Source organism: Beta vulgaris, chromosome 3 (assembly GCF_026745355.1).
Source record: "Beta vulgaris subsp. vulgaris cultivar EL10 chromosome 3, EL10.2, whole genome shotgun sequence".
NCBI lineage: Eukaryota > Viridiplantae > Streptophyta > Magnoliopsida > Caryophyllales > Amaranthaceae > Beta > Beta vulgaris.
The window spans coordinates 1,126,687-1,185,536 of record NC_079204.1 but is presented as its reverse complement, the minus strand read 5'-3'; the positions used below and the strand labels follow the sequence as shown (position 1 = coordinate 1,185,536).

General features: G+C 33.8%; 3 protein-coding genes and 1 non-coding gene across 4 annotated transcripts; 1 reads left to right on the top strand and 3 right to left on the bottom strand.

Annotated features, from left to right (window-relative positions):
* Positions 1-19,241: 19,241 nt before the first annotated feature.
* On the top strand, positions 19,242-20,927 carry LOC104887940 (transcription factor MYB4). The gene is made up of 3 exons (XM_010672728.4): positions 19,242-19,555; positions 19,742-19,871; positions 20,007-20,927. The coding sequence occupies exons 1-3, from the start codon at positions 19,423-19,425 to the stop codon at positions 20,608-20,610; spliced, it is 867 nt and encodes a 288-aa protein (XP_010671030.1). The 5' UTR covers positions 19,242-19,422; the 3' UTR covers positions 20,611-20,927.
* A 14,401-nt stretch (positions 20,928-35,328) lies between these two features.
* LOC104887939 (malate dehydrogenase, cytoplasmic) lies at positions 35,329-38,381 on the bottom strand. Its single transcript, NM_001303077.1, is given in 9 exon segments — positions 35,329-35,423; positions 35,552-35,663; positions 35,796-35,931; positions 36,020-36,075; positions 36,077-36,083; positions 36,086-36,297; positions 36,863-37,038; positions 37,145-37,303; positions 38,339-38,381. Coding segments are annotated over 9 exon segments (996 nt in total).
* On the bottom strand, positions 37,698-37,811 carry LOC125496206 (small nucleolar RNA snoR126). The gene has a single exon (XR_007272903.1). It is a non-coding gene; the product is annotated as a small nucleolar RNA snoR126 (small nucleolar RNA).
* Positions 38,382-54,662: 16,281 nt separating the features above from the next.
* LOC104887937 (11S globulin seed storage protein Jug r 4) lies at positions 54,663-58,166 on the bottom strand. Its single transcript, XM_010672725.4, has 4 exons — positions 57,748-58,166; positions 57,023-57,297; positions 56,053-56,553; positions 54,663-55,235 (listed from the first exon to the last, which is right to left on the bottom strand). Exons 1-4 carry the CDS (start codon positions 58,115-58,117, stop codon positions 54,831-54,833), a joined length of 1,551 nt encoding a protein of 516 aa, XP_010671027.1. The 5' UTR covers positions 58,118-58,166; the 3' UTR covers positions 54,663-54,830.
* Between the last annotated feature and the right edge of the window lie 684 nt (positions 58,167-58,850).

Genomic DNA, 58,850 nt, shown 5'->3' with positions numbered 1-58,850 from the left:
AATCAAAGTAAAACTATTAGATATATTAGTGGTGAAAGTTGTGTATAGGCAAACATATAAAAAGTATTTTTTTGTTAAAAATTTTAATCATAAGAGATAATTAATAATTACTATTTTTTCGAAGGATAAATTTTAATAATTATATCATAATAAATCTTAGGGATAGTACGTAATTATGTTAGGGGTAACATTTATATTATTACTCATTAATTTTTTTGTCCAATAAGATCAAATGTGGTCCAATCGGGTCAAATAAAGGTCTAATAAGTTACAATCTGGTCTAATAAGTTGAATCAGGTCCAATAAATTCAGTTTAAGTTATTCAGGTGAAAAAAACGCATGCTTATAAAAATTACGAGCTAAGTTATCTAACATTCGTTTTTCTTCCTTATTTTGGGTATCCGCCAAAATTGAGAAATTGTAATATAATAAAGGATGGATAAATTATCTTATATTCTCAAGTTGTTAATTGTGGACAAACGTGTAGACTTTTAATCGTTATTAAAGACAATGCATTATCTTACTTTGATCATTACATTACTCTTTATTTGGTTTCACACTTCTTTCCTTCGTATAATTCGAGGAGTTGTAGTTTGGAATCTATCAAATACTTCCTCCGTTTCTTTTTAAGTGGAACATAGAGAAAGGGCACACCAACCAAGGAGGCTAGAGAGAGAAAGTAATTAAAGGTTTGAGTGTGGACCCATACAACCAACAATTACACGCTAATGACAAAGAAAAAGAGAGGGAACAACAAAACTGCCACATTTATTTCAAACTTTTGGCTCCAAATTTTTTTTTTGGAGATTCACTTACAGATTCTGGGGACCGCTCCAAAAAATTCAAACTTTGGCTCCATATTTTTTTAGAAGCCTCTATTTATACAGGGTACTAACTTTACCATATGCTCTATTTTTTCCCCTTCACTATTTTAGAGGGAACAAAATATTTTTCTCTATACAAATTCTCTAAACAATTACAATTATCACTTGCACACACAGCACTCCAAATTCAACCACTTGCACACACAGCACTCCAAATTCAACCACTCGCACACACATCACAGTAGATTAATAAGTACATGGATGAAGAAGCCTTTGAAGCATGGATTCTTTCTAGTGGAGTTGGTGATGACACCACAATAGGAGAAGAAGAGCTGCACTTCGAAGAACATATCAATGCAGAAGAAGAGGAAGAAGATAATGAGGTATGGTACTTCTCTGACCATGAGTCTGAAAATGAAGAACAAACAATGAATGAGTTAAATGAAGATAGGGGTAATGAGGAAGACAACAAAAAACCAAACTTGCCCAACAACATACGAAGACAAATTGTAATTGAAATGTTTGCATCTGCATCTGATGAGTTAGTATTACCAAGGGGACTTTTAACAACACTAAGGCAGAAATACTCATGTAGTAGATCAACTATGAATAGGATATGGACTCTTGCTAGAAAGCAGAAAATAGATGGTGTAGAGGTCAATGTTGCAAGTAGGAAAATTGGAAATTGTGGGAGAAAGGTAAAATTCACAGATGATGAAGCCTTGAGAAGGGTACCTCTAAAGCAAAGGACAACCATCAGGTCCTTTGCTACGGCCTTAGAAGTTAGCCCCTCAACAGTTTATAGGTTGTTAAAAAGAGGTATACTCAGAAGCCATACAAACTCAATCAAGCCCAAACTCACACCAAAACACAAGGTAGCAAGAATGAAATTTGTGTTGTTCTCAAAGCATACCAAAATCAATGAATGAATTGCCAAAGTTTAATCATCTTTATAACATGATTCATATTGATGAAAAATGGTTTTTCATGAGCAAAATCACACAAAGATTCTACTTGTTATCAGAAGAAGAGGACCCATACAGAGCATGCCAATCAAAAGCATTCATTACAAAAGTTATGTTCTTAGCTGCCATAGCAAGACCATGGTTAGGGCCAACAGGGGACATATTATGGGATGGGAAGATTGGTATCTTCCCATTCATAGATGAAGTTAGAGCACAAAGGTGGTCAGCTAACAGACCAGCAGGTACAATTGAAAAGAAGGCAAAGCAAAGTATTACAAAGGAAACCATCAGGGAAATGATAATCAACAAGCTTCTGCCAGCAATTAGAGCAAAATGGCCAGAGAATGGGTGCAAAGAGATATGGATTCAGCAGGACAATGCTAGACCCCATATCCAACCTAATGATGCTGAGTTTTTGGAAGCATGTAGAGAAGGTGGTTTTGAAATTAACATAATCTGCCAGCCAGCCCAGTCACCTGACCTCAATATACTGGATTTGGGTTTCTTCAAAGCCATTCAATCAATTCAACATCAGAGCTTTCCAAAAACAGTTGATGAGTTGATTAAAAGTGTTGAAGATGCATACACAGTGTATGAGCCTAGGATAATCAACTATACTTGGATACATTTGATGTATGTTATGGTGGAGATATTGAAGGTCAAGGGTGGAAACAATTACAAAACACCCACAAATTCCAAAAAAAAGATGGACAGATTGGGTCTACTACCAACTACTGTTGAAATTTCAGAGGAGTTGGTAAATGACACAGTTAATCTACTCAATCAAGACATTGTGTTTGGGCCTGAGCCATTTGAAGCAATGGAATTGCTTCCAGAAGATCAGTAGGGGCAGGCAAACATTTTTTTGTAAAGTATAGAAGTCAAACACTTTTTGTTTAGTATAGAGGTTGTATGGCCCTATTTTGTAAAGTTATGACCTTTTTTTGTAAAGTACATAGGTCAATGCATTTCACATCATTTGGTTTCCACAAGTAATGCATGTAAGGAACATGTTTGAAGAAAATGAAAGGCTTGGTTCTTTCCCTCAGGTTGTCCCCAATCACCAATATGCACATAACCATATTTAACCTCCTAACAGCCACATCCAACATGCAAAATAAGTCAATACATTGGTGGCATAAGTGGGGGAAAGCCAATACATGGACAATAAATGTGAAACTTAAACTTGACCTCATTCATCATTGAGGATAATTCATCATCCTCTCATGCAAATTTGAATTATTCCACATTGTTTCACACAAGTCCAGTAGGCACAACACCAAACACACAATTGCCTCATCAATGCAAAGACAAATTAAAATGCTAGGGGCACATTGAGAGGAAAAAAGGTTGAAAGCATTTATGGTGTAAAAAGATCATCATCATAGGGAAATCACAACCACAACAACACCATTTTGCAAACACAGTACCAAACACACACTGAAATCACAACCACATCAACACCATTATGAAAAATCAGTCCATAAACCCCAAGATCAGTCCATCACTACCACAAGATAACTCCATCACAACCACAGCAACTCCAACACATTGAGAGGAAAAAAGGTTGAAAGCATTTATGGTGTAAAAAGATCATCATCATAGGGAAATCACAACCACAACAACACCATCATACAAACACAGTACCAAACACACACTGAAATCAGTCCATAAACCCCAAGATCATCCATCACAACCACAACAACTACATCATACAAACACAGTACCAAACACACACCAAAATCAGTCCATAAACCCAAGATAACTCCATCACAACCACAGCAACTACATCATACAAATACAGTACCAAACACACACCAAACACACACTGAAAACAGTAAATAAACCCCAAGATAACTCCATCACAACCACAGCAACTACATCATACAAACACAGTACCAAACACACACCAAAATCAGTCCATAAACCCAAGATAACTCCATCACAACCACAGCAACTACATCATACAAATACAGTACCAAACACACACTGAAATCAGTAAATAAACCCCAAGATCACTCCATCACAACCACAGCAACTACATCATACAAACACAGTACCAAACACACACCAATTACAAAAACTGAAATCAGTCCATAAACCCCAAGATCACTCCATCACAACCACAGCAACTACATCATACAAACACAGTACCAAACACACACCAATTACACAAACTGAAATCACTCCATAAACCCCAAGATCACTCCATCACAACCACAGCAACTACATCATACAAACACAGTACCAAACACACACCAAAATTAGTCCATAAACCCCAAGATTACTCCATCACAACCACAACAACTACATCATACAAACACAGTACCAAACACACACCAAAACACACTGAATTCACAACCACATCAAAATCATCATGCAAAATCAGATCCAACCACACACTAAAATCAGTACCAAACAAATATCACAAGCAACATTACAAAATTGCAATTTAAGAGATAAAAAATATCATAAAGAAATAATGAACGCACAAGTACTAATAAAGCATGAAACCAACAAATATCAGAGCCAACATTACAAATCATTCAACACCACACATAAATTCATGAAAAAAAAAACTTTAAGAGATAAAGTAAGAAACGCTTCACCAATTCAGAGCAAGACATGATTTGTCAATTTTTTTTTAATTTCCCAGCATTTTTAGGGCTTTCGGCAACATAGGTTGAAGTTTGAATTTTGGGGATCTCATCTGCAGACTTTTGAGGCGAAGATTCAGGGGACTCGTCAAATTGCAATTTTCTTTTACCCAAGCACGCAGATCTCGAATCCACCGTAGCTTCCACCACAATATCTTCTTTTTTCGGCAACACCAATTTGGATGTTGGTGTTTCAGAACCCCTACGCACGTAAGGGAGCTCAGTAGACGTGTAAGATGAACCGTGGTTGGCACGATCTATCAATCGCATCAGCCTCGATTCCTCCGAAGAATCCATATCATCACAGCCAAACAAGTAATCCGCGGTAATCCACGAAGAAGACATATTAAAGCAGCAAGTAGAAGCGACAGAAATTTAAGAGAGATCAGTTTTCAGAGAGAAGAGAGAGATGAATCAGAGATAAGAGTTAGGGTTTTTGAGTGACAGAGGAGAAGTTCAAGATTTAGGGTTCTTGAATGAGAGAGAGATGAGTGAGAGGCTGGAATGAATTGTGTAGAATGATCGAGAAAATGGTAGGTGGGGAATGATTCCAAGAATAAAAAAAAAGGAGGGAACCCTAATGTAATTAATGATTGTTAGGGTTAGTAGTTAGAATAATTAATAAGGTAGGTGAGTTAATTGTAATGGCAATATTGTAATAATTCAGTTTTTTTTTTTCCATTTGTGGAAGTGTGTCACTTATTATGACTATTCCTTAATAGGAAAGTGACTCACTTAAAAAGAAACGGAGGAAGTAGGTTACAACCAATATCTCTTGAAATGGTATTATTTAAATTGACTCATACTAAAACGATACTATTTGAAAGAGACTTGAGTTTTGAGTACCAGGCCAGCTTATATATATTTTTTGGTACTAGGAATTGATCGATGCTCATATATGTGTTAGATATCAATACATTGTCATATAAAATTTTTACCAGTATCAAGAGCTGGGCATGGGCCGGGCCGGCACGGCACGATTTGAGCCCGGCCCAGCACGAGCCCGCTATGAGCACGGCACGGCACGCCGGCACGAGTGGTGGGCCGTGGGCCATGCATGAACAACATTCTAAAAGTTTGGCACGAACCCGGCATGAGCACGACGGGCCGACCCACAAGTTGGCACGCTTATTTTGGTTAAAATTTCATAATATTTACAATTTGTATAAGGCACGATGGCACGACACGAGGACCGAGTCGTGCATGGGCCTTAGATTTTACAACTTGGCACGAGTCCGGCACGACACGAGCATTTCTTGGCCCGTTTTGGCACGGCACGTTAGTTGTGACACGAGGCACGCGGGCTTGGCACGTTGGCCGTCTCAGCACGGCCCATGCCCACCTCTAAGTATCACGTCACATAAATAAATAGATTGATTGATATAACAATTAGTAGTTTTGTTTGAGACCGTCTAATTTTAGTTTGAAATTAGGCATGGTCCAGGTCCAATATTAAGAAACGAACATGCCAGTTTTTTTAACATAGTGACTAGTTTAATCTATTTTGTGAATGGTTTAATCTATTCAGTAATGACATTCTCTAACCCATTTCATGACTAGTTTAATCCATTTAGTGACTAGTTTAATCCGTTCGGTAAGACTAACTAGTTATTTTTTGAAATTGTCTGTTGTAGTTCGAGTATGAAGAAAACAAAGGAAGGAAAAGAGAAGGAATGACTGAAATATTGTTGAGTTAGAGTAAATGAAATAGACTTGTTAGAAAATTTTTATATTAGATCCATCTAATTTTATGTTAAAATTAGACCGTTTATTCTAATAATTTGCGTTAATATAATACAAATTTATAACACATGACCAATCATGCTCCCTGGAGATTCTAGTTGTTGATTACCTACCCAATGTATGTTAAAATTTGTTACGGTGGTGAACCAATAATCAACTGAGACAGGGTTTCACTAGCACTTTATATATATATATATATTTTGTTTCCAATTTATGGATAGTTATATTATCAATTTATGTATATGTGTTATCAATTTTGACTTACTTGTTTATTTTTAGGTTATCAATTTATAAATTATATATTCACATGTATTAGTTTATTATATTAATTCATAAACTTATATGACATGTATATATAAATATATATGTTTATATAAACTGATAAATGTTAAGACTCCCTTTTCCTTTTTAATCTGATTGTTGAAATAAACTCTTAGTTTAGTAATCCAAACGGCAATTGTGTTGGGATTATGGGAGGGCGTTGAAGTCTCCAAGGGTGGATCAAAATTCGCTCATCTCCAACATGCAGACGACATAATAATTTTTTGCCCCCACGACTTGAATATCTTCTCAACATAAAGAGGCACTCATTCTATTTCAAGTTGCATTGGAGCTGGAAGTCAATTTTCATAAAAGCTCCCTTCTTGGCATAAACACGAATGATCAATGGCTCCAAGAAGCGGCAAACTCTCCTTTGTAATGGACAAGTTTCCTCTCACTTATTTGGCCTACCTCTCGGTGGCAATGTGTTAAGACTTGAAACTTGGGCACTAATTATTCAAAAAGTCGAAAAAAGATTAGCAACTTGGAAAAGGCGGATGTTATCAATTGCCGGAAGATTAACCCTCATCAAAGCCTTAATCTCCAGTCTCCCTCTTTATTATATGTCTCTTTTCCCGGCCCGAATAGGTGTGAATGAGAAGATTAATAAGTTATAGAGGCAATTCTTATGTAGTGGTGGATCTGGCAAACAATCTTTGCATGGATCTTGTGTCGTGGAACCTTTTGGAAATCCAGAGAATACTTGGTGAGATAAGTTGTCGGAATATTTTCCATAGAAATATGGTTTTGCTTTTCAAATGGGTTTGAAGACTCATTAACGAGCCAAATACCTTCTAGCGAAATGTGGTGTGCGAGAAATACGGTTATGGGCCATCTTTCCAGTTGCATGAATTAACTCCCCCGACCTATGGTGGTCCGTGGAAGGATATATGCACCCATATTCTGAAACACCAAATTATTTTTTCCTTGCTAAGAACAAAAATAATGCGAATGGTAGGTAATGGCAGGCGCAGCTAGACCCTTTTTTGGCACGATTTTTGGGTTGGATCAAGCCCTCTAAAGCTCATATTCCGATAGCTCTTTGCCATTGCTGAAAAGCCTAACGCCACTATATCTTCAATTGGGTTCTAGGATGGGGACCCTTAGTGTTAGAACATGGGGCTGGACGTGCTCTCTAAGGCCCAAAGATGAAGTTGAATGGGCCAACCTTCAAACAATTTTCAGCACGGTTTGTCCTTCGGTTGATAGTAAAGATTCATTTATGTGCATCCCCAACAAATTAAAGATAGAGTTTTTCCAGTCAAATCAATATCCATGGATCTTACAAAATCTTTTTCTGATCTTCGCTTGCATTACCAAATCCTAAAAGGATTTGGAGTGGTTTAACCTCCCCTCACGTACAAGCTAAGTCTTCACCTGGTTCGCTCTGCTTGGGAAAATTAACTAAAAAAAAGTTGATGCTCTTGAATATTATAACCCTAATGGGGTAATTTGTATCTATCTTATGCAAATCTCTCTTAGAGAGCCCAAATCACCTGTTGTTGCACTGTCTTTTCTCATGATCAATTTGGAACTGGTGGCTAGATTTTCGAGGAATGAAATGGGTGTGTCCAAGTTGCCTTCATGATGCCTTCAATCAATAGTTGATTAGTGGTAAAATTCCTTTCTTGAAGAAAATTTAGTGTATGTGCCATGTTCTCAATCATAATTTGGTGTATATGGAAGGAACGAAACTCTAGAATCTTCAAAAATTCTTCCTGCTCTATTATTGAATTACAAGATTTTATTCTCATCCGTCCCAGTTTGTGAGTGAAGGGGTTGGAGGGGGGGGGGGGCTTTCCCTTGCTTAGTTGCTGAAATAATTAGGAACCCTCAATGTCTTGTTGGGTATGATTGTAGCAGTGCGAGTTGGCTGCCAAAAGCAAAAATAGTCTCCTATTGGTCTCCTCCAAGCCTTCATTCTCTTAAATGGAACATTGATGCATCCGTCAACAACTCTTAATTAATCATTGACAGTCATAGGAGGGGTCCTTTGCAATTGCAGCGAGGTCTTTAAATGTGTTTTTTCCAGCCCTATCCCTCAATTGAAATAAATTCAGCAAAAATCTTCGCTATATTCAGAGCAGTCCAGATTTCTTTGAGTTTTGAATGCATAAAATTATTGCAAAGCTGTTTATTGATTCTGACTCTGCTAATGCTATAAAATGGTGTAATGATGACATTGATGTTCCATGGAACGTACTTGAACTTCTAGTTGAATTTTATTTGCAATGCGAAGAGAAGATGGTTGGATATTTCAATCATCCACAAAGGCCGTGGCTCAAATGTGGTGGCTGACACTCTTGCCAAGCAAGGGCTCGTTCGAGATGCTGAATTTATGTCTGGGCTATAACATGTTCCATTTGTTTGTTGTATTGTGTAAATCAAGCCTTGGTTAGGATAGTTCTAATTTAGCCTTGTTGTGATTCAGCCTGTGCGAGAGTTTAAAAGGACTCTTAGGCTATGTTTAGTTCACCTGAAATTTTCTGATCTGAACTTATCTGATCTGAACTTATTTTTTCTGATCTGATCTGATCATCTTATCTGAACTGATCTGATAACAAGATCTTATCTTTTAGATTTTTCTCAATATATAAGAAAAAATATAGTCATGTGGGGTCTTGTTTGATTCGTCTCAATGAGTACTTTATTAATATTCAATTATTATAATTTTTACTAATATGTAATGAAAGATATAGTAATTTTTAAATATAAGCATGATCTGAACTTATTTTTTCTGATCTGATCTGATCTGATCTGATTAGATCTGAAATAAGCAAAAATAAGGTGAACTGAACATAGCCTTACTTGTTACTGTTTTGAACTTGTGAGCTGGAGTTTTATTCTCCTAATTAACGGAAATCCACCAAATTATCAAAAAAAAAAAAAAATACTTGGAAGATCTCCGTCTCAGTAACAAATGAGATATTCTCAGCTAATTTTTTTCCGATTAATATCTATTCATATGATCATAATTTAACTACGTAAATAACGATTCATATTGTTTGTATCTTTTCATAGATGTAAAGTAGTTAATTCTTGTAAGCTCTGAAGTCTGACCATGAGAAATTTTTTCCATACCTTGCCGACCGAATTAAAAACATTGGTGAAATGCAGCAATGTTAGCTAGTTACTAGTAAATTCGATTTGTCATATACTTATAGGCTATAGCAACGACGTACTAAATAGTAAACCAAATTTCGTCATGCATATGAATTGCAATATTATACTTTATTTTGTAAGTCATTGTTTAGCTGACCAAGTGAACCCCATATTCGTCCTTGTAGTTAATTCGATCATAGACAAACTAGCATTGTTTATATTGACACAATTGAAAAAGTTCTTCCATGCTTTTTGACTGCAAGCTAGTCTTCGTAAAACATTTGACAAAACTTAGTTAAGTAATTAATTACCACACACATAATTACAATAAATAATCACCGATTCACATTGGTAAAGAGAAAAAAGGAAAAGGTCTCGTGTCGTCATTATGATTAGGTATCCCACTAGTAGATTTATACTTTAACTATTTCTCTCTACCTTTCTAATTAGGTAACCATTTACTTTTTTTTGGCAATTAGTTAATATTTTACTAATTATTTAGCAAATTGGGGCAGGTGCTCCTCTCTTTCTCTTTGCTCATACACGAGCTAGAATTCTCTCTTTTTAAATCTATTTAACACAATTATGATACATAATTAATTTAAAAAATAATGTCTCAAAATACACTTTAGTTTTTGACTTACGCCTTTTCCTTCAATTGCGGATTCTAAAAACGAATCAATTGAATTTTATGAAATAATATTACTGGAATATACATGGGAGGAGCTCCCCACCTTAATTAGATGGGTAGAAATATAAAAAGAAAATATAATTTTTTTGCTTTAAATATAGAAAGATCCGCGTCCCCTATCATGAGGCCAGACATATAGGCTCACAATCATAAGACTTAAATGGGTTATAAGACATAAGCCATGCCACTTTTTTTGAGAAAGAGCGAACTAGTTGATAAGAAAGAAATAACATGTTTTGGATAATCAACGGCTAACTATGCCCTTAGACCAAGTAATCTTAGCTTGAAATGAGAGGTGATCAAACACTGCGCCGTATCACTTTTTAAAAAAATTACACGGCTCGTCGAGCCGGGTCGGGCCAGATTTACGGCCAAAAATTTGTGTCGAAAATTCACTTTTTCGGACCAAATCAAATTTAGACTATAAATTTATTTTTAAGCTGTCCAAACCCGTTCCGAAACAAAAAAAATCGGTCGGACTAGGCCCAAACTCATGTCCAACCCTTAATGTAAAATTGGTGGCTTGGTTCACCTTGCCTCATCTCCTTTCCTCCTTCCCCAAGGCGGACTGAGCAAAGTTATTTGGTGGAGTCACGCCGTAAAATACTAGGGTTAAGTTACCCCACTTAATAATAGGCGGATCCGTCACTGCTCCTTCCTAATACACCTCACATTCCACTAATGTTGCTTCAACCTTCCTTTCTTTTTCCCCCAACGATGACTCGATGAGGTTGGTTCACCTATTTCTTTCTCCTACTTTAATTTTTACCCCACGATATACTCACTTTCCTAGATACCCAAATTATTTATATATTTTACACTCTCTCCACCTGCGGTAAGTAGGGGTGAAAGTTCGGTGTGCGATTTGGATTAGGGCCTAATCCAATCCGATCCGAACAAAATTTATTCAATTTTTCAATCTGAATAAAAACCAATTAGGGTTTGAATCCGACCCAATCCAATCTGAATTTTCATACTATAGATTGGATCCGATCCGAAAATCTGATTTTTTAAATTCTAGTTTTTCGATGAAATAAATAAAGCACAACAACAACCTAGTAGATTTAGGAAATGAGGAATTAAGTGCAGTTAGTGAAATAGGGGAAGGGTTGAAGTGTTGTGTGTATTAGCTATGGAGTAGGTTTTTTTATATAAAAAAAATTAGTTAAATACTTAAGCTCAATCCAGATACATAATACGAGGCATATTACTATTCGGTTATATTGGATTTTTGGATCCAATTACCCTCGATCCAATCCGAAAATCCATATTTTCAAAAAATCTCAATCAAAACACAGTTAGAATCCGATCCGAATTATTACTAGTTCGAATTGAGTTGGATTGGATTTTGAATTTTATCAGAATAACTTTCAGCCCTATAAGTAACCCTCTCTCAATGGTTGAATTTAAGGACCAACTAAGGGGTTAGGGCAGGAGGCATAACTCACCCCTTCTTCCCCATATATGCCTCAACACCCCTACAATGGTGAGAAATAGGCTCAAATATGGTCTTTGCCCTCTTTCCTTAACTAAGGACCAACCATTATTGATGCTCTGATGTTATATAGTGTCTTTTTATATAGTCGTAATGTTTGATTTTTATATTATTCATATATTTTATTAACAAGTAGTTTTAGAATAATATATAGAACCAAAATTAGTATAGAAGATAATGTTGGAGTCATCTCAATATATTGTTTCAGTCTATCAACCTTTCATAACCTTTTCTTATAAAAAGAAAAAAAAATTCATGAGTTTAATTATACACTAATATTCTAATAACGTAACTATCAAAATGGTGAAGAAAAAAATAATAATGAAGAAGAGTGAGGAAGTATTTTAGATGAATCCAAATTATTCTAATTTTAGGTCCTATTTTTTTTTACTTATTTTCAATTTAATTTCGTTTAATTCAATTTATTTTCTTTTTTATCTGCAATTCAATTTCTCACGGCGCATTTCACATTCTCCTAGTTCAAAAAAAACTAGGCCTTACTCCACCTTTATTGAATCCACTATCGGCTACTTATTGATGACATATTCACTGTAACCAATTGACATTTGAGTCTACGTGTATGGCTCTATATTAGTACGTCAATGGTCGTTTTTTCTATTTTGAGGTACTGACTAGTGAATTGTCGTTGTTCTATATTCAGAATACACGGGAATTTTATACTATTGGACGGAGCCGAGCAATTGAATATTGTTTCGCACACAATGTGAATAGTGTGACTTATATAGACTTATTCTAATACCCTCTTTCCTTTTTTTAATTTAAGGAAGTTTGTATATTAAATTGTAATATTGATTTTTTGATAATATTTTCGAATTTTTTCCTTAAATAATGCAAAAGTGGGTTTTAATTCCCAAAATATGTCCAAAAATAAAAAAATTCCCTGCATACCGTCCACGTAGGACGGCACGCGAGAATTTATTTTTTTTTCTACTTCCAACAAAACCGCTACTTGAGGTAGCGGTTTACTGATTTTTTTTTTTATAAACCGCTACTTCAAGTAGCGGTTTATTATGATAAACGCTACTCCTACAACAACAACGACTGTTTTTTGTCAATAGCGACGGCTTAAAGCCGTCGGTGATTTCAGCGACAGTTGTTTGTCATTAGCGACGGCTTTTAGCCGTTGGTGATTTCAGCGACTGTTTTTTGTCATTAGCGACGGCTTTTAGCCGTCGTTGATACGTATTTTGTTGTAGTATTATCCCCAACTCCAGAATTTTGCCCAGGTAAACCGCTACTCAGAGTAGCGGTTTATATTTTATAAACCGCTACTTGAGATAGCGGTTTATGTGTATAAACCGCTACTTAGAGTAGCGGTTTATTATAAATATAAACCGCTACTCTGAGTAGCGGTTTACCTGGGCAAAAACAAAAAAAAAATTAGTTTCTCGCGTGCCGTCCTACGTGGACGGTACGCAGGGAATTTTTTTATTTTTGGGCATATTTTGGGAATTAAAACCCACTTTTGCATTATTCAAGGAAAAAATTCTAATATTTTCTTTCTTCTATTATATGTGGTCCTTTTTTATTTCTTTTTTACTTCTTTCATTTCTTAAATTTTCGTCTCATGTATCACTATTAATATTGTAGTACTTTCCTTTCAAAAAAAAAATATTGTAGTACTTTCTATGTTTTTTTTAAATTTTTTTTTAAAAGATATAATTTTTGAAGTAGGTATATTTTAGAGGAGTTAAGGGTACAAAGAGGACCCAAACTATCAGATTTTTCACCGTTTGGGACCTGATCTTTTTTTGTACACCGTTTGGAACCTAAAATGAGATTCTGAGCATAAATGTTAACCTTGGTTAACTTGTGGGCCCAGTTGACAATTAAAACCCCAAAAAGCTATCATTTGTTGTTTTTCCCAAAAAAAATTAAGAACTCAAGAACCCTAACCCAATTTTTTTTTCTCTCTCCTCCGTTATTCTTTCTTCCCAGATCTTCCTCATTTGTTCACCAATTTCTACCAAAATTTACCACAAATTCACTTATTTATGTTTTTTTCGAGTTAATGGGATCATTATTTTGTGGGTTTGAACCATTTATGGTTTACGATTTCATTTTTTTTTGGGAAAAAACATTTGAAATCATTCAAATTAGAAGAAGAAGATGTTCAAACCCAAAAATCGAATTTTTCAGTTTGAATCTAGATGTTTCAAACCCAAAAATTCGTTTTTTTGGGTTTTTAGCACAAGATATGTTCAATGTGGATGAATCTCGAAGTTGGTCTCGTCGTATGGTCTATCTTTCTCACTCTTGAACTCTCTTTTTCTTGTGGATTTTTTTTTGGATTTGTTGTATTGTTCGAATTTTTATGGGTATGTTTGATTTTTGTGGTATGATTTTTGTTTTGATTTTTGTTGTGATTTTTGTTGGGGTTGTTCTTATTTTTCAGTTGGAATTGTTCAGATTTTTTTGGGTTTTCTTTCGAATTGTTTTGATTTTTTTGTTTGAATTTTTTTATTTTTGGGTCGTATTGTTTTGTATTGTTGTTCGAATTCTTTAGATCTTCAAGAATGGAGCAATAAATTCGAATTTTTCTAATGGGCTTGTGATAAATGTGAATTTGGCAAATGGGGTTTTTTCATTTTCATTCAGAAAACTAAAAAAAAAAAGGATCTAATTAGTCTTGTTCATTTGGGGTTTTAATTATCATTTTTTTTAAGCTTTGGAGAAGATGAGAATGGAGATTGAACTTTTAATGGAGTTTATTTTTGTGGTGTTCTTGTACTTTTTGGATATTAAGTATTATTTATTTTATCTTAATTGTTTTTTTTTGTGTTTGTTTGTTTTTATAGCTGTATTTCAGGAACTAAAGTTCCAAAAATTCCAACGGTTACTTTTTCAATTTAATTTTGCTTTTTTTTTTGCTCTAGTTAACCTCAGGTGAGTTAAAGTTGAGTTAACTTGCCGGATTCTTGTCATCAGGTCCCAAAGGGTGAAAAAAATAGTTGTAGGTCCTGAATGGTGAAAAACCTGATAGTTTGGGTCCTCTTTGTACCCTTAACTCTATTTTAGAGGGAGTATAATGTATACTTATATAGTATTATTATTACAAGTCTATATGATAATGTTGGTGTCATATACTTAATTCAATTCCATGATGGCGCTTTTTGGATGAGATTTTCCTTACTATTCCGACATCCTTGATTATTTATATATGTACGAAGTGTCAGTTTAGTAAAATCGTTCATCTTAGTAACTTAAGAAAAAAATATACTTAATTCATTATAAAAATAATTATAATGATGTACTCTTTAATTGCTTTCGAGGGCCCTCTTTGATGTGCCTTTGTTTTCATGACTCGATGTCTCATGCAAATTCTGTTTCTTGATTTGGTTTTTTGTTTTTATATCCATGCATATGGTGCTTCTTCCTCAACCTTCAACATCTCAATCTCATGATTCATGATGGTATATGATGTTAACCATAGTTAATCGTGAATTCGTGATGCTAATCATAGTCAATTACTTAATCGTGATGTTAACCATAGTTACTATGAAAAAACAACATTTGTTTATATTATTTAGAAATCTATGTTAATATCGACCTACTTCGTTTTTTAATAGATACTCCCTCCGTCTCTTATTAGTTTACCCCTTTCTTTGGGGCACATTTGCCGAGATACTAATTTGAACCTTAATATCTCTAATTTTCGATAAGCAAAAATTACAAAAAGTTTATATTTGGATAATACACATTGAGACGAATCCAACAAGATCTCACATGACTATATTTTTCCTTAAATACAAATTACAAGAGATAGTCAAAGTCATGTATGTGAATAGTGTCAAAAGTCAAAAGGGGTAAACTAATAAAAGACGGAGGGAGTACATCATATTGATTGGACAAAGAGTAATCTATACTAATATATTAAAAGACGTGCAAAAGAACGTCTATGTGCCATGTGGCACTCTCCTCTAACACTCTAAGGCATATGCTCTATTTTCATGCCAAATGACCTCTCAAATAAAAAAATAATGTTGTGTGGTTAGAAGGTATCGAACACATGACCTTTGAAAGGAAATTTGAGAGCTTAACCATTGATCCAAAATAACATCTTTGATTAATATTTCAAAATAAAATATAATAAGGTTTTGTAATTATATCTCATTAAAAGACTATACAAGTAGTTAGATATTTAACACATTAATGGTAATGATAATAGACTATTGTGGTCAATTTTTTCCTCACAAGATAAAACTCTAAGAAAATAAACAACCCGGAGCATCGCCCGGGACACTTACTAGTTCTAATATAAAAAAGAGTACGTAATTATTTATCTGTAAATTATCAAAAAAAAAAAAATTATTTATCTGTGAACTTTTTTAATGTTAAAAGTAAATCTTCTGAGTTGCCCTTGTTTATAGTTTGTATTACAAATCTCATTGTCATGCCCTGCACATATTACTTTGGTGTGATTATATTTATTATTCAGATATCTACATACTTTAATTTGTTTTGATGACGGTAAATTAATTAGCATACTCATTAAAAAGTCCATTATTCTATCTTCTCATCTCTATCATGGAATAATAAATGTTAGATCAAAGAACAATGTCTCAATTTTATATAAAAAAAAACTTCCATTTTTGCAACCTTTGTAGATACACAAATATTTGGATAAAACTGTTACACCATAATTTATGGTTTAACGACGCAAAAATCATTGTTTCTTTTGTTAAAAAAAAAAACTTAAATGACATGAGATTCATATCATTAATTGTATAATGCATGTCATTCTTGTTGGAGTTTATATCATTACGCATGTTACACAATAAGTTATGACGCTTTATGACCATCTATCACCATAAGATGATGTTTGTCACATTTTAGTCGCTTATCGGTTATCCGGCTACGGCAGACAGCTAGTAGAGGTAGTCTATATGTTATAACACATTATGGAGTCCATCATTCCTATAATGATAAATATTTTCCAATAATTACGATCATTAATTCTTACTTCTAGTATTGCATTATGTATAATAATCTTAATGGGTGATGGGTTTAACACATCAAGATCATTTATCATACATCCCATGTACTATGGTACATTAATATTCTTTCTTTCTTATGTAAAAATAATCTCTCTTTTGTGTATATCTTAGTCATCTAGAGGATTTTATCTAAGCAATAAGAACAAAAAAAATAACCTTTGATGAACTATACTCACGATACATCCAGATACATAATAAAAATCATAATATAACACTAGTTACAAAAGTTAAAAGACCATTTTTTTTTTCTAAAAAAAGAAAGTTGAGCAATTTTGTTTAGTTAAAACTAAAAGTTCAGCCTTTTCAACTAAAAGTTAGGTAAATGATCCAACCTAGATTTGTCGTTATCTTAAACATATAGTGCTCGATCTAAACACGACATGATGAATCCAACTGACACAGACTTCTGTATAACAAGCTGGTGAAAGGTTTTTGTTGTCCAGGCTTAGAAGTTAATCGGCCCGACGATATTTGACTGAAATTTCTTTTAACATAAAGTTTTTGATACAACTGTGGAGTAGTATGTTTTAAGAATACTCTAGTATAGTCTTATTAGTGCAACAATGGCTGAAGAAACTTTTTTTTTTGGTTAAAATCATGAACTAAGGATCAGGGTTAGTTCACTATTATAATGGTATTAGATGTTAATTAAGGATTATCATCTTCAATTCTTCAATCAAATGATGAATCACACCCATGATTCTTAACATTAGAGATATAAAGTAAAGCACGAAAAAAACATGGTATTAGAGTAGCATATACTATTTCTAGTGTGTTTTTCTTCTTTTTCAATGAACTTGATTTTTGAATCTAATCATGAACTTTTTAGATCAGATTCCCCTAAAAAACCAACTTTTCAGATGAGATATTTTCATTTTTACCGTCAAAGACTATGTTCAGTTCACCTTATTTTTGCTTATTTCAGATCTAATCAGATCAGATCAGAAAAAATAAGTTCAGATCACATCAGATCAGATCATGCTTATATTTTAAAATCATTTTACTATTAAATATCTTTCATTACATATTAGTAAAAATTATAATAATTGAATATTAATAAAGTACTCATTGAGACGAATCAAACAAGACCCCACATGACTATATTTTTTCTATCTTGTAATCAGATTAGATCAGAAAATTTCAGGTGAACTAAACATAGCCAAATTACTAATTTTTTTTTGAAACGGAGGAAGTAATAGTAGATTATTGTATTGGATATTATGATATACTCTATAGAAGAGTTTGTGAGATTTTTATCTTAATTGCTGCTTATGTCTCACATTTTTTTTTGTAAAAAAAAGTGAAATATTTAAATTATAATATTTTTTTAAAAAAATAATGAAGGTAATGGTTGTAATTAGTTTATTATATTTTAATTTGTGAATCTACTTCTCATATGAAATCGTGAAAATTTATAATCTTGTATATCTTTCCTTGTATTTCCTATGTTTCCTTTTAATTGTTACACTATGTACAATTTGAAACCCTAATATATTGAGTTATGTATAAGAGAATGTATACAAACTATATATATTTGAAAAGTACATATTGAGACGAATCAAACAAAATTCAGTATAACTAAATTATTCTTTATGTATAAAATTAAAGAATGGGGTTGTTTGGCAATCGGTTGTTGGATGTTGGCTGGTGTAGTTAGCTTGTTTGAGTGTCTGGAAGCATTGGCTGTATATATTAATTGGCTTTTTAAGTTGGCTGTTTAAGCCAGCTGTTTGCAAAAGTATTTGTCAAAATTAATTGTGGTTGTTGGTTGTTTATTAGAGAATTTGTGGGTCAACAAGTCAAAAGCCAATCCAAAAAGCTGTTCCATGAAGCTTTTTCATTTTAGCTTAAAAGCCAACTTTTCAACCAACCAAAAAACCAATAATCAAACACTTTTTTTGACTGTTTGACCAAATTAAAAAGCCGAGAGCCAAACGCCAATGAAAAAACCATTTACCAAAACATGGCGAATGTCAAAATTATCATGTAAACAGCATCCACAAGTAAAATCTAGCAAATCTAAACAATCGAAAGAAGTATCACACTGTAATTATTCATCATAATAACATCATTAAAGTAATTAAAGTGAAATGATTATATGTATAATTTAAAATAAAATAACACTTTTATTTAGAAATGTGTGTAAATGGAAACGTCGACATAGACTATTAACTAGCTAGTCTAACACAAGCTGCCAACTAAAAAAAGGTACTTACAGTCGTGCAAGGAGCTAGGAAAGAGAAAGAGGGAGAGAGAACTTCCAAGAAGTTGCAAAAATCTCCTTTGAATGTATGAAATAATAGTTATTATTAATTATTACAACTTTTTACAAAAACGCTTGGACCATTCAACCTAAACAAAATTACTTTATCTTGTAGCAATATCCACCCATTTCTCGTCTATATATATACCTCATTCTACACCGTGTGCTTGCACCAAGTTTTCTCCGCACTTTGCCTTATTTTTACAAAGAGGAAGAGAGACTTTTATCAACAAAATCCAACAGATCACATTAAAATCATCAATTATTTGCACAAAAAAAGCTAGCTAAAGTATCTACGTACTACATACAATATATACTGTAAGTGTAAGATCACCTAAAAAAGATGGGAAGAGCTCCATGTTGTGACAAGGTTGGACTAAAGAAGGGGCCTTGGACTCCTGAAGAAGATCAAATTTTGATCTCTTTTATTCAACAACATGGTCATAGTAATTGGCGCGCGCTCCCCAAACAATCAGGTAAATTTACATCTCAAACTCTCTTATTTTGTTCATATTTATGTAGCACGAAAACAGCTAAAGTTTTCGGAGAATTATTTTAAAATAGGAAAATTTCCGATTTTAGCCACTTTTTTTTTAATAACCCTAGCTCAATCACTTTTGATATGTAGTTTTGTTAATTTTGATGATTTTTTCATTATGCAGGATTATTAAGATGTGGGAAAAGTTGTAGATTAAGATGGATAAATTATCTAAGGCCAGATATTAAGAGGGGAAACTTCTCAAAAGAAGAAGAGGATACTATTATTCAACTTCATGAAATGATGGGAAATAGGTGAGCATAACCTTTCCTTTACTTTAATGCACCTTTAATTCTCTCTTTATTCATATATTAATTGTCACCAAAATGTAACTTGGATTTGAAGATATAACATTATCTTATATTAATCAATTGTTTCCTACTTTATAGGTGGTCTGCCATTGCTGCAAGGCTTCCAGGAAGAACAGATAACGAGATAAAAAATGTGTGGCACACACACTTAAAGAAGAGGCTTAACCAATATCAAACCACAAAATCACAAGGCAAAATTGGTAGGAAAAGTCGTGAAATAAATAATGTAACTACTACCACTACCACCACAACTGACTCTTTTAGTGGGACTAATGATCAAGTTGATTCTTCACCTCAACAATCTTCTACAACGAGTTGTAACGATTTTTCTTCCGGTTCTGAGGTTTCCAGTGTCAAATTCGACAACGACACTAGTATTATAAACGTACATACGTATGATAATTCTATTCAGCAGTCGGATTTGGAATATTTACCCATCATTGACGAGACATTTTGGGAGTCACACGATAATTCATCATGGGATGGTGATTACAACATAAATTCAGACTTTTCAAACGTTATAGAGGAAGATAATGATCAAATACAATTTGATTCATTTTTAGTAAAAGAAAATTCACAAGTAAGGTACAGTACAAATAATGGCCTTGATGATAGTAACATGGATTTTTGGTTAGATGTTTTTGTACAAGCTGGTGGGGCACCAGAATTACCCGAATTTTGAAGAGTTTGTTTTATATCGTGTATAATTCTTCTTCATCATTATTGATTAATCACATATATATTCACATGCATTTGTGGGCGGCGGGAAAAAGGACATGTAATTTTGCTACTAAATAATCGGGGATTATTTGTATAGTGTTTCTTTAATATTCCTAAAGGACTTTAATTTAGTCAAAAACGTGGAGCTTTTCAAAGTAAGGCTGTATGTTTTTTTTGACCCTAGCTAGATAGTAAAGCTTGGCGAGGATTAAAAAAATTTGTTGATCCAATTTAATAGTCTAATTTTGCATAATATAATCAATATTTAATTGAAGAAAAGTTGTGTTGCTTTATACTTAATTCTATAGTTCTATATTTGTATTATTTGTTTTTGTAATGATGAGATTGGGGGATTGGATTAAAGCTTAGGACATAGGGATCCCAAAATTAGCTTCTACTCTCTATATTCTTTTAGTTACACCCATTATTATTATTTAGGAAAAGTTATATGCAGTCATAAGGGCTGTATATAAGAAGCTAAAAATGAAAATAAGTTGCATTAATTAATCATTTATTACATCGATCGATTGATGCAAAAAATTTCCATAAATTCACAACTTATTTCCATTTTAAGTAGTATATTTATGTCTTACATGCAACGCTAAGCAAGGGTTGGATATAGCATAACCCTTATTATTTTACGTACTTTGACACGCTTTTTTGAACATTAATATCTCTAATAAGTAAGTAAAATTTATAAAAAGTTGATATTTGTAAAGCTTACATTGATATGAGCCTAACAAAATCCCACTTAATTAACTATGTTTTTTCTTATATAATGAAGGTGAGAGAATATAATCAACTGGTTGATAAAAAAGTGTCCAAAAGTGAAATGGTGCTACTATAAAAATGTGGATGAAGTACTTTTTTAAATCTCAGTTTACCCGTTCAGGATTCTAATCATCTCATATGACATTCACATTATACTTCCATTGTTTCTAAATACATTAAATAGTAACCCGAGCGGCCGAGCCCTATTCATCTACCAAACTTATTCCATATTCTCTCTCAAATGTATAAGAAAAAATGTAGTAAAGTGTGGTCTTAATTATTTGATTCGTTTTAATGCATAATTTCATAATATCAACTTTTATAATTTTTGCGTATACATAATTTAAAATATTAAGGAATAATGTAAAACATCAAATAACATGCATGCATAAAATGTTGAATATATTTAGAAATGGAGGAAGTATGATTCATATAAACCATCAAGATCCACTGAAAAGAGGTCTGAAAGTGAGAAATAAATGAATTAGAGTTACCTAGAGTTGGAGCACTTCTCACTTAAAATCGTACTATGCATATAAAATTTCAAGCCAATTATATTTTAAAAATTCTTTGGGTGGAGTTATATTTTTTTTCACCTATCACACAAAGAAGTCTTCTAATATGGAATTGATTTAATATGTATATATATGTATTTGCTTATGATAGTATGTAAAGTCCTGAAACTAATACTATAAAGTAAGTCGACAATTTAGACTGATTCAGGAATTTATTCTGTACAAATATCTCGTTAATTCGATGAAGAGCTTTAATTATTTCGCTTCATGGATTTATGCCTCAACTATTGACTTTGATTATTATGAAATATGAAGTTGCTTATAATCAAAACTTAGTGACGTAATTCTTTAGTTTAGTAATGTTATGCAGTCCAATTTATGCAAACATATTCAAAGAACCAAGAATTGGAATTCTTAAGCACTAATTTTTTTCTAAAATCTTAAAGCGTTTTGGTTATAGGATGACAAGTATTATAAGGTGAGTAATAATTCCTCAATTACTCACCCAATGTTTTAGTGATCATACGACGTGTTTGTTCAAGGTGTACAATTGTGGGAAATAATTGTGTTAACCTGTTGTAGGTTAACCTGACATTCAATATATATATATAGGTTTACAATACAGACTTATGACTAGTAAAGTACCATTCTACTCTTTACAATATAATATTATCCTTTTACATATAATATTATCCAATACAAAGGTATGAAAGTTGCGCAAATAAGTACATGTTTCAGGTGTGATTTTCGCACGCATATATGGTCTTAATTAGCCTCTCAAGTTTAGGCATGATATTTTCCTGGGGTCTTTCTGTAAACAACGTTTCGCAAGCAAGTTGTATTAATAGTCGGTAGGGACTAGGGAGAATGACGAGGGTCGAGAGCAATAATTAGCAGAGAAGAGTGAGTGGAGTGAGAAGAGGATCAAAGTGATTGACATGTATGGCACTTTCGTCAAACTTCACGCAACACTTAGTTCAACCAGGGCTATGTTTATGCATATGTTAGGAGAAAATCCATGTGTGAGTTTGTCGCATATAGAAAAGGTGGAGCCGCGGAGGGGAGAGATGATCGACTAACATATATAATGATAGAGTTAAGTGATAGGTGTGTCGCGCACCTAACAAAAATTAATAATCTAACTAACCTCGCTCCTAACTATGTAGTAGGGTAAGTTAGGTTGTCAGGATCAATTCCACATAGAGAAAGTTGTTCTATTATTAGTCGTAATATAATAGTAAGATTTAAGGAGGTTAATATCAATGATGGTCGAATCAACTATACTAATCAATATATAAATAAAAGACTCTATAGTTAAGTATCCCCACTAGCATGAATTAGTACAATAATAATTTCTACACCAAACTAGTCAATTAAATGTTCACAAGGAAAAGTACATCCTATAAAATACCATAAACCTCTCCCTAGTATCTATGACTTCTCTAATATATATACACTCAAGCCTGTGAAATCATGCAAATTAAAGACATTAAACGCGGCACTCGAACTTCGTAACAATCCATTCTACCTACTCCCGTGGAGAATAATTTCATGTCCTTAATTAAAATACCAAAATCCATCAAAACTCAACTCCCATTGTGATCAAGACAATGGAATAATAACAATACTAATTATCCCTAATCTAATATTGAAATATACACAATCAATTGAGCAAGAATAATTAACAATTAATTTGGGAATTTAAAGAAATTATCATTAATTAATTCATGCCAGGATTCACCTTAACAATAGATAAAGGAACTACTCAAGCATAATTATTGAAATAAATAAAGGAACTAGAGAAGAATAATTGAAATATAATAATAAACAAAGGAAAAGAATGAGAAAATAAATACTTGAATTGAAGGAAGAAAGGTAGAGTCTTGAAGAAAAATAAAGATCTACAAGTTTCTCTCAATAACTTCTCTCTAGAAACCCTAAGTGTATAAAATAGAACTATTTTCCTCATTAAACCAATAAAAGAGTATTTATAACTTCCTAACATAATAAAATCGACATAACAAAACGCTTCAAGGAGTAGACCAACACGTACATGTTGATCTATAACCATGAAAACTAGTGTATGGAAATAAGCTACCACCTCAAAGAAATCAAGGCAACACGGGCGTGTCAAAACTGACATGGACGTGTTGTTTTGTATCGTCAGATTCCCCTACTCAACTTCGAGCAATTATAACTTTCGATCCAAATCTTTGTTTAGCGCATATAATATATCGTTGAAAAGATCTTCAAGTCTAGTTTCCAACCCAGTTGAAATCATCTCATTATATTTTTTGTGTCAAAAGTTATGATCGAAATGGTGAAAATGTGTCATATTTTGCACAAGTACACAAAGCCGTTTGTATCTTCTTCAATTCCAATCCATTTTGGTCACATGATATATTGTTTCAAAGGTGATCCAAGTGACTTAATTATCATATTCTTAAACATGAGTCCAAAGTACCTGATATTACATCAAAAGACCAAACAACCCGTAAAAGCACTTTAGGTTATAAAAAGGAACTAAATATGCAAAAATACAATGTAAATGCTCTAATACTATTCTAATATGCAATTAAATGATGTTAGAATATGCACTTATTACTAAGCATAAAAACCCATAAGCTTGTTTACTATGTAGTTACTCAGACTTTCAGCTCCTCCAGCATTAGCATGTGTATGCAGGCCAGATGACCATATGTCATGCTAGAGCTAAGACTCATTATGAGTTCCAAAGAAGGAAGTAATGATATTTTAATGATGCAAGACGAAGAGGGTTTGGAGCATAAAGCTCAATAAGATTGATTGTCCCAACAAAAAAGCCATTTTATTTGATGTTGGGAATCCAGTATAGGGCCCATCGAGGATACCAATTGGTTAAGAAATGAAAATGAAATCATAAAAATTTGTTTGTGTCCGCTTTACCAAAGATAAACTAGTTATTAGGCCCGGGCGATGTCCCGGGTAAGAAAATTTTTATTTATTAATATTATACTTTGATATGATATTATTAAATACAACTTGGTCTAGTGGTTAAAACTTTAGTACATGAACTTGAGGTCACGGGATCAAAACCTTTACTATGCAGTTTCTAATTTTTTTCATTGTACATGGATTACATGAACTGAAACTCTTTAGGGAGAGCGCCACGTGACACCATTCCTGATTTACGCACGCCTTTTCATATATTAACTAGTTATTAGGCCCGGGCTATGCCCCGGGTAAGAAAAAAAAATCATTTATTAATATAATACTTTATGATAATAATAATAAATACAACTTAGCCTAGTGGTTAAGACTTTATTATATGTACTTGAGGTCTCGGGATCAAACCCTATACTAACTAAAATATTCTCTAGGGGTAATACTGTGGTGGTCAACACTGCTCTTTAAATGGTATCATGCATACATAATTAATTTTAATGAACATGCAAATTTATTTATTTTTAAGGATGCAAGGGATATGTTTAATAACATTAAATAATTACAACACATATTTGTAATTTTGTGGAAACATAAATCACTAAGAGAAGTCAGATGAGATGGTGATTCTTTAAAAATCCTTACATAAGGTCAGGGGTTTGAGCCCAAGCTTCAACATATTTATTTTTAAAATAATGACCACTTGACTTTGTTGGTTAACTGACACGTGGCAAAATTCTGGTGGCAGGAGGAGGGTGCCACGTGGCACATCGACGTTGTTACGCACGCCTTTTAATATAGATGTATAGATAATATAGATAGCGTTGTGTGAATGTGAAGAATCTTTATGGACTATGATTGTGTGTTCTAATCCCACTGCCTGCATTTTTGTTTTCCCTTCTAAAATCAGTATTATTGTCCTTTCCTATTCTTAAATCATTATTAATCCTTACTACTTTGATTTTCTATTTATTTGAATTTCTTTTTACAATCACTTTAACTCGCTTTTTTATATTTCCTTCATCTCAAGATATAAGACATGTATGATATTCGAGGTCGAACTTTGACCGCTAATTACTCTCAATTTACGTGGATAAATGTTTTAAAAAATTAATGATATTATAGAATTTTTCATGACAATTCCAACGTTATAATTTTCATTAATCATATTATGAGAGATATTTTGGTCAAAGATAAAAGCGTAAATGCCTTATATTTGAAACGGGAGTATATTTTTTAGGGTAATCTTATCCTTTCTCTTGCATTGCCAATTTTCGTGAGATTTACATTATTCAATCTATAAGTTTCAATTACTGTCTACCACCTTTTAAATGGTATTATACGTATTATTTCATTATTTTTAGTTAAAAAGAGTATGCTTTTATATTTTATATACCTCCAAATTGTAAATTATGTGCATGTGTTAAAAAAATTGTACATAACCTTGTTCTTAATTTTCTATGTTCACCGAATTTAACCTAGCTATATGATTACTTTATGATATTACATGCTCTAATTTAAACCATAATCTTTTAATTTAATTTCATATTTCAAAATTCTGATTTTATTCTTCATTTTACTAGTTTGTCTTGTTATTAGAAAATAGTAAATATTAATCATATGAAATGGAAAAAAAAAACTCGTTGAAGACGAGACGCCGACTGGTAAACATGAATTAGTCAATTCTTTATCACAAACTTTTATATGAGGCATGCCACACCTTCAATTAATGGTGTGGCCACCCCTCCCCTTTCCTCTCAACCCCCTTTCTCTCACTAAGTCTCACGCCTACCCTCTTTCTCTTATTCTTTTTTTTTTTACTCTTTTTTTTTTCTTTTTTTTTTCTCTTTGATGTCTCTCTCATTTTTTTCTATTTTTTTGCCTCATTTTCTCTCTCCTCTTATTTCCCCTATTTTTTTTTCCTATTTTCTCTTTTCTCTCATTTTTTTAAACTCTTTTTTTATTTTTTTTCTCTCTAATGTCTCTCATTTTTCCTATTTTTTTGCCTCATTTTCTCTCTCCTCTTATTTCCCCTATTTTTTTCCTATTTTCTCTCTCCTTTTATTTCCTCTAGAATTTTACCATTAACACATTGATAAATGAGGACGTGGCCAGCTAATAATAAGTCTAAGTTATGCCTTATAAGGACGCTCGTGTCCCCTTTAAAAAAAGCTCAAGCGTGAATCCATTTTCGGATAACCATATCTTAATGTACGTGTAACCCTTGTTATTTGTAACCTTATTTTATGATACGAGGAACCCATTACTTCATAATAAGTAACTATTATTATTTGTACCCTTATTTTATCATACGAGTTACCCATATAATCTACAAGTAACCCTCATATATATTTTCAAATGACCCATTATATTATAAAAGTAACCTCATTAGTTAATAAAAGTAACCCTAATTACATGTTTGAGTAACCTTATTTATTTGTTTGAGTAACGTAGTATGTTCGCAAAAGTAACTCTAATTATTATATAATAGCTTGAAATGTTTATAGAAAGTAATCATAAGAAAGGTACAAGTAACCCATTAATTAGTTCATAAAAAGTATCCTCATTATATATTTAAAATGATCTCATTTATTCATAAAAGGTAAAACGCGTTGCTTTTCAATGCTAAAATGTTACTTTTAGTGAATTAGAGATTACTTTATTGAATGCTAAGGGATTATTTTACTGACACTAGGGATTACTTTTTATAATGCTAAGGGGTTACTTTTACTGAAAATATAGATTACTTTTTATAACTATAATGGGGTTACTTTTTTTTATAAATAGGGGTTACTTTTACTGAAAGTATAGGTTACTTTTGCTATAACTAGGGGTTACTTTTACTATAACTATGAGTTACTTTATATAATGCTAAGGGGTTACTTTTACTGAAAGTATAGGTTACTTTTTGTAACTATAAGGGGGTTACTTTTACTATAATAGGGGTTACTTTTACGATAATTAGGGGTTACTTTTAGTGAAAGTATAAGTTACTTTTTGTAACTATAAAGGGATTACTTTTACTATAAGTAGGGGTTACTTTTTGTAATGTTAAGGAGTTACTTCTACTAAAAGTATGTGTTACTTTTGTAATTATAAGGGGTTACTTTTATTGAAATTAGGGGTTACTTTTAAATCATAAGGGGTTACTTCTACAGTAAATAGAGGTTACTTTTAGTAATGATAAGATGTTACTTTTGTGATTATAAAGGGTTACTTCTACAGTGAATAGGGGTTACTTTTTATAATTATAAGAAGTTACTTTTACTGAAACTAAGAGTTGTTTTTTGTCATTACTAGCCTTATATGCACGCTATGCGTCCGAGAATCGTTATTGAATTTAATTAATTGCATAAATTTAAGGTTTGATGCATAATTTAAAATTTCTTTTTTACATCATTTAAGGTTTCATGTCTTTTATATGCAATTTATTAAAGTAACATATCTAATACTTTTACTTACTTCTAATGCTTTATCATAATTTTTTATACATTTTATGAGTATAACTTGTTCTGTTAATCTGATATGTTTTATAAAGAGTATAACTTGTTCAATATCACACTTCTTAGCTTTAAAACACTTCCTCTCACTCCTTTAAATCTCCAATCTCTCTAAATCCTTTGCCCTTCTCTCTCTTCCTTCCTCCACCACAACTACCACCTTCCACCGTTCGTCCAACTTGTCATCACTTTACTAACAGCACCCTATCCAACGCCACCATTCCACGCCTTCAACACCACCACTCTGTCCAACACCACCGCCGACCACCTTCGTGCAATCGGTATGGAGGTGGTGGTAATGGAGGTGGAAGATGAAGAGGAGAGAGAAAGTAGGTCCCAGGAATTGAAATGGGAGAAATTTTACCAAGAATGGTGCTCAGTGTTGAAGCAGATGATTCTCCATTATTTTGCATAAATTCATTTCTTATCCACTGCATATTTCAAGTAATTTGTGAAAAAAAAACCATTTTTTTGTAAAAAAAAAAAAGAAAAATGTTGGGTCAATGTACAGTGAAAGAAAGAAGAATAGTGAGAAATTAGGTGGTAATTAGATGAGTCGGTGATGATTGATTTTTTTTTTTAGGTATGGTTGATTTTTGTATGTTGAGGACGATGAGTCGGTGATGATAATTTGATGAAGAGCTGTGAGGTTTAGGAAAGGTGGCGTGAAGAGTGTTGTTGCTGTCGTCGGGTATTGGTTTGGGGAAGGAAGAGCTACAGGAAATGTGTGGCCGCACGGTTTAAGTTGCGTGTGGCGTGTTGTACAAAAAACGGACTGATTCTTTATTAGTTGTTTATCCTATAGACATTCATATTTCCTTAAATATCTTGTACATTAGGGGTCGACTTTTAAATTTTTTGTCCCACGCCCAGTAATATTCAAGAGCAGCCCATGCAACGGTCATTAAATGATGATGCTAAGACCTTGTAAGGGTGTGGAAATTTCAAGAAGTGAGTTCTGTTGAACAAAAACTTGATAAGAATATCAACAATACTTAGGAAAATATAGGTATATGTTCATAGTCGTTTTCCAAAACTAGGGATTCAAGTATCCACTTGAGTGTCATTTTCCAAAGTTAAAGCTTCAACCATCCACTTGAGTGTCATTTTCCAAAATTAAGGATCCAACGTACTATCCACTTGAGTGTCATTTTCCTATTTGGGAATTGATTAAAGAGCTGTTTATATTATTCCAACCAACTGATAATTTGATATGACTTGTCATTCAGACCAGTTCAGTTCATTTCAACTCTTGACAATACTTTTACACTCACATATTACTATTTATTTTAGTTCACTTCAGTTCAATTCAGTTCAATTCAATTCAGTTCAGTTCAATTCAGCTGTTTTATATATGCCGAAGAGAACATGCCCGTAGTTCAATAGTTGATATACATGGTATTCTTCACCTTTGATCGCAATCTCCTTAGTTGTTTAGAGTTAAGATGAGTATGTATTATCATTTTGCAGCTGTATAATTACAACGAGTCAACGACTACGATCGATTAGAACGTAGAAGTGTGTGTTATTTAGGGTTTAGGACAAAGTTGGGACAACAATGTTGAAGACCTAAATATTTCACGTGTTCAAGAATTAGTAGAATAGACGTCATTGTTGATGTAGGAATTGAATTGCCATACAATGGTCGTGAAAGTAACAATAGAACTGTTCACATTATAGACATGGTATAAGGTTTTGGGGATTTATTATGAATAATAAAAATTATTTTTGAAGTATCTTTCTCGCTCTATTTTTTTTTTTCTTTTGTCTACACCAGTGCGATAAGAAAAGAGATAAAGAAAACTCATTACCAAATAAAGTAATATGCAACTCTCTATAAATAAAGTGTTGGAATTAATATTTTATTTTTAATGGATATTTTGAAAATTTATATTACGAGCATTTTACAATTGGGTTTTTGTATGAGTAAAAATTATGATCAAAATATAATATGTACGTGGCGGATGCACATTGATGGTAGTAGTGTCACTACTTGACCCCACTTAGGAAAAAATAATATGTAATTTTTATTTTATAAACTAGTTATTAAGTTCGGATTATGTCCGGGTAAGAAAAAAAATTCATTTATTAATATATTATACTTTAAAATGATCCCTATTACTAAATACAACTTGGTATAGTGGTTAAAACTTTAGTATTTGAACTTGAGGTCATGGGATATGGAGTACCAAGTAATTTCTATTTTTTTTTATTGTACATGGATTACATAAACTAAAACTCCCTTAGGAAGAGCGCCACATAACACCGTTCCTTGATTAGGAACGTCTTTTAATATATTCTTATACTCCCTCTGTTTCAAAATATAAGGCATTCACGCTTTACGAAAATTCGCTTTGACTACAAATATCTCTCAAATACGATAAGTAAAAATTATAAAAATTATATCGTTGGATTCGTCTTGAAACTATAATAATATTATTTTTTAAAATTTTCTATCAACACAAATTGAGAGTAATCAACGGTCAAAGTTCGACCTCGAACATCGTGCGTGCCTTATATTGTGAAACGGAGTACATATATAGATGTAGATAGAAGTGTTAATTAGTAATAGAAAAGACCTCACTCGACACTTAAAAAAGGATCCGACCTATATATATTAACATTATAATTTCGAATACTTATGATTAGCAATCCCGTTGCATATAATTTCTAGATTCGCCACAGAATATGTAATTACTGCAAGACATCAAACTAAGTGAAACAATTTTTTTTTTTTTGGGGGGTTGGGGGGGTTTGTTAATTTTCAGCCTTCTAACTGTTTTTTAGGCTTTAATTAGTATTTTCAACATTCCAACTGTTTTGTAGGCTTTAATTTTAAATAGGGAATTTTTGGGCTTTTGTCTTTAGGAGTCTAAAGTAGTCCCATATCGGATATGGGCAAATACTTTCTCGTCTAGAGCAATGATATGCCCATATCCGATATGGGCTAATATCATGGCATTTATGTAATTTTTATGACAAAAGTAATGTTAAAAAATTATAACTTTTTAGTTTTTCATTTTTTTTTTTTTTGGAGCTTGTTAGTTGAAATCTTATATCATATTAGCTAGCTATTAAATCATATCTGGACTACATTTAATCATATCAAGTATCCGATATGGAAAAAGTAGTCCCATATCGGATATGGGCAAATACTTTCTCGTCTAGATATGGACTGCTTCGGTCTTAGCGGGTCTAGATAGCTACCTCCAACGAATCCACACCTTTTGTACCACAAATTATATACAATTTATATGTCACATCTTTCAACTGGTTAATTATTATGTATTTTAAATTACTAGATGATGGGTTATATTCCTTTCTGTTTCCTTTTTATTGTTTCCGTATTTTTTATTGAAAAATTTCAATATTTTGTTCCTATTTTGAATCTTTCTATAAATTCCGTATGAGTTTTAAACTGCAGTAAATTTCTTATTCATTAGTCATGTTATACTCTAATTCGCTCAAATCTTTTTTTTTTTCTCAGTGGTTGACATAGAGTAACTCAAAGAACTATAATCTTTACGTTTAATTAATTTAATTTTATTTAAAATAGTAAAATCTTATCTATTTTTTTAAATTACATTAATTTGTTCTCCAATTCTAAATAAAGAATAACAAAAAAAAGGAGGTAGTAGTAGTCTTAATAAGGGTTTGGATTCAGAAGATAATTGATAAGTCTCGGTCAGAATTCCTTAACTTGTCAAGTTGTCATTCTTCTTTTGGGCCAGGTCCAAAATGAGCATTAATAAAAATTTACCTTTAGTGAACTTCATTGGTCGCGGACTTGTATGGATCAAACCCTTGGGCCCAATATCATATATTAATCCCCGACTAGGACAAAGCGTGGATTATGCACTAGGGTGCACAATGCTCATTGTGCACCCAAAAAGAACATACCATTTATATAAAAGAACATGAACTTTTTTCAACAATTTTTCTACTTTAAAAAAGAAGACCGACTTAAAATTAAAGAACATGTAAATTTATATTTATAAAAGAACAAAGGTTATAATGAAAAGAACATATAGTAAATGAACATCTACACTTAAGGTAAAAGAACATATACCTTTTAAATTTAAATTTGAAAAAAGAATCTTTAGTTGCAAAATTTAAGGAAAAAAATAACAATAATTTTTTTAAACTATAGACTCTAAATATGATAAAACGACGGAGTTTAGAAAAGGGTGTACCATGCCTACATGCACTTGGGTGCATGTACTTATTTGCTTAGGCAAGTAAGGGTTTCTCAATCCATTCCATCAAAGCGTGGATTATGCACCAGGGTGCACCATGCTCATTGTGCACCCAAAAAGAACATACCATTTATATAAAAGAACACGAGTTTTTTCGACAACTTTCCTACTTTAAAAAAGAACCCACGACTTAAAATCAAAGAACATGTAAATCTGTATTTATAAAAGAACATATAGTAAAAGAACATGTACGCTTAAGGTAAAAGAACATGTACCTTTTAAATTTAAATTTGAAAAAGGAATATTTAGTTGCAAAATTTAAGGAAACAAATAACAACAATTTTTTAAAATTATAGACTCTAAAAATGATAAAACGACGTAGTTTAGAAGAGGGTGCACCATGTTCTACGTGCACTTGAGTGCATGTACTTATTTATGCATGAGAAAATTAATGCAGCAATAATATAGAATACACATCTAATTTTAGGCAAAATGAACAAATAGAGGGAAAAGAAGATTAAAGGATTTAATTACTAATTAATCTACGTAGCCGCTCTCAAGAAAATAATTTAAAATATATATATATAGCCCATTATATATCAACTTTGTTCTAACTTCATTCGATTGTTTTATATTACTTGAGAATTCGTTTGTTTTATACTCCCTCCGTTTCCAAAAGATCTTCCCATTTACTGTTCCTACAGATACCAAGGAAAATCAAGTCGTGTGGGGCATGGTGTGAGTAAAGTAGGAGAGAGAAAGGAGTTAAGATAAATAAACAAATAAAAAAGGGTTAAAGTATGAGAGAGAAAGGGAGTAAAATTGAATTAATAATGTAATGGTGGACCATATGATAGTGACATGAGAGGGTAAATAGGGAAATTTGTTTTGCCAAATAAGGAATAAAGCAAAAGAGGGAAGATCTTTTGGAAACACCCTTAAACGGAAAGATGAAAGATCTTTAGGAAACGGAGGGAGTACTATTGAAACACATATAAAGATCCTTTTTTAGTCTCTTCAAAAAAAGAAAAAAAAATCCTTTTTAAGTAATACTCCCTCCGTCCTCTATTAGTTTACTCCTTTCTTTTGCACAGAGTTTTAAGAGGAATAGTATTGTGAGGCATACAAAGAGAGAAAATATTATTTATGATTAAAGTTGAATATATGTGTGATGAAAAGTTTGTGGTCCAATTTCAAAAATAGCAAAAAAAAAGAAAGGAGTAAACTAATAAGGGACGCCCTTAAAAAGAATACGGGTAAACTAATAGAGGATGAAGGAAGTATCATCTAATATCTTAAACAAATGATGTATCTTAATCTCGTTTCATGTCAATATTCATTTGTATCCTAATTCATGCAACCTGGATATTAATGGTTTGTAATGTAATTCAACCTCTTAAGGTCCTAACTCCTTTCTAAGGGGAATATAGAAATGACATTATGACCCAGCTATAGTATACTTCCTCCGTTTTTTTTAAATGACTTGTTTAAATTTTTGACGTTATTCAAATATGTAATTTTTACTATCTTTTGTAATTTATACTTAAGGAAATATATAGTCATAGATCTTCTTAAAATCATCTCTAACATATTTTCCAAATTTCAACTTTTTGTAATTTTTGCTTATTGATACTTTAAGATATAAAGGTTCAAAATAATGCGCATATCCTAAGGAGATGGGTCAAATAAAAATACCAAATAGTCTTCTAATGGATCAAGGGATTTAAGTTGGCTGCTTCATAATAAAGTATCTTAATTGATCAAGGGATTCATATGCCTTTTTTTATAAGGTAAGATGAAGTCCCTTGCAAGGAAGGGGGGAAATTGGAAATCCCTCCTTGCAAAAGGTGAGACTCGATCCCTTAACCTCTGGGATCGGAGGTGATGCCAATACCACTAGACTATCACTTGTTGCTCAGGAATTCATATACAGCAAAGCTCCAAGCAATACATGAGGTCACGGGAGAAAAATGGGACAACCTCATGGTACCAAGACTATCAAAGAGCAATAACAAAGATCAACTCAACCACTCAAAAACAAGAGACAGACCTTTTCTTGAGAGAAAATTGGAAGTCACTCCTTGGGCAGCTTACAAGAACAAGCTTTTCCCATGATTATCAAACCACAAATGCAGTAGCTGCCACTCTTGCAAAGATGGTGGTATAGGGGGATCGAAACTGTAGCGAACTCTCCTCTCTATCGGACATGAAATCAATTAGTAGCTCTAATTGTAGTAGCTCCTCCGATTTAGGTGGAAACGCTACTCAGCATGTAGCAAATTATGGGATTCCTCCCATACACTAGTATATAGTTTAATGTTGTTTTCATCAAACAAAAAAAACATCATTATTGAACCAATCTCACAGTGAGAATGATGTATAGCTAGTTAGCGACCACAAGTCTGAACAAGAAGGTGATATTATCCTGTGCAATGTTGCAAGCTAATTCAAAATAAATTATAATAACAAGTAATAAAACATATACCCGTAATCAAAGAGAGAATCAAGATTCAGAAGCCAATTTCAGGATCAAAATGCATAATTGTTGAACGAACGATACAAATAGAAAGAAGTGTGCCTCAAACACCCCATCTGATTATCATCTCACTGCTATGCAAATCCCCCCATAATATTTAGGTAAACATCGCAAAATCAGTCTTGGAGTGATGGTCCGCCACAAACGGGCCAAACTCAATAGTCTCATTAAGGACTTATTGCAAAATTTTAGCTATTTGTACTCACACAAGGTGGAACACAATGGAAAATGGGACTGCTCTTAAGACAGGCATGAGTAAGCCAAAGCCTTCTCTTCAACAAGCTCTGCTCCAGTTGCATCCATTTTCTGCCTTGATACCTCATCAATTGGAAGACCTGAAAAGGAGAGAGAATATGAGAACTCACTTCACAAGCTACAACATAATTGGTCTTTTTTTAAACTGAAAGTTCGGGGGGGGGGGGGGGGGGGGGGAGAGGGAGGGAGGGATGAATTAAATCATTACCTTGAACGATTTTCCATTCTCCGTCTTTACAAGTCACGGGGAAGGAGTAGATAATTCCAGCTGGTACGTTGTATGAGCCATCAGAGTACACACCCATAGAAACCCAAGTTCCCTGTCACAAGTAATTAAGCAGGCATTACAGATGAGCAAAACCATTTCGAGGTAGGAAATAAATAATTAAACGCAATCCCTAAGCTAAATAGACTAAACTAGAGAAAGTGGTTAGTGAAAGATCAACACTAACCTCTGGGGTTCCAAGCACCCAATCACGGATGTGATCACAAGCAGAACTAGCAGCTGACAAAGCACTGGAAAGCTTCCTTGCTTTGATGATGGCAGCACCGCGTTGTTGCACAGTTGTTATGAACTCTCCATTTAACCTGCCAGAGACAGACACCACCACACTAAATTTAGAATCCCAATCAACAAGAAATATCATTACTATTTAACCCATTTTATTAAGCTTACCATGCATCATCAGCGACAAGCTCTCGGACAGCCTTCTCACCACTCCCTGTTTTCACAGTTGCATGGTTCACATCAGGGTACTGGGATGAGGAGTGGTTTCCCCAGATGATGACATTCTTAACATCAGATACTTGAGCATTCAGTCTCTCTGAGATTTGACCGAGAGCCCTGTTGTGATCAAGTCTTGTCAGACATGTAATGTTCTTTTCTGGGATGGATGGAGCAAATTCCTTTAGAATCAATGCATTGGTGTTGGCAGGGTTGGCAACAACCAAGACCTAAAACAGCAGGAACCAATATCATCAATTAGAAGAGGTTAGCTAATGCAAATCTAATAATGCACTGTACTTCAGATAAAAGGTGTGTAAACTCTTAAAGATTTAACGTTCGCAGTTTAGATCACACAGATGGAAACTGAAAACAAGAATCTTATTTTCCATACTAACTCTACATTAGATACAGTTTACTTCATATAGAGACTGATTCTGTAAAGTATTTTGATCCTTTATTGTGCCAAAAACTGAATAGACACGAATACATGAAACCATGTTACCTATTATAGGATATAGAGCACTGAGAAACACAGAGACGACAAGAGCATCAGTTGTACACTCGTTCAAATGATAGGTCGGACTCAAACAGTGATCAACGAGCACTAAACCTAAGTTGTTCAAACTATACATAGGTATACAAAATGTTTCATTCCAGATCATTATAAATAAAATTATACAAGTCATGCCACATGATTCTCAGATGCCATCTAACACCGGCAAATGCTTGTTTGCACCACTGATTCGTGCTAAAAGTTAATCTAGATGTACAGACAAAGGCCAGATAACATACTTTGCAGTTGGGAGCAGCATATTGCTCAAGAGCAGATGCTTGGGACTTGTAGATTGAAACATTCTTTGACATCACATCCTTCCTCTCCATGCCTTCTTTCCTTGGGAAGCCACCAACCATGACAGCAACATTTACACCTTTGCAGGCCTCGGCAACATCGGTTGTAGCAACAACACCTGAAAACATAGACCATGTTAAAACATTAGATCAGAAGATTGATACAGATCCTGGACATATTAACAGAAAGATTCAATTCCATATCATAAAACCAAAAATACCAACCTTTAAGAAGTGGGAAGGCAGCATCCACCAACTCCATTTTCACTCCATTTAATGCCTCAGCAGCAGGAGGAATATCGAGCATGTGTAGAATAACAGGCTGGTTTGCACCCAGCATCACTCCCCTAGCAATCATGGGAACAAGAGCATACCCAATTTGCCCTACATATCCAAAAACAATAAACAGGTCACATAACTTCCACAAGAGCACAAACAAGTTATGAAGATTTACATCATGGACTCACCCCTTTTTGCATAACAAAAGTATTACAAGATGTTCGTACCCAAAATCAACATTGCAAAGTCGGACAATGTACACACGATTGCACCTCAGCTTTTAATTAAAAAATAACATGAGCATGTAAAACCACGACGACACTCAAACAATATAAAAAAATGTACAGAACTAAACAAGAGTTCCCCCAGCATCACTATCTTGATATCTGAAACCCGGAAACCCAAAACAAGAGAAAACAACACAAAAAGGAAAAAAACTATTTGAAAAAGTTTCGCATTAGGAGGATCAACAATCAAAGAGAAAAAACTAAACGACTTTTCGGCTCAGACACGCACAAATGCTCTCATCAAGAAAGTATACACACAAATGTATACTTGCAATTGGTCTCGAGAACTAATTCAGCATCGAGAAACGTTTTTGTCATCACTGCCTCGACAATGTCCAGAAAAAATCGGGCTTCACCACAACATTTCCTCATTAATTAATCACCAGCTTATAAACTATTCATTATTAAGTTATAAAACCCTAAATTCAACAACTAAAGCAAATATCATCTAAATCGAGATTTTCATTGTTAAAATCAAGCATAAAATAGATACCAGCTAAATTAATTGCAAATTCTTGATCGAAACTATACAAAAAGTTAACCTAAAATCAACAGCTAGAGCAAATATCAGCTAAACAAAGTATCTGATTGTCAAAAATCAAGCATAAAAATAGATATCAGCTAAATTAACTGAAACACTAAACAAAAAGATAGATCTCTCATGCAAATCAACAAATTAACAAAATGAACAACAATCGAACATAAAAGTAAGAAATCAAAATAAACAAAACGATGAAAACGAAGGATTGTAAACCCTAGATCAATCGCATTAAAAACTCAATCAAAATCGGAAAAAGTTAGATCTGAAGAAATTGAAACAATGAAATGATAATTTTAGAGAGAGAAGATTTACCGGCAGCACCGGTAACAAGGACGCGAAGTGGTTCTGCGGCCATTTTTGTGTGGTTAAAAACGAGGAGAGAGAAAATTGGAAAAAGAGTCAACAGGTGAGTGGAGATGAGAGTTTGGGTTTTTGTGATGGTGTGAGAAAGAGTGAGGTGATCCACAGTATTTATGAGTGAGTGGAAATGAGAGTTCAAGGGATTGATTAGTTGTTTAATCATACTATTCATTTGGATTAAGGACAATTTTAGTTGTCCGACGACGTTTTCTTGTGGTATTTTTTATGTTTATGTGGCGGATTAGATCCGTTACGTTTGAGGTTTTCGAGAATTTTAGCGATCGAGAAAAGGTAAGTAACTTCCTCCATTTTGTGCTCGTTTGGTTGAATGTAGGAAGTGCAAATTTTTTGCGATATTATTTTTTCATGTAATTGTATTTTCTAGGAATTGCTAGATGTTGTTTGGTGATTCAAGGGAAATGGAAATTCTCATCCCTAGGTACGTAACTTCCTCCATTTTGTGGGAAGTGGAACTTCCTAGAAATTTCTACTTCCCATGAATTTGTCAACCAAACAACACCAAACAATTGCAGGTCCTATGATTTATAACTTCCTATGTTAAATAATGTTAACCAAACAACCCCTATGATGTGGTATGTGGCCTGTGTTGGTGTGAATCTTTTTAGTTTGGTTTGATCTTTGAACTTATTGAATATTGATCATATTTTTACGCTCATATAGATAATAAAAAATATTTGTATGTTGAGAGATTTATCTCAATATTTGTGAATGTCGATTGTTATGATCGCTCTATATATATTGCTCGGACGAGTTGTTACTTGTCTAGGGTTTGCATGTGAGTGTTGATTTACATGATCAATTTATATGTGTTGGCAATTTGAGGTTGAAGAATATTAGTAAAAAGTAAGGTAAGAAGTATTATTAATCCTTTGAACAATGAAGTATTTATAAATAAATGTTTTTGGTAATGCTTATCCTGTTTTCCATTTATAAATATCTTTGTTTATTTTCATAAATATCACATGTAAAAAGTAATGAGTTTTTCTTTTATTGAGACAATATTAGAATATAATTGTATTCTCATAAAAATTGAGATGAGACTTTTGTTCACAAAATTATATATCTCCTTTGTTTTTATATTAAGTGTAACAATTGAACTTTCACGATTGCCAACACATAACTTTCACTATTAGTATCCGTAATATGTATTGGTAAAAAATTATACAAAATTGATATATGTATATATTTACTGAGACACTTTCAATAATATTTTATAAAATAACTTTTGTTTTTATATATTAGTAGAAAAATTTGATCGATATAAAATATATGCGTAAATTTGTAAAAGTTAAAGTGTTATATTTAAAAATAAAGAGATGAACTATACTTTTATTACTAGATCCCCTCAATAAATGTTGGGTCATTGAATTGCATATATGGGGAAGATGGTCACATTCAATCCATGACTAATAATTTTTCAGCTATGCCTCATTGGTCACGTTCAATTCATGACTAATCTTTGCTCTCATGACTCATCTTTTTTCTCACCACTGATCTTTTCTTTACAACACCCCCATTTAGTTTCTTCCTTACAAAATTGCAAGCTAAATAGTGTCCTTTTTTTCAGGACATTAATAACAGATAATTTATGAAAAGATGATTGTCACTTAATAAACATATATATATTCTTCATTTCTTTTAAGTGGTTGAGAGCTTGAGAAAGAAAATGGGAGAATAAAAATGAGTTTAGAGAAAGAAAGTATGGACTACATAGTTAAAAGAGATAAATGAGTAGAGTAAAAGTAGATGACAATTTTGTAAATAAGTATGTGGTGGTATTTCTGTAAAAAAAAAAAAAAAAGTAAAACTTATTGTCATTTTGAGCGATAGGTCACTTATTGCAATATTTTCATATTAGGGAAATCATGATCGAGGTTAAAAAATCATATACACCCATAAATGTGCCGACTTTTTCTATCTTTTCTTCCTTAATTTTTATTGGCCGACATTATCGATCCACCATTGACTCGCTCAAATAAAAATTCGAAGCCCAAAAACCTAACCTAATTATTCAATCCTTAATTTAGTAAGGTGGCATTGTGACATCTTATTGACCGAATACTTCGCTCAATTACTAGTTTCATGCACAATACTATTGTAGGGACCTGAAAATGACTTTGATGCCTAACAAGTGATAATGAGTTGTGTTCTATGTTTGTAATTATTGTGGACTTGTGGTGGTGACTGACCCAAGAGAAAAAAAAAAAAAGAAATGTTGGGCCCTTGGCAGGGCATTTCAGCAAATGAGATGGTAAACTGATTCAGTAGGCGCAGTTTGAGCCTATAAGCGGTTTTGACCCTTTGAATTGCGTTATGTTGTAACCTTTAATAGATTAATGACTCTTATATCGTGAGAGCATATGAATGATTCCAGCAGACTGACCACAATATTACTTTGAAATAGAGATAGAAAGTATATATATAAATATATATCTAAAATAGATCAATTTCAAAGTATGCATGCTTCAATTAGGAGTATATCCTCCTTCAAAAATAGATAAATTAGGAGTATATCAAAATTGTCAAAATCAAGAGCACTAATTTAGATTCTTAATATGTTTGTCTTAAAGTTGATTAGTGGTCCTAAATTCAAAATAAAAAAGTTAATAATTTGTAGTCGTTTGTTGGGAGTCCCTAATATGATGCTGATGTTGCCTCGCTAGGACCAGCGCAACAAATTCCATGCCTCGCTAGTGCTTCCTAACATATTCCATGCCACCTTATTCCTAACGTCTTTGGTAAAGTCAACTAATATGCTAAATTCCTAACGTACTCCCCTAGTTCTTGAACTCATCATGAACACCTAGTAATAAATTCCTAATAATTGATGAAAACCTAGTAATAAATTTCTAATAATTGATGAAAACCTAGTAATCAATTTCTAATAATGAACACCTAACTCAGGTAGGATAACGACTAAGATAAGCGCTAACAAATCGAACAATAAAGTATAATATTATCAAGGAAACATTCTGTTAGGAATATGTATCATAAGCATTAACAAATCGAACAATAAATTATAATACACGGAGGAATTAAGAAACAAATAAAGCAATAAAGAACGCACAAAGATTTAACGTGGAAACCCTTTGAATTGAATAGGGAGAAAACCACGAACACTGCACGAGGACTTTTAATATGAGATGATGATACAAGAAGAAATCTGTAATCTCTCTAGAATATCTCTCTAGGTTCTCTAGTCTCTACAGATTTAAGAATAATATCTCTCGTACAATAACATACACACACAAACACACTCCTTCACGTTCCGACTACACAATGGATTTCACACCACTTCCATCCTTCATCTTCCAATTACCATCTTCACACCCAATACCCAACATATTTCTTATCACAATATATATATATAATACCTAAATATTATCTTAACAAATCGGTTGAATAGTAGAGTTTCGTAAATCGCATATAAGTACAATTCGCTAAACCCTAACAAGCTAAGATTCCATTCTTAAAAGTTTCAATCATTCTTAACTCTCATTGGACCCGTTCATAAATTGTATATAGTATTCGTTTGTACCCATTTATCAAGTGCACACATGTATGCAAACCAAAGAAATCATATATCAACTTGTTAACTTTTTTCAACCCATTTTCATCTATATTATTAATCACACCAACGTGTTCTATATACAACAATCAACGAAAACTTGGGATCAATTGGGCACTTGTGTCATGTTCGGGTTCGAAACCTCAAGCTTAACATAACTTTTTGTTTAAATAATAATGGGACGTGTTGGGTGACAATTCACTTACTAAACGGGTTAAAAGTCTTAACCTAACTCCACTAGTTCCGTGTTGCGCTTAGGCCAGGTGAAGTTGGTGGATAGTGTCGACATTTACATCTAAGTCAATTCTAATATTTAATAATCCAATACTATAATTTTTTTCCATGTAAGGAAAAATTTTCTTGCAAAAGAGAAAAGAAAATGGAAATCTTTCTTGCAAGAGGTGAAAATCGAATACATGAGTAGACAAAAAACCTTACAACCAATAAGCCGATCTTGATCCCTCATTCCGATACTACCATGAGTGTGACTATTTGACTACAGTTTAGCTAGTTCAATTTTCAGGAAATCTTCTATTGACGCGACTAAGCTACGTACCCATCAATATTTTTTTTAATTTTTTTAAATTGGTAAAAAGAATTCCTCTGGGCTGTCCTCGCACAGGGACCCCACCCAGAGGCCCATTACAAGCCAACCACCCCCGACCTCCCTCCTCCCTTAAATCCCAAGATGAGAAAGCTCACCACTTGAGCCAACCTCAATTCATAAGCTACCCATCAAGATATATACCTCAACACTTCTTACGTACGTATCAGGTACACTCTAAAACACTAAATACATGTATATATATACTCCATAACGTAACATGTTCCCTCACAATTTTTTCTGTACACATTCTTTTTTTTTTATCACCCATCAAACCCTTCTCAAAAGACAAAAAAAATTAACCAAACCATAAAAGTTAAAATCAATCAAATACTATGAAGCAAAAAAAAATTAACAAACATATCATCATCACCATAAAGTTATGCACTGCGAGCTAACATCTCTTGTATATCAATAATAGACTGCTCTCTTTGAAGCTGCATCTCCTGACGAAACTTTGATATAAACTCCTCAGCTCTCTCATCAACTCCCTTTATATTAGGCATTGAAGCAAGATACTCCTTCCAATTATTATTATTATTATTATTATGCCCTACTTTCTCTCTTTTCTTTGCACCACCCTTATCCTTATTTAACGTACCACCATTTATTGCTGATGATACTACCTTCGTCTCTCCCATAACCTTGGCTTCATTCGACGTCGAACACGACGATTTTTCCTCGAAAAGCCGGTCGATGTAGACTGTTGCAGGGCTATTAGGCACTGAAGAGTAAGGTTGTAGGTGTTGATAGTTGTATTTCTTGTAATAATTACGAGAGCGAATGCCGCCGCGAGCAGGCGGCCTTGGGATAGAGCCACGCTGCTTGCGGCGGAGATGAAGGAGGCGGGTGGCGGTCCTAGAGAAGGATTTAGGGAGGTTTAGGCCGTTGTCGCGGAGACGGTATAGTTTTGGTGAGAGAGAAGAAGTGAAGGATTTCCAAGCCTTCTTGGAAGAAGAAGGTAGGTGTTTAAGCTTATTTGGTAAAGAGAAGCAAGACATCAATTATGTGTTTTTTGAGATGAGAGAAATAAGAATGAATGAATGTGGTTTTTACTTGTTATTTTTTGAGTTTTATGATGATTGATTAGGGTTTTAATATATGTTATATGAGATGCCTTTATGCCTAAGTTTTGGTTGCTAATACTAACGAGTTGTATTATCAATTATGTTACTGCTAGGCTGGGATTTGGTACAAGATGCTGTTTGCTTTTTTCAAATCTTTTCTTTGAAATTTAAAGGAAGAAATGAGGTTTTTTTTTTTTTTTTTTTTGCTTAGAACATGGATGGTGAGGTGGGGACTTGAAATGTTTTTTATTACGTACAAACATATACTAACTTTTTTTGTGTTAGCATATAGAAATTTCATAGCTAAGGAAACATGTATGTGTTGCAACAGTTGTGACTGTCAGGTTGGACTTTGGAGCATACCAACTTTGACAATGCCCATCAACATTCAATGCAATGCAACAATTTTCTACCGCCCTACTACTCTACTATATGTAAACAGTGGTATAATTTACCACTATAAATATGTAAGCGTAAGATTTACATATGTGCATCAGATCAAAAATACTTCAATATACAAAACTTTCTCTACTTGCATAACTTCTCTCTCTATTTCTCACAACACGTTATCAGCACGAGTGTTCTACCGGAAATTTTTTTTAAGGTATCTTTAAAATTTTTACATCCATTTTTTTTTAAGTTTAAATTTTTTTTCTCCAAGCCCAACCTTTTACTACCCGAACATGGACCAACAAAGTAACGGGATTAACATTGTTTTACACAATGTCTCTGTCTCGGGTATTTATTTTTGGATAGAGCGAAACAATGTGCCATTCACTACCAACCCAGCGAGGGAACTGTAATACAGCCCCGACCCAGTAACCGTAACAACGGTACAAATACTCATACCAGAGAAAACCCACAAACCCCTGTTCCCAACACCAATAATAACCCTCCTATACAACCAGCTGAAAATCAACCTCCGCCCAGTAATAAAAAGAGATAGAGATGAACAGGAAGAAACTAGTAGTAAACGTCACCATACTACTAACGCAGAAAACAAATAATTTTAACGCCACCTTCATGGAGGGCAAGGACATTTTATTTACGTTATTTTATTTTATCTGCTCTTAAACCGCCTATATGGACAGGTTAATTTTTTTATTGCCACCTATATGGACGGCCTAGTGAATGATAGCATTATTATGTCTTATATGTGCAATAATGTCGTATGTATGCAGGGAACAAGCATTCAGAACATTATTATATATTATTGTCTCTAATCTTCTACTTTTTTTGCATTTATAGTTACATATTTATATTACCAATTTACTAGCATGCTCTAATATATATTTGTCAATATTAGAATTTTATTGCGTTGTATATTTTTTAACTGTATATGAACTGCACAGTTAGGGATAACCCTCTATAAAAGCGGATTACCATCCCCATTTTCACCACATATCCCTTATCTTCTTCCGATTTTTTTTCTCTAAACCCACAAATTTTTTTCCTTCTTCCTCAACCTTCCGGCCACCATGTTTAACGCCGACGACAACCGTCCTCCACCCTCATCTTCCTCTTTTGAAGAGGATTTTAGGAAAATAAAACTCTACTTATTTCTTATAGCCGGTTTCTTTTTCCTCCTCATGGCATTAATGATATATCTCCTAATACATAAATAGGAGACAAAAAAAAAAAATTTCCCCCGGAAGAATGGCGAAAAATGCACATGAATATCAATTTTTTTGTTCTTTAAGTGCATTTTAGGAAGTTTTTTTTGTTTATTCACTTGTTGTATTTTGTTTCTATTTTTGGTATTTTCTTGTTTTTTTTGCTTAGCTTTATTATTGTTGTACGTATTTTTATTTTTTTTTTTGTATTATTTATCTATAATAATAATGATATAAATCAGGGGGAGATAATATATATATGTGATTTATCATCATTACTAATTTCAAATATTTACCTATTTGTAGTCAAAAGAATGGGAGATCTAGTGAAAAGACAATTTAACATACTAGATCTATCTGGGCAAAAGTTTTTAGAATGGACGGTGGACGCCCAAATGAATTTAAAGGCCCAAGGACTGGAACATACAATTAAAGATGTGACAACCCAACAAGGGGATGCAACTACAACAGCCGCATCAGTTAAAATTGCGACTGTACAAGAAAAGGCAAAAGCCTTAGTCCTCCTAAGACATCATTTACATGAAAGTTTAAAAAGTGAATATCTACTTGTGGATGATCCAAAAGAACTATGGGATAGCCTAAATGAAAGATATGGGCATCACAAAAATGTGCTTCTCCCAAAGGCACATTATGACTGGACCAATCTGAGGTTCCAGGATTTTAAAACGGTCAGTGATTACAATTCAACATTGTTTAGAATTGTATCATTGTTAAGATATTGTGATCATCCCATCACGGAGAGCAAATGATAAACAAAACGCTCTCCACTTTCCACGCCTCTAATATCATATTGGCAGAACAATACAGGTTCAGAGCTTTCAAAAAGTACTCTGAGCTAATCTCAGTACTACTTGTGGCTGAACAAAATAATGATCTTTTGCTGAAAAATCATAATCTTAGACCTACGGGGTCTTCAGCCACTCATGAGATAAATGCTATAGAAAGCTCTAATCCACCAGAAGCAAATGCTATACATAGTGGTGGACGCGGTAATTACAACGGTCGTGGGAGAGGACGTGGTAATTACCGTGGCCGAGGGCGTGGACGTGGAAGAGGCCGATTTTCCCCAAGAAATAATAATTTTAAACATTCTGATAAAAATTGGGGACAATCATCTGGAAATCAAGGCAGACGTCCTATAAAGGAAATGATACTTGCCATAGATGTGGCATGACGGGCACTGGGGCCGCACATGTCGTACTGCCAAACATTTGGTAGATCTATATCAAGCTTCAATAAAAAACAAAGGAAAAAATGCTGAAGCAAACTTTGTTAATGAAGCCACTACATCCATGCCCAGCCTTGATGTTTCAGATTTTTTTATGGATGATGCTGAAGTTGAAAATAAGTTTGTTTAGATCACAATCGATTAATGTGCTTAGTTTATTTCAACTGCTTCAATATCCACTTTCATGTATTTGTTCCTTTATTATTAATAAAAATACGTATTTTTCTTATACTAATCATCGTATTTATTATTTATGAAGATATGAATTCATCAGAAGTTGGAATTAAAGAACAATGTCTCCTGGACAGTGGGACAACACACACCATATTGAAAAATAAAGAGTATTTTCAAAACTTACAATATTCCAAGCAAATGTTAGTACAATTTCTGGGACAGCCAAGCTAATTGAAGGCTCTGGAAAAGCTTGCATTATATTTCCAAATGGGACAAAATTGATAATTAATGACGCATTATATTCGAGTAAATCTCGAAGGAACCTCATAAGTTTCAAAGATGTACGTCAGAATGGTTACCATTTGGAAACAATGACGGTGAACAAAGAGGAATTCATATGCCTAACGGCAGAGAAAAACGGCAAGAAATACATCTATGAAAAATTGCCAGCAATTTCCTCGGGACTATATCGCATAGATATACGTCCGATTGAAATTAATATGATATCTAACCAGAAGTTAGATAATAGAAAATCATTTACTCTATGGCATGACCGATTAGGCCATCCTGGCACAGGAATGATGCATAGAATCATTGAAAACTCAAATGGACACTCTATAAAGAATGTCAAAATTCCTCGGTCAAATGAATTAACATGCTCTGCATGCTCACTTGGCAAATTGATAATCACCATCTATAAATAAGATTGCCACTGAATCTCCAATGTTTTTAGAAAGAATTCAAGGAGATATTTGTGGGCCTATTCATCCTGCATGTGGACCATTTCGTTATTTCATGGTATTAATTGATGCCTCTACTCGATGGTCACATGTGAGCCTTCTGTCAAGCAGAAATGTTGCATTTGCAAAACTTTTGGCTCAAATAATTCGATTAAGAACTCAATTCCCAGATCATACAATAAAGAAAATAAGATTAGACAATGCTGGGGAATTTACATCCCAAACATTTAATGACTATTGCATGTCTATTGGGATTATTGTTGAGCACCCTGTACCTCATGTACATACACAAAATGGTCTTGCTGAATCATTAATCAAAAGACTACAATTAATTGCAAGACCATTAATAATGAGGTCAAAATTGCCATCTACTACTTGGGGTCATGCTATATTACATGCGGCAACATTGATAAGATTAAGGCCGACAGCCTATCACAAATTCTCACCATTACAATTAGTATCTGGTCGAGAACCGAATATCTCACATTTGAGAATTTTTGGGTGCGCTGTACATGTACCTATTGCTCCCCCCAACGTACTAAAATGGGTCCACAAAGAAGGATGGGAATATATGTTGGATTTGAATCTCCATCAATTATCAAATATTTAGAGCCAACAACTGGTGATCTATTTACGGCTCGATTTGCCGACTGTCATTTTAATGAGTCGGTATTCCCATCCTTAGGGGGAGAGAAAGTGGACCCACAAAATATAAAATCGGAAATTACATGGAACGCATCGCAAATGTCGTTTCTGGACCCGAGAACAAATTCATGTGAACAAGAAGTCAAGAAAATTGTTCATCTGCAAAGTATTGCAAACCAATTGCCAGATGCATTCACAGATTCTAAGAAAGTGACAAAGTCACATGTACCTGCTGCGAATGCTCCGGAACGGATTGAAATTCCTAATGACAATAAGGCAATTGAAAATGAGTCAATAGCACGTCGAAAACGTGGCAGACCACCCGGTTCTAAAGATTTAAAACCGAGAAAAATGAAAAGGCAAGGGGAGACAACGAACGAAATTAATATAAATCTCCCAACAGAGCATGATGAAAACAAAAATGAAGAGAAACGTGTTCCAGAAGAAAAGGAACATGAACACGTAGACAACAATGAAACTTCAATTAATTATGTTTCTACAAAGAGACAATGGAATCGAAAAGATGTTGTCTTGAATGAAATTTTTGCTTACTCGATAGCGGTTGAAATGACATACGATGAAAATGATGTAGAGCCAAATACAGTTGATGAATGTCGCCGTAGAAAAGATTGGCCAAAATGGAAAGAGGCAATTCAAGCAGAATTGAGATCACTTGAAAAACGTGAAGTATTCGGTCAAATAACCCAAATACCAAAAGGTGTAAAACCAGTTGGGTACAAATGGGTATTCGTGAGAAAACGAAATGAGAAAAATGAGGTTACTAGATATAAGGCAAGATTAGTAGCCCAAGGCTTTCGCAAATGCCAGGGATTGATTATGATGAGACATATTCTCCAGTAGTCGATGCAACTACACTAAGATTTCTGGTAAGTTTATCAGTTTCGAAAGGATTGCAAATGAGATTGATGGATGTAGTGACCGCATATTTGTATGGCTCACTTGACACAGATATTTATATGAAAGTTCCTGAAGGACTAAAACTACCAGAAAATTGCATGCCCAAAGAGATGTTCTCAATAAAATTGAGAAAATCACTCTATGGGTTAAAACAATCTGGAAGAATGTGGTATAATCGTCTTAGTGAATACCTATTGAAAGAAGGATTCAAAAATAATCAAATCAGTCCCTGTGTTTTCATTAAGCGATCTAAATCAGGATTCGCGATCATTGCTGTATATGTCGATGATTTGAACATTATCGGAACTCCTAGAGAACTTGAAGCACTGCAAAATACTTGATGAAAGAATTTGAGATGAAAGATCTCGGGAAGACAAAATTTTGCCTTGGCCTGCAAATAGAACATCTAAGAAATGGGATTTTTGTCCATCAATCAAACTATACAAAAAAATCCTGAAACTTTTTTCATGGACAAAGCCCACCCAATAAGTTCTCCAATGGTAGTGCGTTCCCTGAATGAGAAAGATGATCCATTCAGACCACGAGAAGAGAACGAGGAGATTCTTGGTCCTGAAGTACCATATCTAAGTGCAATTGGGCTTTAATGTACTTGGCTAACAATACTCGACCTGACATAGCTTTTTCAGTAAACTTGTTAGCTAGATACAGCAATGCACCAACCAAGAGACATTGGAATGGAGTCAGACACTTATTACGTTATCTTCGAGGAACACAAGATCTCGGATTATTCTATCAGTCAAGACCAATGCGTCACTCATTGGATATGCAGATGCTGGCTACCTTCAGACCACAAAAGGCTAAGTCTCAATCCGGATATATTCACTTATGGAGGTACTGCAATATCTTGGAAATCACAAGCAGACTTTGACGGCCACATCATCAAATCATGCAGAATTAATTGCTCTTTATGAAGCTGGAAGGGAATGTGTATGGCTAAGGTCAATGATCAAGAATATCCAAGAAGAATGCGGGATGGAAACAATAACAACAAATCCAACTATCATCTACGAAGACAATACTGCATGCATCACCCAAGTAAGCGAAGGGTACATCAAAGGAGACAGAACTAAACATTTATCACCAAAGCTCTTCTTCACTCATGACCTCCAAAAGGAAGGGACGATCAACATCGACAAATCCAATCATGTGAGAATCTTGCAGATTTGTTTACCAAATTCCTTCCAGCGAAGAAATTTGAAGAATTAGTCCGCGAAATTAGAATGCATCATCTTTGCAATATATGCTAGATTCAGGGGGAGTATTATATGCGCTGCACTCTTTTTCCCTTCGATCAGGTTTTTATCCCACCGGGTTTTTCCTGACAAGGTTTTTAATGAGGCAGTATATCAAAAGCATATAAAACATAGAACCAACACTGACATTCAAGGGGAGTGTCAACAGTTTGACTGTCAGTTGGACTTTGGAGCTACAACTTGACAATGCCCATCAACATTCATGCAATGCAACAATTTCTACCGCCCTACTACTCTACTATATGTAAACAGTGGTATAATTTACCACTATAAATATGTAAGCGTAAGATTTACATATGTGCATCAGATCAAAAATACTTCAATATACAAAACTTTCTCTACTTGCATAACTTCTCTCTCTATTTCTCACAACAGTATGAAACAGTAATTAGGGCTTATTGTTTTTGGCATAAAACAACTGAATTGAACCGAACTGAATTGAACTGAAATGAATTATAGTGATATGTGCGAGTAAAAGTATTGTCAAGAGGTGAACTGAACTGATCTGAACTGAATTGAACTGAAAATAAGTTGGGGAGAATAGGCTCTTAGTCATCAAGTAATTCCACCTTTTGTTTAATCTACTCTTTTTTGGTGAAAAGTAATTCCACTTTAAAAAGTTTAATTTGGTACGTAAATAAAGCTAACATAGAAAGGATGAGGAGCTAGCTCATGTGGTAGAGCTCTCCCCTCTGATCCTTGAGGTCAGAGGTTCGATCCTTACCCCCAGTATTATGTTGGGGTATTTCCTTAGCATGCTTTACATGCTTTATTTACCAGCACATTGTTTAGATGAATAGTCACTTTAGCTGGTGAAATATATATACTCCCTCTATTCTTTTTTAGATGTAACATGTTAACTTTAGGCACTATCTATTCATTTCTCTTTGACTATAAACTGTTATTTGTATATAAGAAAAAATACTATCAGTTCAGTTCAGATCTGGACAATATTTTTTACTCTCATATATCACTATTCATTTCAGTTTAATTCAGTTCAGTTCAGTTTAACTGTTTTATGTCGAAAAGAACATGCCTTTAAATATATTATGAGTAAAAATTATGTTTCGATAAATATGAAAAATCAAATGTTACATCTATTAAAAAACGGAGGAATATATTTATTTTGAAAAGGTAAAACTTAAAAGCACTCTTACATATATAACATCAGTATCCCATGAATCTTCTTGTGTTTTTCATGGAAAGTCTTAATAACTTAGCATTAGTAATTTAGAGTATTCCATGAGTCAGATTGAGCCTTCTTGTGCTTATTATTCTACACATTTTTTTGATTTGAAATTGTAAAGGCGAAGTAGAGAAAAGACTTTTGCGCGGATGTTCAAAAGCAACCCCACATTCTGGCAAAATATAACAACTTTCGGCAAAACCATGTTGATATTGGAGGCCCGGGCCCATCCCAATTCAGGCCAGAATACTGCTTTCACGCACCTTAAAGGCTTTTATTTGATTAAAATCAACCCCATTGCTTATTGTTTGATGGCTACCTATGAATTCAAAAGAAAAGAAAAGAAAAGTAGATGAGATATGAATCTTATAATGTCATATTTTCAGCGTTACATAATACTCGCTATACTTTTTAAAGTTTCACATTACTTGCTACACTTCTTTTTTGGGCAATAAACTCTCTCTATCTCTCTCCTCTCACATGAGTCCCTTTTCTTTTTACTCTCTATCTCTTTCTTCTCCGAAAATTGCATAGGAGTCCGTGAATCGAGAAGTGTAATGAGTAATATGAAACGGAGAAAATACTTCTTTTGTTTCTTATTCCTTGTAACGCTTTGACTATTGAGCATTTTATATGTTAATGGTGACTATAATATTTTTTTGATTAAGATACATAAAATGAATATTATGTAAAATATGAGTAAAATTTTATTGTTGGATTAGTTTCATTGTATGTATTTTCAATATATCAATTTTTAATAAATTTTACTGATTGATAATTAGATTTACAAATTCTCAAGTTATTCAGTGACAAGAGCTTGAAAACTAGTATAAAAAAACTAGTCAAATAGTTTTCCTAATAATTAAGACTAGTTGCTAATAATTAGTTAGTGGGCTAACAAGTAGTGGTCTACATAATAGTCTATTTAGTGGGGTGGAATAACAAGTAGTGGACTAGTGGGTTAAGACGTTAAGTAATGGGAATGATTAGTAGTATTTTGTATGTTTATTTAAAGGTTGTTTTGCTTAGTTATATATGTATGAAAAATATATAAAAATATAGTTTTTCTAAAAATTCTATAAAAAAAAATTTAAAAGATTTTCTCTAATTGTAAATAATATCAAAATAGTGAGAACAAACTAAAAAGAAATTTGAGGTGGAAAGTGGCTCCCATGAAAGATCCTCCCCTAAGTATGACACCATTCTCCAACTCAATTTAGGATATCAGGCGGAATGTTTAACTGTATAATAATCATCAGGCCTTTATATTTCTATGAAAAAGATTAATATAATACTATGTGGCAATTTAAGTGTGATATTCAATGAAATGCTAGAAATCAAACTTGGCATCATTTATTCATTTCAATTGCTCAATCCTCAAGTAGACAAGTACCCCGGCCACAACCATACTTCATCCGTTCCATAATAAGTGAAACACTTTTTCAAAAAAGCTCTCACATAACAGAAAGAAGTGTTTCACTTAATATGGAACGGAGAAAGTATTCAAACTGGTAGTAATTTGGAAGCCACGCTAAATTCCTTGCAACTTGTACAATACTTTTTCTAGCTTCGCTGTTCTATCCCTATACCAAAAGCGCACATCACTGCTTGTCTGCTTTCCAGTTTTTACAAATGCATGCTTTACACCTCATCCACCACCATAGTTTGGCCCCCCTTATAGCTTTTTTTTTTTCTTTGATACGTAGGCTGCGTTAACAATGCGGACTGTTCCAGTCCAGTCCATCTCGTGAGTCGTGTGGGCTGTCTCGCTAAAAACTCGGTCCATCCCAACTTGAACCGTGAAATTTGTTATTTATGACTTGAAATCTTGTGAATGGCGTAAGGCTTACTTTGAATGCATATATCTCTCAATCTATAAATGGTTTTTATGCGATTCAAATTGGAGGTGATAGCTTGTTCAAAGAGCTTTCCAACGATAGGTCATATGCCCAATTCTGTTGAGAAACGAGAAAATTATGACTGTTTTACGAAAAACTGACGAATTTGTTTCGTCTCGAGCCCAATCGGGAGGTTTTCGCCCGACCTGATCGGGCGGTGCGCCGTACGCGTTTTTCGATATTTTTTCGTTTTAAAGTTATCTTTTAGGGTTTGTATGGGGTTCCTTATATCATAAAAGGGCTTCCTAGTGTACATTATTATTAACACAACTTATGAAACACTTTTAGCCTTTAGATTTAGGACTCCTTGTATTATTCAGTCTGATTTTTTCCATTATAGTGAAGAAGCTCTAATTCCCAACCTGTGGATGTAGGTCAAATTTGACTGAACCACGTAAATCCTTGTGTTCTTTGTTTGTTCATCTTTATTATTCTCTCACTTATAATTTCATTGATTTTCTGTTCCGCATTAATCAAACTACAACACCCTATTTCCTAACAAAATTGATGGGTGGGTCGTGGGTTAGATTACTTGAACCTAGCCTACTAAATCCCGCAACTAAAACCGCCCAGTCCGGACCATGAAATCGGTCTAGCCTGACCCATGAAGCAGACCAACATAGTCCAAGTAAATATTGAACCAAATTGTGTATATTTTAATCAAACTGTTTATATTTTAATCAAATTGCATGTATTATAATTCAATCAAATTTAAAAATAATGTAATTATTCATTAATCTTTGTATATATTTTAATTCATTTTAAAGATTTTATGTAATAATTTCAATGATCAAATAATTTTTTTTTTAAATTCTCATGTTGGCCTGCCAGTCCAATCCAGCCTACTAGACCTACAAAACTGCTTGCAGAACCGTAAAAACGATAACAGACCTGTGTGAGTTAAGATTTTTCAGCCCGCGAACCAACCTGCCCAACCCAATCTGGTACTGGGCCGTGAAATCTCAACCCAGCCGCACAAGTGGCCATCACTAATTCATACCTTCCCTATTCCATACTCTAATTTTCCACCTTTTTGAAAAATTAAATCTAAGAAATCTAACAGAATTTTCCACACTTTGTAAATTAATGTGTTTAGTACTAACACGGTTTCCTTAGATAGCTCTTAGATTAACTAAAACACAGTATTACACTACTCACACAGAGAGGAGAGCTGTACTTTGTACCGCCTTCGTGGCTCATATGGATCAAAAAACACAGAGAGGAGAGCTGTGCTGCCATGATAGATTGTCACAAACATCGATTGCACTTGGCTAGATTTATAATTTATAAAACCATACATTTCAAAATAACATGAGGCGTAACAAAGAAAGGTGGCCATATTATTACCGAACTTTACACCTAAAAAACCATACAAAAGCTTTTTGATACACAAACAAAACACCTGTTTTTAGCTAGCCTTTTCCACCACTTTATTCTCTCGCAAAAACCTAGAAGATTAAACAAAGTCATCGATCCTCATTATCATTTTACACAATGGCATATTTTTCTCCCCTCCGTTGAGACCTCTCTGAAGGGCTAAACACACTCAATTCCTGCCTGCCATACTTGAGCCTCCTTGCCTCCTCCCTCGACAAGCCGTATGAGTTCATGACCACCTCGAGAGGCAAGCCTCGAATGGCTGAGATCCGTCCCGCTAGAGGGCTGATCATCGCCTCATCGTTGGTCAAGAACGCAACCCACTCGAGCCCATCTCGCCCTGCTCGCTTTATTACTACGTGGTTTTGTGGGATGACAAGGAGTTGACCCTCTTGCACCATGTCGTCGAACACTAGACGCCCTTCTTCGCTTGCAATTTGGACACGGCCATTTCCTTTTGTGAAGTAGACAATGCTGTGGGCGTTTATCTTCCAGTGAGGGGCCATTATAGCATTCTGCATCAAGGTAATAATATACATGGGTTAATATCTTTAATTAATCATTAGTAAGAATTATAAATCATCTTTATAAATAATGCATAACTAAATATTTTATATTTTATACTTGAAAAAATATATGAAGTAATTTAAATGATAAGGTGCTAGAATATTTTAAATGCTAAAATAAATTAAAATATTTAGAAAGAATCTAAAATAAAATTTTGAGTGTCATTAACATGACTAAAATAATTTATAAATTTAAGCAACTAATTTTGCCAAAAGTTGATTCACTATATTTTGTCTTATAATTTCAAGTTCTACCTCATAGTTTCAGCTACGATAACATATCAAGTAATTTTGATAAACAACACAATGAAGACGACCTATACAACTTTTAGGCCACATGATAATAGAAGATTTTGGAGATTTAGTTAAAATAATAAAAATTACAATTATTTACTTGGTTAATAAGTACTTTCTCTGTTTCATTTTGATTGTTACACTACACTTACACTTTTTATGCATGTCAATACAAAACTGTGATGATATATATCTCTAATTTTTTATTTATAAAAATTATAAAAAGTATATATTAATAAAGACGAATATGACAAAATCCCACATAACTATGTTTTTATTTACGTATAAATTACAAACGATTGCAATTTGCGATTGCAATTTGTGAATAGTGTGAATAGTGTAAAATGTCAAAGTGTAACAATTAAAATAAAACGGAAATAATTGATTACGCCATATGCCCATATGAAATATTAATGTATGATAGATGAAATTATGTAAGCCTCAAAATATGGTAACTTAGAAAGGTACATACCTGATAGAGGTTAACTTTCTCAGCACTAAGTTGGAGGAAGTTAAGGATGGGAAGTTTATGGCTGTTAAGAGAGGTCAAGCGACCACCTTGTGGGTTAAAAACATCAGCCTTTTCTGGGTTGTCAATGTTCTCAGTAAGCTTAGCACTGCAAATAGTTTCTTCTAAGCCATTGTAGCGTCCGCCTCGACCGCGTCCGCCATGGTGTCTCTCTGACCTCTGCTCCTCCCTATCCCACTCTGGGATCAACAATTCGAGGTCTCCCTCCACTCGGATAATGGAGCCTCTGTTATCGTTCTCACCTTTGAGACTACTAATTGTATCGCGTTCTACCCCAAAGGCCTCTGCTAGGAGTTGGTCGTCAAAGCCACTGAAGATGTTTTTGCCTGCGTTCTGGTGGCTTCTTCTTATGTGGCGGCGAGTAGACTCGTGGTGACGGCGGATCTCTTGGTGGCGCCCTTGCTCTCCTCCTCTTCCTTGAGGGTTTCCAGCTAGGAAGAAGCTCTGGTGATCATATGAAACTATTAATGTGTTGATAAAAATGCATCTTAGCTTTGCATGCATGCATGTGTTTTTGCAAAACATACTTCATGACAAGTTCTTTTTGCAATTAGAAGGAGAGATTATCCAAACTATCCTAGAAATAAGTATATAGTATTGGGTTGAGTAGGATAAATTATTGCATCTCAAATATGAAAACAAATCATTATTCTAAGAATACAATCAATTTCAATTAATTTAGATAAGTTCAGGAAATTTCAGAAAAAGGACCCGATTTGAGCAAGTCAAAAATAACTTTTTAATCTCATTTTTTTAGTACAACCCGATTCTAGTCCAAAATAGCGAGCTTTGAGCATAAAAATTCAGCCCAGCCTGACCCAACCAATGGGAATTGTTTTTGGCCCCACCAGACTCATGATCACCTAAGATAAATACTCTAAAAGTTGGTAATCTAGTGATAGTGGAAACTCACCCTCAAAATCTCATCAAGCTCATTCTGGTAGTTGTTAGTGTCAAACAATGTGATACATGTGAGTGGCTCTTCTCCGTCGTTGTAGAACCATTTGTTCACTCCGGCCGGTAGGGCGATGATATGGCCTTGATGGACGCGTCTGATCTTCTGGTGCTGGTCTCTTATTTCCTCAGACCCACGCTGTGACCGCCTCGATTCCTCTGAGAAAGATTCAGGAGAGCCGGACTCGTATGTCTCCGGGCAACCCAGACCGCTCACCCCAAACAATGCTCTACCTGCATAAGGATAATGATACATGTAAGAAAGACTATTGTTATTACAACTTATTATACCCAACTTTGAAAAGTTTCTAACACTGTCAAATTTTCTGTCGCACTTTTTTGTACTCAATATTATTCGTCCATAAAACAAATAAAATTAAGAGACATAGATAATTATAAAACTATTTTCGGAATTCCAACCATCAGTTTAAGCTTTTAATTGAGTTGGTCCTTTCACGTGGTATCAGAACCATCGTGACATAAAAATTACAGGTTCAAATCCCATACACCCGTTCTTTCTAAGTTGAATATTTAGCTCCAATCATTAACTTAAGCTTTTGATTGAGTTAGTTCTTTAACAGTTATGATATAAATAAGTGGAATAAAAGATTTATACTCCCAAAATTTAACATGCATGCACAACTTTTTAAAAACAAGGTATATGGATTAAGGAGTATCTAATACCTCGAATGATATAGGTGAGGGAAGGTGCATTATTGTAATGAGGCAAGACAAGACCCCTAGGTTCAACTTCATGTCGAACCACCGTGACACCAACACACTGGAATTCCTGTTGGTCATTAGGATCCCAAATCTCGGTGACTCCGGCCTCGGCTTGGAGGCGGATGGTGGGTTCGGCGGCGCTAAGTTGGTTGATTTGGCAATCATTGAGGGCTTGTTGGCCCCTATGCAACCGCTTTGGTTGGATACCCTGACTAGAGGAGAAGAATGGGAGCTGACCTTGTTGGAGCCCCCATTGTTGAGCTAAAGAGGTAGGAGAGATTATGAGAAGTGTTAGAGCAAGAGGAAGAATAAATGTAGCAGTTTTAGCCATTGTGAAATATTAGAGAAGTGAGAAATGAGCTAATTGTCTAGTGAAGGTTAATGTGTTTGGTATTTGTAGTTGGAGTTTAGGAAGATGAGAATGAAAGAAGTTTGACACGTTGAAGTAAGATTGCATGAAATTAAGTATGTTTGATGTTTGTGTGAACACGTAATTGTTATGGTTTAGGTTATGTGGCGACTAGGGTGCATGCAACAATGGTTACATTTGGCTTTAATTCTTAGGACTTACGTGCATGCAGCTCTTGATGGTTTTTGTTTACTTAGCTTGTTGAATCTCACTATATCTATGTTTTGAGTTTGAATGATTAATATTAGTGTAGTAATTAGTACTCCTACTATTGATTATAAGTAGCAAAAGAGTTTGCCTACATGTAATTGCGAATGCAGTGGTGGAGTCAAGATTTCTCTGTTAGCTAGAGCGAGTTGATCATAAAAATTTAGATAAAAAAATGAAAATAGAAAAATTGAACCACAACATGTAGAGTTTTGAGCAATTTAAACCATCTAACGTATTACTTTCAATCATCATGGCTTCCATTCTTTTTGGTTCCGTCACTATTTAGATGTGGTTCTATCTAGAAATATATTTGATACTTGTTATCACGCACAGAAGAACTTATACTTCTTCTATTTTCTAGATGCAACATTTGCTTTAATTTTTTAATGAGTGTACTAAAATTATCAAATGTTGCAATTAAATAAACAGAAGTATTGTATAAATT

Bases quoted from the DNA above. Each gene is read 5' to 3' on its own strand.
- LOC104887937 (XM_010672725.4), bottom strand. From the start codon at position 58,117: ATGGCTAAAACTGCTACATTTATTCTTCCTCTTGCTCTAACACTTCTC. The intron at 57,298-57,747 runs GTATTAGATACT...ATCCTTATGCAG, and splicing joins CCTCACCTATATCATTCGAG to GTAGAGCATTGTTTGGGGTG. The intron at 56,554-57,022 runs GTGAGTTTCCAC...TATGATCACCAG, and splicing joins AGCTTGATGAGATTTTGAGG to AGCTTCTTCCTAGCTGGAAA.
- LOC104887940 (XM_010672728.4), top strand. From the start codon at position 19,423: ATGGGAAGAGCTCCATGTTGTGACAAGGTTGGACTAAAGAAGGGGCCT. The intron at 19,556-19,741 runs GTAAATTTACAT...TTCATTATGCAG, and splicing joins CGCGCTCCCCAAACAATCAG to GATTATTAAGATGTGGGAAA. The intron at 19,872-20,006 runs GTGAGCATAACC...CCTACTTTATAG, and splicing joins CATGAAATGATGGGAAATAG to GTGGTCTGCCATTGCTGCAA.